We start from the raw sequence: 69,902 nt of genomic DNA, 5'->3' as shown, positions 1-69,902 counted from the left end.
GCCCCAAATCCCTTCCAAATCTCTTAAACTCAGCTAGAAGCCAGTCCCAGATGGGGGGAAGGGACGGCGAGATTCTTCTGGCTTTAAAAGTGTGCTGTGACACATTAACTGCTTCCCTGCTAAGAACTTTTGCCGTCTCCAGAGCTGAAACCCATGTGTGCTGTTCAAGGCACCCAAATGAACATTTGTACGTTTGTTTCCCAATGTGTGCTGGGATTGTTCCTCTGCCAGGCCTCCCCACCCATTAGGGGACCTGCAAACCTACAGCAGAGAAACCACCACACCTACTGATGTTTCAAATATTGGCACCAGTTGAGAGGACACAAGGCCGCCTTCCATGGGGCTCCAAGCAGGCTCCTCCTCTGGTTGTCTGGTTTCTGTTTAGAGGGCACAGAGGGGGTTAACTCACTTTGGTTTCCCCACGCTGCTTAAGTATGCTTACAAAATGCTGCCAGAGAAACAAAGCTCCATTCCCTTTCCCGGTTGTGTTGGGCTCTGTGTTGAGACTGTGTTTAGCTCTAAAATTGGGCACATTTATCTATGAGAATCCTTTTCAGAAGACAACAAATGCCACACTATCCTGAGTAATTTCTTCCATCTCTGAATCCTGGTGGCATTTCACACACACCCATATCATCGATGTATATATGGCCTTTAGTGTAGGCCTATATCATCTATATGGCCTTTAGTGTCAAGATACAGGTCTTATCCTCTTCTCTGCTGTAAGTTCCTAGAAGGCATGTGGTATAAACTTAAACATTGTTAGCGAGAAATTATCTTTAACTGAATTAATGAAATCTTAAAGCATCATGTGTTTTCCATTTGGGGCTATCGGAAGAAGTTGTTATTGCGTGGGAAATGAATGGATCAATTTTACACTTTAGGCCAAAGCAGACTTGACCCAAAACTTCCCCTGAGTGAGTCAGACAGAGATACAATGGTGGCCCCTTCCCCTACCTACATTCAAAAACAAACTTTGAGGTCTAGACCTCTTGTGAAAAGATGGGCTGTCACTGTAACTAACACCAAACTTCTAATGGTATGAATTAGAAAGGATACGCAATGGCATTGAAGTAACTTTATTATGTTTAACAACAGCATGTGTGATGTGAGATTTGGCTTCAGTGCAGCTGCCTCCTTCAGTGCAGTGCAGAGGCAGAAAATGAGGATAAATAGGAAAATATTGGTTAGATAACTAAGGATAATAGAATCTTGGAATAAAATATCCAGTTGTCAGTAGGATATAATTACACCCATAAGTGAATTTCTTTGAGGTTACTTGCTCCTCTGAGATTAGATTGTAGCTATGCCAATGTCTCATTTTTCATGGCTCAGTCCCTGGGCCCTCCCCATCAGCAAAGGAAATTAAGGTCAAATGGCTTTTTTAGAAAACAATTTATCCCTAGTTTCTAGGTTGTTCATTAAATAAGAACTTATTGAATGCTAAATATGGATGTAATGCAATCAATGGGAGGCACCTGTGGTTGTCTCCAAAGATGCCCTTACAACCATGCCTCCTGGTATTTACTCCCCTGGGTAGTCCCCTCCTCCATAAACAGGGTTCTCACTTTTGAGAACTCTGTGACTCCCTTCTAATCAATAGAATGTGGCTACAGTGATCCTACATGATTTCTAAGACACCGTCATAAGATGCCTTGCAGTTTCTACCTTGATCTCTTTGGAGTACTCACTCTGGAAGAAGCTAGCTCCAACATAAGAAGTTCAAATGCCTTGATAGGGTGCCTGGGTGGCTCAGGCGGTTAAGCGTCCAACTTCAGTTCAGGCCATGATCTCACGGTTCGTGGGTTTGAGCCCCACGTCGGGCTCTGTACTGACAGCTAGCTCAGGGCCTGGAGCCTGTCTTCAGATTCTGTGACACCCTCTCTCTCTGACCCTCCCATGCTCACGCTGTCTCTATCTCTCTCTCAAAAATAAATAAAACATTTTAAAAAATAAAAAAAGAAAGAAAGAAGTTCAAATGCCTTGAGACTTCCATGCTTTGAAAAAGCCCAAGGTTACCATGTGAAAAAGCCATATAAGAGAGGGAGTTAGAAAGAAAGGTAGAGAGAAAGAGAGAGAGCCCAGACAGCCCCTACCTATTCGAGCTTCTTATATGAGAAGTCAGACACATGAAACAAAAAGCCATCTTGGGTGTCCAGCCCAGTCAAGCTTTCAGATGACTCTAGTTTTTTCTGACCACCATCTGANAACACACACACACACACACACACACACACACACACACACACACACACACACGAAACATCAGAAAGTAATAAGTTTGTATTATAAACCTCTGAGTTTTGGGGAGGTCTGTTACATAGTAATAGATAATCAAACCAGTTCCAAAGAAATATTTTCTTTTTTATTAAAAGCCAAAGGCCTGGCCTTTGGAGAACTTGGATTATAAGGGAAACAGCAACATGCCCACAGAAAGTAACATAAATACCCTACAACATAACTCATCTGCAAACATGAAAATAATCTTTTCCAACTAAGGAACTGCTGCAGGAGGCCTGCAAGTGGGTTTGTGAAGAAAGTGGTACCAGCCTTGCCAAGGAGATGAGCCAAACTAATCCTGGCAGTCAGTGAGGGGACAGCTGTCACATCTACAAAAAAAAAAGTAAAGACAGAGCCTAGAAACATGAGGAATTGTAAAGCAGAAAAGTGAGCAGAGAAAAAATGACAAAACACATTATAAAATGTTCAAATGCTCACATTAAAAATATAACCAAAAGAAATACAAATTCAAGCAAGACACCATTTTTCGACCATCAGGTTGGCAAAGATCTTTTGAAAACAATAATACTCAGGCTTGCAGGGTTCAGTAAAAGCCCTGTGCCCTTTTGGCCAGAGTATATTGGAAATGAATCTAATCTTTCTGCAGAATAATATGCATCAAAGCCTTTAAAATAATCATACCTTGGGCCTGTTATTGACTTTCTAGAAATTTAACCAGAGAAAATTATTAGCCATTTATATGAAAATTAAGGTGTTTCTTTTATAGATTTACTTATAATAGCATGAATTAAATGTAATCCGAATGTCCAGTGATAGGGAAAAGGTTAACTCTGTGATGATATAACTACTGGTGATATTGAAAATATTTTAACAACTGGCATGGCACAGGCACTAACCAGTTCTAACTACAACCAACACACCAACCAATCAAAACCAATAGATTAACCAATCATAACAGATGCACCAACCAATTAGTAACCAACCAGGCTCCTTAACAGCTGGATGTCACCCTAGGGTCCATCCATTTAATTGGATATCATACAACTTTTAAAAACCATGTTTAATGATATCAGAGTGTAAAGTTAAGTGAGAAAAAAAAAAGAGAAAAGACCTCATTGTATACACACATACAAATGTATGCAGAGAAAAAAGGGAAGGAAAATACCAAAATAGAGTGGTTGTCTTGAGTGATGAGATAATCAGTCTTGACTGGTGGGATTTTTGGTGATTCATTTGTTTTCTTTCTTTGTGCTTTTCTATGCTTCTCAAATCATCTGATAAACATGGACTATTTTTACATTAAAAAAATAAATAAATAAAAATAAAAAAGGGGCACCTGGGTGGCTCAGTTGGTTAAGCATCCAACTTTGGCTCAGGTCATGATCTCATCATGGTTAGTGGGTTCAAGCCCCGCATTGGGCTCTGTGCTGACAGCCAGCTCAGAGCCTGGAGCCTGTTTCAGATTCTGTGTCTCCCTCTCTCTTTGACCCTCCCCTGCTCACGCTGTCTCCATCCCTTTCTCAGAAATAAATAAAGCATTTTAAAAAATAATAAATAAATAAAACATGGACTATTTTCATAAGCTATCAGAAAAAAATCACATTAATAAAGGAAGAGATTAAGTAATCAGAGAGCCATGGTTGGTTGAAGTGTATGAAGTTTGAGTTAGAGTGATTACCAGAAATGAAGGGAGGTTCTATTTGGGAATGGAGTGTGGGAAACAATAGTAACTTGAGGATGACAATGTTTGAAAGCATGAACGGAAGGAATTCTAAGTGCTTGAACAAGGAAATCACAAGAGGAAACCAGTGTTAGATGCAGGTAATTCTAACTGTTCGGAGGAAGTCTGATAGAGAGAGGAGAGAAAAGAAGAAGAGCTAAAGGGGCTTCTGCAATATCCTTGGCAGCTAAGTCAACATGTACATAAATACACCTCCATGGTTTAGGTTTCTTTTATTCTGTCAGGATTTTGACTTTTGCAAAACAGATCAGTTATGGTCATGCATCTCAAGTAACTCAACATCTATCTCACCACCAAATGAGGCTTTGGTATCTTCTCCCAGTTACGTGTCTTTGTAAAATTGGGGGAACAGAAAAAAGTAAAATACCAAAAAAAGTCAAAATTTTCACTTACCCCATGGCAAAAGAGTTTGGGATGAGGCAAGATTTGGCTCAGATATCTAAAGGCATCCCTCCCTCTTTACTTTTTATTTGGAAACAATTTCAAACTTACGGAAAAATTGTAAGAATGAGAACAGAAAAAAGAATATTCTTCACCCAAATTCACCTATTAACATTTTACCCATTTATTTTATCATTTGTTCTCTCTCCCTTTCTCCCTTCTCTCTCATATACATATGTAAAAATATATATGAAATTTGTAATTACTTAAAAAACATAAAAATATATCATATATATCATGTATATCATGTGTATTTTTCAAAATTAGGATATTCTTTTACATAACCATACTACAGTTGTCTATCAACTTCAGCAATTTTTTTATTAAAACATTTTTTAATGTTGATTTATTTATTTTGAGAGAGAGAGTAAGAGAGAGCAAGCATGTGAGCAGGGAAGGGGCAGAGAGAGAGGGAGAAAGAGAATCACAAGCAGGGTTCAGTCTCAAAAACTGTGAGATCATGACCCGATGATGCTATAATTTTATAGGATCTATTGCCCATGTGACAATTTTGCCAGTTGATCGCATCATGTTTTGTAACCCTGCTCTCCTCTTATACCAAACCCGGTCTAGAACCAGGTATTGCTTTAGTTGCTACGTCTCTTTAGTCTCCTTTTATATGCAACTAATTTGTAGGGTTAATTTATGCTACACACACACACACACACACACACACACACACACACACACACGTGCTCCTTCTCCATTTAGACATCAGTTTCATTTGAATTACACACTTTCCAGGTTTTACCAAGAGATCATGCCTCGGTGGCACTCATCCTGTCAGATCTCTTACAACTCCAGGTGACAGAGACTCTGTTTGGGTGGTAGGTATAGTTATGCCCTCCCAAAGCATTTTTTTCCCCTTAGCCTTAAAAGGACTCCTAGCTAGAAACTTTGTTCCAAATCAATATGAAGTGGTGACCATTTACTTTAAGAGAACATATTCTTCAATGCCTGACTGGGGAATGGTGGTACAGATTCTTTTGTGGTGGTGAATTACTAAATCTCTGCCTTAAAATATTTTCCAATCCCCTCCTCCACCTGTCTCCTTCTGAACTACCATGACCTTTGGACAGCCAGCCTGACAGAGAGAGCCCATTCCTCTTCAATTACTTTGATAAATGTAAGAGCAGAGATGGCTGCAGTTGATAGGCACAACCTAAACAAAGGCTCCAGATGAGAACTTCTGATGGCTACAGTTTCCTTCTGAGCCTAGCAGACAGGTATTTATCCCTATAAATCCTGTAGCCAAACCATATGGGTGGGGGAAACTTGACTACTACAGTGAAATCACAGACACACTGCAAACTGAAAAACTACACTTCTCCCAATGTCACGGTTTATTTGCATGCAATCCCAGTCAAATCAATACCACCATCTTAATCAAGAGGGAATTACAGGCTTCAGCAGAGAGGTAACATTGTTAGTAATTACATTCAAGCCGTTTTTAGACCTAAGCACTGCACTCTGAGCTGAAATGTTTAAACAGATAAGAGGTGGGAAAAAGGGGTGGGGAGGGGGGACCACATGGCGAGAGCTTGAGGGCTGTTTGTGCCCAGAGTGGTGATTCAGAAGTCATTGTGTTCATGTTCAAACTTTAGAATGGAAGTGCCAGACCAGGAATCTAAGGATCAAGGAGAGAAAACAGCAGTGGCATTGTGGACAGGAATAACACGAGTAGAGCCTGTTGTAATCTTCAGTGTAACCAGCTAGACTTTTTTCTTTTAATCAAAATACACCAACCATCTCTGTGTATCTTTTAAGGGGAAAATTCCTGGTTGCCACGTAAGACATAGTTGGGTTAACAGCTTGCCAGAGATACAGTTTTGGAAGAGGACCCCTCTGGCTGGCTGTGACATGTTCTTGTGAGCCCAGGGCACCACACCCAGCTCAGGCTTCCAGTAGCAAATAGAAATTAAGGGAGGTGGGGATGGTGGGAGAGTAGATCCAACAACATTCATTTGTACTTAAAGTTTTGTATTGTAGATTCCTTTCACCAATTTTCCACCTCTCCCCACACCCCCACCATTTGTGTCCCAGTACTTGAGTAAGAGGACTTGCTTAAATTAAGAAAGGTTGAAATGGTGTTTGTGGATAGGGAAATGTGCTTTTGAAGGTCAAGTTCAAGTGCAGTTGGCATCAAAGCGGTAGAGGTGCAGTGGAAGAGACATGCTTTAGCTAAAAAAGGAAAAGGACTTACAAGTAGCTCTAAAATGACATCTTGAGCCAGGCTGGCCTCAGCTGGAAAGGCCTTGGTTTATATGCAAATGACTTCTTCTAATGGCAATAGAAAACCTTGTCCTGGAGGAGGTAAACTTTCTTGATATCTCATCTATTCTACTCATTTGGTTATCTTCCTCCCATTTTTTTTCCTGATATATGTAGAGAAAATGTCAACTGTAACTCCTATCAGGAATGATCACAAGTTTCAAATTAATCTATTTTCACTGGTCAAATATTGGCCCACACATACAGTAGTTACCATCGTAACGCTTTCGCTTTATTAATAGGCTCCCATTGGAGCAAAGTCAGCCAGGGCATCGAGAGGATGATGATGTTGGGACCCTCACAACTGGCTTGGTGGCAACAGCAGTGAGACCTAGAAGGTTCCATTTGTGTCCCTGATTCTGGACATGTCTGTTGGGCCAGAGCTCAGCCCAGCCGGACACAGAGCTCCTGTTGCAGGCTGGTGCATCCTGGGTGTGCTGTGGGTGTGTTAAGAGTCCCCTTGCCAGAGGACTATCAGAAAAACAGAATAATGTCCTTTGCCAATCACCCTCTCCTCTGCAAAACAGACCCTTAGCCCACCTTCCTTCCAGCCTAGAAGGAAGAGGCTGAAGTAAGAGGCTCCAAGCTCTGGGCACAGCCATATGCATCTCATATTACTTCATACCATTTTAAATCTCCACCAGTAAAAGGTGTTATTGAATGTTGCCAGTCAAACCCCCCTCCATAGGATTCCATTACCCTGCATCTGCCATTCATTGGCCTCTCCCTCTGAGGAATCCCCCACCTCATATATCCCATTACCAAATACTGCCAATTTTACATCTTAGAAATGTACTTCTGCTTTTTGTTTCTCCCATTCCCAATAGACTGTTCATCACCTGCCCATTCATCTGACCACTGAAAGAACTACTTAGCTATATTCTTGCCTCTGGCCACTGACTTCCAGGATGACCTTCACACTGCCACTAGAGAGACAGACAGATGAGTGAGTGGCTGGAGAGAGGGTGGGGGGAGGGGAGAGATATTGAGAGAGTCATGTCACCCTATGACCCAAGACCTTTCAGTGGTATATTAGTCCACTTGGGTTCCTAAAATAAAATACCACAGAATGGGTGGCTTAAACAACAGAAATGTGTATTCTCACCCTTCTAAAGGCTAAACATCTAAGATTAAGGTGTCTTGATTTCAAGGTGTCAGGTTTGGTTTCTTCTGAGGCCTCTCTCCTTAGCTTGCAGATGTCCTCATGTGGTCACCCCTCAGTCTGTAGGTGCAATACCTCTGGCATCCTTACAAGGGCACCCATCATACTAGATTAAGGTTGACCCTAATAATCCCCTTTTCACTTAAGTTCCCCTTTAAAGACTCTATCTCCCAATACACTCCCATTCTGAGGTATTGGAGATTAGGTCTTCAACATACAAACAGGGAGGGGGACAATTCAGCTCATACACAACTTGACCAATAGAATATGGTGGGTGTGATGTTCTATTTCTAGGCCCAAACTTTAAAAAAACTGGGAGCTTCCTCTTCCTGTCTCTGCAAACTTGCTGCTGGAACCCAACAGTCATGCTCTGAAGATGCTCAGGCCACATGGAGACACTGTGTGTAGGTGTTCTGGCTAACAGCCCCTGCTAAAGTCCTAGCAACCACAAGATATTTGGGTGAGATGTTTTCAATTTCAATTCCAAATCCAGCCACCTGCTGACTGTAACCCCATGAAAGACCCTGGATGAGAATCTCTAGCTGAGCCCAGTTGATTCCTAGAACCATGAGAGTTACTAAAATAATGGCTAAATTTCATATCCCTAAGTTTTGTGATGATGTCTTATGAAAACAGCTATTTTTGTGTGAAGTCTTCCAATTACAGCATTGACAAATGCAAATTTAGAACACAAAACACTGCTTCAGCCAAATTCTACACTTCTGTAGGCTGCCAGATGTTCTGTGGGTTTTTTTTTTTAATTTCTTTTAAGTTTATTTATTTTGAAAGAGAGAAAGAGAATGAGGGAGGGAGGGGCAGTGACAGAGGGAGAGAGGATTCCAAGCAGGCTCCATGCTCAGCAGAGCCTGACTCGGGGCAAAATCCCACAACTGTGAGATCACGACCTGAGCCGATGCCAAGAGTCAGCTGTCTGACCAACTGAGCTACCCAGGTGCCCCCAGAAGTTCTGTTTATAACTTCTGTTTACTCTAGCAATTCCCAAACACTTGGAGAATCTACCAATACCTTGCTTGTTCATACCTTTTTGCCTTTGCAAATGCTATTCCCTCAATCCAAGCATTCCAACTGCTTAGTTTTCCTCAGAGGAGACCTTGTTAACTTTTGTGGAATAAATGAACAGGTGACCAGATAATCAAGGACTAATTATATCAGGATCACTTCCTGTCTTCCTCGATTCTCCCTGGAATCCTTGTCTTATACCCTTTCACTAAGATAGGCAGATTTGGCTCTGTCCTTGCCACTTGCAATACAATGGCCTTGACAATGGCCTTGACATATTATATACTTTTGTTTTCCAGCTTTGCTCACCTGGGGGATGTTTAGTGGCCTCTTTCCTGTGGATTGCTTCCTTATTCTCTTCCTTCATCTTCCCTCGGGCAATTCTGTTGTTGATCCACTTTTCTCTTTAATGGCTTCCAGTTATTCAAGGAAGATTGTCAAGTGCCACAAGGTCACCAGGCAATGCACTCTGCAGTCCAGAGGGCACAGAGATGGACACAGCACACACCATCACTGAAGAGCCCACCACAGTCTCACTGCACCTTCCAGCAATGGGAACACCCCTAACTTAATGCTAAAAACCTACCTGCAATAAGAGATGACCTGTGGATATACAGGTCTATCACAGTCCAGATTCAATCCTTTATTTTTCACAAGTAGTAAATCATAAAGAAAACTTATTTTCACAGTGGTAAATGCTTGTCTGCCTTGCTTTTTACTTCATCACAGCTGTTTAGTGACACTCAACTTATCTCTTTGGCCTTAGATTGAAAAAAAAAATTTTTCTAATCTTGCAACTAAAATGGTAGCTAGATGTCTCCTAAATATTTCCCCCCTGTATCTAGTCCTCTGTCATCCCAGCTCCTTCCACAGAACATGAGTAGATTCAATCTTTTTAAAATGCCACCTAAAAACTATCATCAGAGGCTATCCATTCACCCAGAAGAAGCTACAAATGCCACGGCCAGAAGTCAAAGGCATCTAAGGCCTGGCCCCACCCTGTTTCTGCCCCCTCCTCTCCTGTAACTCCTTGCATGAACCCTGGCTCCAGGCACACACATTCCCTCATTGTTCCTCAGGACACTGGAACACCTCCCCCACCTCAATGGTTTTTTCCTACTTCCCTTCCCCCACCTACAAACCCCACACTTGCTAGAGAGGTTCCTCAACCTTTCATGATTCTCCAAAATCTTGGAGAAACAGAAACGTCTCTGCACCCAGATGATACAGGCTTCTACAAACTGAGATATACCCCTCACATTGTCATCTCAGCACACAGGTTTCACATATCCAGAGAGACTTAGCCTCTCAAAGGCAGAAGTCGTGTTTTGTAAAACTTTACATCCCTAGCATCTAGCATGACTCCCCATGGTAGATGCTCAGTAAATGTCCAACATTCAGACCTGACTGTGTATGTATAAATTATTTGCTTTTGTTATTGATTAGACACAACTCAACTCACAGTTTACATGCCTCACTTTGGCCAGTGACCTTGACTTTCTTTCTGACCCTGTAATAAGGTGTAAAACTTAGCAGGATTTACTGGCTACTCACTAATTAAATAATTGATTAGGGGTTCTACACTGTAAACACCACCTACAGAAATGTAACATCCTGTTTCTAAAACAAACCTTGCTTACCTCCAAACCATGACACTCAATACTCCTGGGAAGTCACCAAAACAGTATCTGAGAAAAAAGCTATAGGCACCAAAAACGGAATCAATATTATTATTTTTTATCTTGCAGGACCCTGGGATTGGTATCCATGCTGAAACATGCAAGTAGCAGCCAATAAGTGTCTGACTTTAAATATGTAAAAGCTAACCTGGAAAATAAGACAATACGTATAATTCAGGAAGCATTCAGTTAAGGGGAGCTCAGCTCACTACTCCCTTCTTGAGTGTGGAATGACTAGATTCTAAAGACACTCTGCTGAATGCCAATGAAGAGAAAATGGGTATAACCTTCAAACAAATAGAGCCATGTTGGCAAATCTATATGCAATTTATGTAAGGATTAAAAGTTAATAGGCACCCTGGATTCTGGTTAGATTTTAAATGGAGCTAAATAAGACTATTAGGACAGAAAAATCTGACCAAGAATTGGCAAGTTGAGACAGAACTTTCTAAATCAGTTTTTAAAGCTAAATAGAGTGTTTTAGAGCTGTTAATAACCCAACAAATACAGACAACACATTATGACTTTTACTTAAATGACAATGACCAGACACATTTAAGTATTTTCATTAAAGACTCCCATTTTGTGGATGGGTGATTAAAAGCAAGGTCAGGGAGCATTAAGTAACTGACTTAGTCACAGAGGCATCCTAACCCAAAGGTCAGCAGCCTTCCCCTGCACCCACTGCTCCTAATTCAAAAAGAATGGGACTCTGGACAGAAAGGGTTCAAAGACAAAGTGTCTGCCGTACGTGGCTCTTAAATGGACAATACTAAGAGTATTTAGCATACATTTGTAGTTATGAAAAATTGGAGTTCCTTTTTTAATGTTTTTATTTAGTTTTGAGAGAGTGCAAGCAGGGGAGAGGCAGAGAGAGGGAGGGACAGAGGATCCAAAGCTGGCTCTGCACTGACAGTAGCCAGCCCAGAGGGGCTCAAATTCACAAACCATGAGATCGTGACCTGAGCTGAAGTCTGACACTCAACTGACTGAGCCACCCAGGAGCCCCTGAAACAGTGGAGTTCTTAAGTTGACTTCCTGGACCAATGAGGGCAAGCTGGATTATCCCCAGGAACTAACCTGATCAATTGTCTTAAGCCCAATGTTGACAAAGTTTCCAAGAATACCTCTGGGTTTGATAGGAAAAGTGATACGACAGATAGTAATGTCTGTCACAGGTAAGGGGAGTTGTGTGTTGGTGGTATCCATACCACATATTTACCATCCCTGATTTAGACACTTAGATGTTGATTTTATTGTGGATTTCCTCCAGTTCTGACTAGGACCTGGATCCAATCCTCTCAGTGTAAAAATAGCTGCTTGCACAGGTCAGCCACCTCATAGAGGAATGATAGGAGTGCTGTGAAACACCTTGGTTCAGGTAGAACCATCCCATTGGAAGGCTGAATCAGTGTCTCTGAATTATTTGCTTTGTAATGTATCTCAGGGCAAATGCACAGAATATGAAGATCCTAATCTCCCTTAAAGGGAAACACATGGTTCGTCTTGTTAGCAACTGGCATCTCACAGTGAAAAGAGTAAGCATGTTGTTTATAAACTGCCATGCATGAGATAATATCACATTTCAAAATATTAACTGATTTTTTCTCCCATTATTTATCCCTTTTCTTTTCTCGATCTATCACCCCATACTTCTACTTCAAACTGTGAGAATCTGTTTTAAATGGAAGGATTTGACAAGTCAATGAAACTAAAATAGCCAGTCACAAACTTGGACACATTTTGTGTATCCATTCTTCAGTTGTTGGACATTGATGTAATTTCTACTTTTTGTCCATTATGCATATGGCTACTGTGAACATTCAGGTACAAATGTTTATATGAAGATACGTTTTCATTTCTCTTAATGAAGCAATGCCTCTCTTGTATCTGTTCCTTTTATCAGAGAAGTCAAAGGCTCACCAACATGTCAACTCTTCTCACTGGCCAGAGTTGACTTGCACAATCACCTTTGTCTGTGATACTGGAAAGGGGAATGTTTCTGGTTTATTTTATCATGGGAGTTGAGAAAGGGAAACAAGGAGTTGGAATGACTATTGGATCATCCAGCTAACAATGTGCTTCTGATTGAGACGTGCCCGCTGAATATCTCCACTTGTGTGCCAGGCATCTCAAAATCAACATACCCAGCTCTCAACCCACCATCTCCTCCCTCCTAGCAAGCCCAGCCCTTCTCCACACCAGGCTTTGGGTTCCCCAACTCCTTTCTTTCCCTCACCCTTGGACCTAATCGATCTCCAAGTCCTATTTCACCTGCTATGCATGTCTCAAATCAGTTCTCTTTCTTCCATCTTACCAATACTATTTAAGAAATCTTCATCTCCTCCCTGTACTGACACGATTGCCTCCACCCTCTCCTCCTTCCAACCCACTCTCCTCACTGTGCCCAGAATCATAGCTCCAAAATGCAAATTGGCTCATGTTGCTGTGGTACTTTAAATCTCTCAAAGGTTTCTCACTGTAAAAGCAATGAAAGATTAAACTCCATCAAGCCCCTTTGTGATTTTGCCTTCCTCAGGTCTTTGCACATGTTATTCTTTCTGGCTTAGATATTTTCCCCCATTCTTTTATCTAATTAACTCCCACTTGTCCTTCAAAGCTCAGCTCAAACATCCTTCACTCTAAAAACTTCTGATTCTCGCTATGAGGGCAAATCCTCTTTATATGTTCTTACAACATGTATTTTGCCTTCATCCATTTAACATATACAATTAACTCAGTATGGAATTGTGTGTTTAACATCTGCCTTTCTTACACGAAAGTAAGTTCCATGGGCCAGGGAAGCATCATCTTGCTCTCTATTCCTTCTCCAATGCCTAGCACAATACCTCATATATGGAAGGCTCTTGTGTAGCTGTTGAACATATAACAAGAATAAATGAGTTCATGAATAAATGGAAAGTGTTCAGGGCCAATCACTAACACAAAGAAAGCCACTAAAGGAACTCTCCACCTGAGGAGTGGAAGAGGAAGAGAAGATTAAAGAGATTTTATTTCCTTCAGGAAGTACAATATATTCCCTGTGGACAAAATAGTTAAGCAATAGCACCCTTGGGTGCCTGATTACTAAAACATGCAATGATATTTGCTCAGATATTTATTTCTGATCCTTTCTTATCTCAAGGTCAAGTCTCTTGAAGGCTAGGATAATTTCTTTTTTTATGTTTATTTTTTTATTTTGAGAGACATACAGGAAGTAGAGGAGAGGGAGAAACAGTGGGAGAGAGAGAGAATCCCAAGCAAGTTCTCCACTGTCAGCACAGAGCCCAATGCGGGGCTTAATCTCACAAACTGTGACATCATGACCTGAGCCAAAATCAAAAGTCCAATGCTTAGCTTACTGAGTCACCCGTATGCCCCAAAGGTTAGGACAATTTCTGCTAAATATATGAAGCATACTAGTGTGGAGTTCGATGCAGCTCCTGGACAGAAAGCTAATAAATACTTTGAGTTTAATTGAAGCTGGTTATCACTAAACTGTACCACTACTGACTTCTGGTCTCCAAAAATACTGTAAGGAGAAAGCAAAAAGTTGTGTCCTTAGGGCAAAGACAGTATTTTATAATCTTCACATTGCCTGACACAGATTATCTATAAATGCCTACTGAATTGGGACCTAGCATAGGTCAGGCATCCCACAGGATACTGGCACTGACCAGCCTATTCACCAGCCCTACTCTTTTACAAGATCTCCACTTTACAGAAGAGAAAGTACCCAATGCCCATGTCTTCTACTATAGAAGAGCTCTTGTTTGGGGCTACTGGGTGGCTCAGCTGGTCAACTATCCAACTCTTGGTTTTGGCTCAGGTCATGATCTCATGGTTCATGGGTTCAAGCCCCACGTTGGCCTCCATGCCTGAAAGTGCAGAGCCTGCTTGGGATTATCTCTCTCTCCCTCTCTCTCTGCCCCTCCTCCACTCATGCTTGCTCTCTCTTTCTCTCTCTCTATCAAATAAATAAACTTAAAGGAGGAGGAGGAAGAGGAGGAAAGGAAGTAAAGAAGGAGGAGGAGAAGAAAGAGAAGTAGGAGGAGGAGGAGGAGGAGAAGAAGATGACGATGATGATGATGACAACGAGCTCTTGTTTAAAGCCCAGAGGTAGAAAAATAAAGTCCAGAGACAGAGACTCTGGGTCACCTCAGAAGAGATTACAACTTGCCCTTTCATCTCAAGGAAACAAAACAAGGTACTGTGGGGCTCAAGCCCACTCTCCTCTTCTAAGTCATGGAAAAAGCAACTTTCAGGGCACCTGGGTGGCTCAGTCAGTTAAGCGTCTGGCTTCAGCTCAGGTCATAATCTCATGGTTCATGGGTTCGAGCTGTGTCAGGCTCTGTGCTGACAGCCAGCTCAGAGCCTGGAGCCAGTTTCAGATTCTGTGTCTCCCTCTCTCTCTGACCCTCCCCTGCTCACACTGTCTCTCTCTCAGAAATAAATAAAACCATAAAAAAGTTAAAAAAAAAAAAAGGAAGAAAAAGTAACTTTCTCTCAGTTGATCAGAGCATACCTATGGATTTCTTTTTCCCTAGAATAGTATACAATTGTGTAATTCAACCCAATCCCATTGTCCCTAAATTCTAATCTCTAGCTTTCTCTTTGATCTAATGATTTCATGGAAAAGAGCAGTAGTGCTGAAAATACACAAGCCTCTCCTTGAGTCCAGTTATGATTCTGTTTTGCTGCTCAGCCCAAAATCATAAAGCAGAGCATTATTTCAATCTGTGTATCCCCACAAAACCCACTTAATGTTGACCACTTAAGCCACTTGGTCAAGTAGAAATAAGCTTTTTGTGATGTCTACGTCAGGAATCTGTGCCAAGAGATACCAACCAGCTCCCCACAAATACTGGCTGGAAAATTTCAAGGCCAGTAAAACCCTTTTCAAGAGAAGTTTAGAAGTTTTTCAACTAAATGTCAAAGAAACATCTGCAAAGAGAGCAATATTATAAAGGATTTTATTCCTGTGCCTATGTCCGATAGTTTTCTAGCTTAAAAAAATGTATTAAAACAAACTCACCTAATGTTGTGCACCATGTATTCAAGTCATTCTGCACAGGATGAGATGTGTGACTATGCATTATATCTCTCACAAACAATTTTGCAAATAGAGAAACTTTTATGGGAGTGAGGATTATATGCTCTATAAACAAGGACCAATCTGTACAGTTTGGGGTACAAATAATACACACCATTAATTCCTAAAGAGCGAGGCTGAAATACCATATGGTGGTGATAGCAGGAATTCTGATCTATCCAAGGCCCTGACGCTCTTTCCACTCTGTGTCCTGAAACTACTCGGGCCCTTTAGGTATCTAAAGAGCAAGTTCAGGGGCACCTGGGTGGCTCAGTCAGTTTAGCGTCTGGCTTTGGCTCAGGTCGTGATCCCACGGTTCATGAGTTTGAGCTCCATGTTGGGCTCTGTGCTAACAACTCAGAGCCTGGAACCTGCTTCAGATTCTGTGTCTCCGTCTCTCTGCCTCTCCCCTGCTCATGCTCTCTCAAAAATAAATAAACATTGAAAAAAATTATAAATAAATAAACATTAAAAAAAATTTTAAGAAAAACTGGAAGCTTTCTGCCAAAACAGCCACTACCCTTTGGATTCAGACTTTTTCATTTCATTTTCTTATTCTTTTCCATCCATCAGGAGCCAGCTCCTCCCAAGTGAAGCCGGTGGGGAGGTCTTATAGGTCAGTTCTTAAAGGTGTGAGAAAACGGAAATTCAGGCTGTGGTCAACCAAGGAGATATGAGTGGACGGTGCCAAGTGCTTGCTACCTGCTCCAGGAAAGCTATCCAAAATGTTGGGTAGAAAGCAAGGTGTCACAGCGAAGGCCGCCATGAATGCCAAAGAGAACTCCATCATGAGAATTCTTCAAGGTATGGTGACCCTTCCTTCCCCTACAAGAGTCCCTACTCAAAAGGCCTGGGCCCTGGGCATTAGTGATCCATTCTTTCAGGTCACATAAATAGCCACATCTGAGTGAGCAAGCTGACTATAGGAGGGCTGAATGAGGACCATTTCCAGCATCTCACCTGTCCATCTCTCCAAGGCATGACACCCACTCATTCACACACGCAACTAAGGAATGCCTGAAAGAGCAAGGAACACATGCTTCAAAATTCTGGCCTGGCCTACATGTGAAGCAGCTGGCAGCTTCCTCTTCCTGCAGGAAGGGGAAGGCGTGGGACCACGGAAATGTAATCTCTGGCCAGAAGCCCCTCTGGCAAAACAGCTCTGCTCCCCTCGCCAGACCCTGTCGGCAGGGCTCCACCTACTGAACACCCCTGTTCTCAAGACCATCGTTACTGATGACAGTTTCACTGAATAATGCTACTTAAGACTCATAATGGCTTTGTAGCCCATGATGCTGAAACATTTCCCCACCTTCTTTGGCAATTTAATGTACGTTGCGCCTCAAAAAAAGGAGACTGAATCACACTTCAGTACTCTGCTTTGTGTTTCTCCAATTGAGAGGAAAGATCTTCAAGTACTGCACCGTAGCTATTCTTTTCTCGTGTAGCGAGTTCCTTTATTTAAAGAGAACTAGCTGTCCTGAGTCCCAGGGGTTTTGAGTCCCAGGTGGAGCATCTGGGCAAATGCTGACAGGATGCACAATTAAAGCTGGCGAGTGTTGTAATTGTCTTTCTTACATCACTCTGCTTTTGAAACTTCAGAATAAATTGCAACCTGTATCATCTTATTGGAATCAGAATTCTTATTCCCATTGGCAATTTTTCAACTCCCAAAGTTTAAAAAAGAAAATTAAAGGCATACATATCTTTCTAAAACAGCACTCTGCCTTCTCCTTCTAATGCTATTTTCTTTCCCCTGCCTTAAAAACTGTGCTTTCCCTCCCTGATGAAGTCTCTCATGTGAAATCTGCCTTTAGGCACTTTATCGAGATGGAACTCACCCTCCGTTCCTGCCTCAATTACTTTTCACACAGAACCCAAAATTCCTTACGCCAGGTTTTCTACTCCCAAACTACCATGGAATGCCCCAGGATTTTTCCATTATGTAAAACAGAAAACTAAATAAAAAACAATAACATAAAAATGTTTTATCCTAGTGATGGAAGATCCTTAAAGTAATTGAGTCAAGAAAATTTGATTCTGCCTTCAGCTCACTTTATGTGATCTCCCCCAAAATTGGAAACCAAAAGGGAACAATTTATATATAATTGGAGGGATATCAGACTTCTGCTCAACCTAAAAAGCAAAAATCAATATACAATTAATGATGGAGAAGATGAGTCCAACAGCTTCAAATCCCTCCCGGATCAAGCGAGTAACATATAAATAAATAAATAATGAAATCAGCATGGGCACTGTGGGTCTTTTGCCATCAGAAAAAACAGCTGCATCATGTACATCTGTCTAGTGACTTCCTGAACCAGTTACTGCCTCTTATATGAGTTACACATCCCAGTTACATGCTATTCACTGTGTGTGATTGTGCCTCCTGAATCTACAAGGCACTATATGGCACAGTGGCTAGAAACTGGGACTTTGGAGTTAGACTGCCTGGATTCAAATCCTAGCTCTGTTACTTATTATGTGGTATCTGCCAATGGACCTGCTCTCTGCCCTGACGCTAGACTGCACAAGTGACATTGATATGCTTCAAAAAACTTCTGATGAAGTTCTGCCCAAGTCCACCCCTGAAAGCTCCTGGGCAGTAGCCCACAGGAGGAAGGAGAGACAGATTAGGGTGTTTATTCCCTTGGCTCTTTCTTTGCAAGGTTGCCACAGGCTAACAGTGCCCCTGCCCAGAGTTCACTTCTCTGTGCAAAGTGCAGTTGACTTCACACATGTCTCCCTCCTCCTGAGTTGGCCCATTTTGGAAACAAATGCTCCCAAGTTAGCTATTTTCATCTGTCATCTATGCTCCATTTAGACCCTGAGCGATAAACTGTGTGACTCCAGATAAATTACATAACTTCTCCATGCCTCTAGCTATATAAAATGGAAATAATAATCCTGACTTACCACCTAGACTTTTGAGGATTGAATGAGTCGTTGTAGGTGTGAGATACTTAGAACAATGCCTGGTATGTAGTATGCGTAATTATTGTATTTTTATTTCTATCGCCATCATCATCATCGTCAACATCAGGCAGCAGAAGTAAACAAAAGTGACAATGTCAGTGTCCTGTAGGAGATAACCATCTGATTTCTAGCATGCTGAGTTGATTTTTAAAGAAAGGATTCAGAGAAATCTGGCAATTACTACAGAAGGTAGCTTAAGGGAAATCCAGGGGTGATTGAACAACAGTGGGCAGTTAAGATCAATGGTCATTACTAGGGGTTCCCATTACTAGTGTTCAGTTGCTTGCTCTGCTTTTCCTCAGAGCCCTTTTGATATATCTTATCCTAGACTCATGGATATTTAGAGCTAAAAAGGACTCTAACTAGAAACATAACCCTTCATTTAGCACTTTATTTAGAAAAGAAAACTGATTTAACAAAAATAAATTTTTAGGCCATTTAGATGCAGACTGTGCATAAGAAATATAAGTGGGGAAAAAATACTGAAGGCTTTTAGTCTTGCTCAAGGGACTCTCACCTAACCATTTGGAGAGATTTATTTCTAACTGAAGTTTCCTAAATCCAAGAGAGAATATTATTGTATTCTCTCTCTAGAGAAGGGAAATGGATCTTAATTTTTAAAAAAAGAAGAAAGAAAACAAAGAGAAAATGGAAGTCCCCCATCCATTCTGCAGACTGATTTATAATACACATTAGGTTCCGAGGAATATGAATTGCTATGTGTCCAAAGCATTTGACCGGGACTTATATTCAATTCCAAGCATGATAATAAATGGGGATGGGGGTCCTTACACCTCAAAAGAAGGGGGAAACTTATAAGAGATTCTGTGTGCCCAAGCTAACTTGGCACAGTCCCATTCCCCAGGTAAAATGAAGGTCTAAATCCATGCATTTAAAAATTGGAATCTTTGGGGGGAAAGAAACTAGATCTCAACCCTGAATATTTTATTTCATCTCCCTGAGCTTCTAATTCCTGTAAAATGAGAGGATTGAACCAGATGGTCCCTGTGATTCCTCCTAGTACTTTATTTCTAGAATTCAGTGAATTTTAAATTGGATATTACAGATATCAAAGAAACTCCTTCCCAGCTTCAGATTCTATTACAAAGAAACAGATGAAGACTACATCTTAGTTGTGAAAGGATCAAAGCTACTTTTTGATTTTTTTTTTCTTTCTTTCTTTCTCTTTCTTTAAACATCCCTGAGTGCATTTCTGATCGTTGAGTCCAAAACTTTGTTTTAAACTCATCCTGTTGTTTCAAAATCCTGGTGAACAAATTTAGTTAAAAGAAATGATTTATGAGTAGCATGCCAGAGGTCACTTCATTAATATGTTCAATTAGGAAGCCCACTTGGAAGATGGAATTGAAATTAGAAGGATGAAAAGACACTTTGAGCAATGAGAAAACAAGTCATCCATTTAGAGAAGTACTTGCATCACAGATAACGAGCAAAGTGCCATTAGCCAAATCTTATTTTTTAAAAGCTGCAAATCAACAAGAGAACAACATTCCAAAAGAAAAATGGGCACAAGATTACAATTTATAAGAGAGAAATGACCAATAAGCATTAAAAGATGCTCAGCGTCAGGAAGCCTGGGTGGCCGGGTTGGTTAAGTTTCGATTCTTGATTTAGGCTCAGGTCTTGGTCTCACAGTCAAGCCCCAAGTCGGGCTCCGTACTGGGTGTGGAACCTGCATAAGATTCTTTCTCCTTCCCTTCGCCCCTCCCTTATATGCATGTGCACGTGCTCTCCTTCCTTCTCAAAAAAATTAAAATTAAAATTAAAAATATTTTTGGAAAAATGCTCAGCCTCACTAATCAGGGAGATATGCTCTCCTAATCAGGGAGATACAGAAAAAGAACAACAAGACCATTTTACTCCTTTCACTTGGGCAAAAATTTAAATGAATGACAATACCAAGAGTTGGTAAAGATGTGCAGACATAGGGATACACATGGCTGGTCACAGTATAAATAAAAACAAACATTTTGGACACAAGATCTAATGAAGTGGAAGACATACATACAGTAAAGCCTAGTAATTATATTCCTAAGCATATAATTCAAGGAAACGCTAACATAATACTTCAAGCTGATAGCTTACAAGAATATAATAGCAACAATTGGGTTACAATCAAAATGTCTATCAAATAATGAAAACGTAAATACATTTGATATAATCCTATAATAGGATATTATACAGAAGTTAAAATAAATGGGCTTTTCAGACAGAGATCAACAAAACAAAGAAATTTATGGTTGCCAAAGGGAAGGGGGGAGGGTAATAGGAAAAATGGGCGAAGGGGAGTGGGGAATACAGGGTTCCAATTATGGGATGAAGAAGTCACCAGAATAAAAAACACAGCACAGGGAATACAGTCAGTGATATTGTAACAATGTTTTATGGTGACAGATGGTAGCTACACTTGTGGCGAGCGCAGCATAATATATAGAGACGTAGATGGGGGCGCTGGGGTGGCTTGGCGAGCGCAGCATAATATATAGAGATGTAGATGGGGGTGCTGGGGTGGCTCAGTTAACAGTCTGTTAACTGTCTGACTTCGGCTCATGTCATGATCTCACAGTTAGTGAGTTTGAGCCCCATATCAGGCTCTCCGCTGTCAGCACAGAGCCCGCTTGGGATCCTCTGTCCCTCTCTGTCTCAGCCCCCTCCCCGCCAAAATGAAAAATAAACATTAAAAAAAACATATAGAGGTGTAGAGATGTTGAGTCACTATGTTGTACGCCTAAAGCTAATATAACATGTGTGTCAACTATACTAAAATAAAAATTTTTTAATAATAATAAAAACAAAATGAATGAGGTTTTTCAGCTACAACATGTACCAACATGAATTTGTAAATGTCTGGTCATATGTATTTATAATATTATTTCATTTATCTAGTGTTATAAAATATGCAAAAACTATGTTATTTATGGATACATATACACGTAGTTAATATATAAAGTCATGGGCCACAATGTATTTAGGGTTGATATGTTTGACATCAGGAGAGTGAAAACATCTGATGAAGGAACTAGGAAATTTGAACAAGAAAAGTGTTCACAGGGCACAGGGGATTTCCATGATGTTTTGTTTATTTTAAAAAAGAAAATAAAAATGTTCTATGGATAGAGTAGGGAAATTACCAGGTGAGCCTAGAACACCTTGTGATAACAGAAAGTAAGGAAGTGCTCAAAAAAGATGGGACATACAGAAAGGATGTAGACGTCATCTGGAAGGAGCTACCGATGGCCAAATCTAGGATATTTCAAATGGCAAAATAATGACAGTAATGGATTATAGCTTATAGGTTAAAACAAATTCCATGAATCTATATTGATGTAACTAACTAAATGGGAGAGAAAACATGATGGAAATAGAAAAATCACCAAAGTAATAGACCAATACCAAAGTAATAATTGTTGCATGCAGGAATCACCAATGGATGCTTAAATTGGGGCTTAAATCAGTAGGTAAAAGATATGATGGAAAAAACAGGACGTGTTCATAATCTCGGTGTATTTCTGCACAAGATACATATTAATATCACTAATCACAAAGAGAAAAACAGTAACTTCACAGGGGAGAGACCTGGAAAACATCTCCTTGGCCAAGTGATCAAAGTGAACATAACCACTAGAGGAACAAACATATCAACATTGGAAACCTGATATGATGCACTGAAAAGGGCACAAAGTCACTTCCGGGTATTCTTGCTAAAACACGTAACATGAATTTAAACCTAAGGAAACACTAGACCAGTCGAAATTGAGTCAGTCCACAAAACAAATGACCAGTACTTTTCAAAAGCATAGGATCATAAAAGAAAAAAAGAAGACTGAGGAACTATCGTAGATGCAATGTAGGATCTTGAACCAGAATAAGGACTTCAGTGGGAGAAAAAATGGTGACATCTGACTAAGATCTGTGCAATAATTAAGGGTATGGTATCAATGTTAATTTCCTGGCTTTGATCTTTGGACTATGGTTGTGTAAAGTGTTAACACATTTGAGGAATCTATGTGAAGGGTTTATACAGACTCTGTCTTATTTTTTGTAATATTTAAGTCTAAAATTATTTCAAAATAAAATGTTTTACAAAAAGCTGAAGCAAATATGACAAAAGTTTTTTTTAATATTTTTTTAAATTTATTTCTAGGAGAGAGAGAAACAGCGTGAGCAGGGGAGGGTCAGAGAGAGAGGGAGATACAGACTCCAAAATAGGCTCCAGGCTCTGAGCTGGCAGTCAGCACAGAGCCCGACGCGGGGCTCGAACCCACGAACCGCGAGATCATGACCTAAGCGAATGTCGGACGCTTTATCGACTAAGCCACCCAGGCGCTCCAAATATGACAAAAGTTTTAAATGGTAAGGAAGTATCTATTATCTATATTCTGTATGTTTAATATAGTAAGAGAAAAATGGAGGATCTGTAAACTTAAAATCTGAGTATAAAGAATTAGAGAGTCTAAAGAAATGTAATCACAGAGAAAGTTTTAAACAATGAGTCTCCGTGATGAGGGACTAGGTTTGTATCTGCCAGGAGCCTTGACAGGAAATTAGAAATACAAAGAGGGATGTATTAGGTAGTCCTGGTCTTCTAACTCTATTGTAAACAAAATGCATGATGTTGATTTCCTGCTCCCCTGCCGTTTTCTCCCAGCTCATGTGAATTTCACTGGGACTGCTACTACTCTAATATTTTTCCTGATTTGCTTTCCAACTAATTCCTCAACAGCCTAGAGATCTATGGTTTAGTATATTTTGCAATTTTAGAAGTAATTGTCAATTTGTAGGAAAAAAACCCATCTGAACAAAAATAGGCAAATCAAGTGTAGAGACTGGCTTTGATGAGTTGATGAGCTGAACTTTGCAATGTTGAGCTTAAATGGCTTCATCATGACCTTCAAGTGGAGAGGCTCTGCCAGCAGCTGGGAATGCAGGTCTGGAATTTGGGACAGCTATTAGTAAATGGCCCGGGTATTTGCGGATTATCTATAATAAGACGTGTGACCTGATAAGGCTTGTGGACTTAGAGCCTTGGAAAATACCTACATTTAAGGTGCACGGAAAAGAGCCTTTATTGGGAAGGTGGGAATGAAAACAGAATTATGCTTTATTACCAGTACTGTTAAATTAAGTAAGGAATTCAAGAAAGATGAGAACTAAGTAAAAACCAGCAAATGCACTTTTTAGGATGTGGCCTTCAAGACATTGGATTCAGCAGGACAGTGGGGAGGAATAGGACTGCAAAAAGCTAAGGCCAAAATGAGTGGGAATAAAGGGAAAGGAATGGATCTGTGGAGATGAGAAGGAAGAAGGGGGGGGTTGAGTGGCATCCTTGATAGAAAGCTGCACTAAGAGAAGGACTGTAGAAAAAGAAACATGGGCACACTTGTAGGAGAGAAGGAGCCAACGGAGAAGGAGGGAAAAGTATACTCTAGAAGGATGGAGCAAGGCCGAGGAGGAGCTGAGAGGCAATGCAGGCCATAGATGGAGAGGTGCACCAGGAGGAAGAACTGAACCTACCATCTTCAGTGCATCAGTGAGAAAAAGAAAGTGAGGATCTGGGAGGCGGAGAAGAGAGACACTAAGGAAGCCTTTACATAGAGTCTCCGAGAGGTCAGAATCAAAGTCACCCGCTGAAGAAAGAGTACAGGGGACAGGCCAGAATAGAGAGAGGTTGAGGGAGAAAGTGCAATTTTAAATAGCAGAAGTGAAATCAACAGCTGCTCCATTTTCTCAACTGATTGTTAAGCAGCCCTGGAGGAAAAAGGATCAATTTACATAGCATTTAACAAGGTTGCTTTGGATTTGTTTGGTAACTTCATTCCAATAACTGTGTGACATGACTGGGATGGATCTCACTAATCCTGTTTTCTAGATGAAGAAATCAAGGTGCAGCAGTTAAAGGCATTCCAAGGTTGTACATCAACTCAAGGTAGAACTCCATTCTTCTCACCTCGTCTGTTCACACTGCACTTTGGAAGATTGTGCCATTTTATACAAATTACATGCAGCCAAGCAATTTTTTTTTAAAGCTCTCAAGAAAAGCTGCCAACGTGTGCACTCTCAACAGAATCATGCCTAATAATATTCTCAGTTGAACAAGATTCTTCTCTAAATTTGTTACATGGTTAGACGGGGGTTGGTAGCAGATGGTAGGCATTGAAAGCAGCCCCTTACAGCTAAAAGCTGTTGGCAAGAGCATTAGAATGTACAATGACGGACGACATAATATTCAGTTTGGGGAAGGTGGTTGAGTCTAACACAGTGACCCAGGAGTCAAACTCAGGATTAGTCCTATTCACCATTTCTTGTGATTCTTTCAGCATGTATAACCAAATGTTAATAGAATCTAAAGACAGTCTTAACTGATTGGTGATAGAAATACTAACAAGGCAGGGGAATGAAAGTAAGAGGAGGTTGATGTGGCTTAAGGTTTAAAGAGAAGAAGAGAGGGTAAGGAATTGCATCAGGTTTAAAGTGAAAACATTTTTTAGGAGGCTCCTGGCTGGCTCAGTTGGTAGACTATGCGACTCTTGTTCTTAGGGTTGTTGGTTCAAGCCCCATGGTAGATGTAGAGATTACTTCACAATGTTAACTGGAGAAATGCATATAATGTGAAAACATTTTTCACCAAAAAAGAAAGCAATTGTATAATGTATAGAATTGTTGAATCACTGTGCTTGCACCTGAAACTAATATGGCCCTGCATGTCCATTACACTTCAATTAAAAGGAAGAAAAATTGGCCAACTTTTACCCAGAAAAAAAGTAGTAGGGAAGAACCCCTAAACTCTTGGAAGAGGGCCAAGAAGAACCTAGAAGATGATCAGAAGGGAGCTAACAAGTGCTCATGCAGACAAGACAACAAACTGTCAACCAAAAGGTTCAACTGAGTCTAGAGTTAAAATTGCAACTGACATGCTATCACTTGCTTTACAAGAAAGTGGGAGAACGAATGGATTTATGTGTTTTTGCATATGTAGAATATGTACATACACACAGAATATCTCTGAAAGGATACAGAAGAAAATTATAACCCTGATTACCTGCTGTGAAATAAACCAATGGGCCACAAGCTAAATCCAGCCTACAGATTGTTATAGCTGGCCACATATTATTGAAACTTTGAGTATCTTTAGGCTAAGTAGAAGTGCTCCTGGTTCAGCATAATCCTTGTCAGTCTCCAATTTGCCTTATATCCAGCTGATTTCACACATTTATCTGCCTGGCTCTGGGAGGGAATTTAGCTGGCAGCATCACACAGACACAGCCATATATGGAAATGGATAACCACAGAAACAGGCCTTTACAGATATATATGGATATATTTTGAAGGGTTAGCAAGAAAGACCTCTGAGTAGCTAGATTACAGGTGACTTCTATTTCTCACACTTTTTTTTTTAATTTTTTTAAATGTTTTATTTATTTCTAGGAGAGAGAGAGAGAGACAGCGTGAGCAGGGGAGGGTCAGAGAGAGAGGGAGTCACAGACTGAAACAGGCTCCAGGCTCTGAGCTAGCAGTCAGCACAGAGCCTGACGCGGGGCTCGAACCCATGAACCGCGAGATCATGACCTAAGCGAAAGTCGGACGCCTAACCGACTAAGCCACCCAGGCGCCCCTATTTCTCACACTTCTAAGTGTCCTGCTCTAAACAGATGTCATATTTTTAGGATAAATAATAAAAGATGGTTGATCTTAAATTCATGTTTAAATTAACATCAGTTAGCAGTCTCTAACCAAATGCAATCATGGCCTTTCCAGGGAGGTTTGGAACAAGTAACGTGACAGATTTGGCTTTCAGTTATCCCTTTGCTACCCCTGTGCCTATGCCTTTGTACCTGTCTTCAATACCAGCCAGGGCACGTGAATGTATTCTAAGGGTAGGTCATGCACATTAACAGAGAAAGCACACCAGCAAGCCTGGTGTTCACCTTACAATAAAGGAAATATTTTAAGAGAAATTTTTAAAGTTTCCATTTTCTTTAATGTTTTAATGTTCATTTATTTCTTTTGAGAGAGAGAGAGAGCATGAGCAGGGGAGAGGCAGAGAGAGAATCCCAAGCAGGCTCCGTGCTCTCAGGGCAGAGCCCAACATGGGGTTCAAACCCACAAACCACAAGATCATGACCTGAACCGAAATCAAGAGTCAGATGCTTAACTGACTGAGGCACCCAGGAGGCCCTTAATTTTCATTTTTATAGGTAATATTCTAATGTGTCATTTTTGAATTATTAAATAATAGCCCATTCCTACAATCGTCTAGTTCCCTGACACAGAGGCAACCAAACTTATCAGGTCTTATACGTATTATTTCGGAGGTGGCCTATGCATTCAAGTAATTATAAATACATATTCTTTGGGGAAATGTTGCCCATAACAAGTCCATTGTTTTTTTACCTGAGTATTATAAAAATAAATTCAAAATGTATTTTTTAGCATAATGTGAATAGAAGTCACTTTCAATTTATGGAAAAACATGACACTTGCTACAACAGGTATGTGTCCATTTCATTATCACGGTGGCCGCAGGCACCAATGGTTTTCTCACTCTTCCTGGTGCAGGGGAAGCAACGAGACAAGCAGCCTAACCAAATATTTCAACCAAGCAAACCAACTGCCGTAGTGCTGTTAATGAGATTCCTCTAATCTGATCATTATTACCCCATTCCTTTCCTGTTGCTGACAAAAAGCCTATAAAGAATAGCTAGTTTCAAAAGTGAAATGGGCTTGATTGTGAAAATATGCAACCTTACAATTTTAGTGACAATTTATCTCTGTCAGAGCTAAGTGAATTCAAACCCAATCCATCATATTTCTACCTCCACATCCCCTACTAAACAATCTTGAGAAGACATAGCTGTGTCTGCTTCTCCAAAGTCATTTATCATTTTTAAAAGGGGAATGGGGGAGGTTTCCCGCATAATTAAGAATCAAGAGCTCCCTGAGGATGCCAGGATTCTAACTGGGGCAGGTGTCTCTACCGAGGGAGTTGGAAAAGGGGCTGGGATGTGTGTGGACGATGGCCCAGTGAGATAAACATCCTCTTTAATAACCCACGCAAAGGCCACATTCAAAGGCTTAGGAGAGAGGCATTCCACCTTATCATCAGGATGTTACCTCTTGACTGGTGACCTCTGTGACCTGGTCCTGACTCTGGGGGATGCAGGGGCCAGCTTTCCTCTCTCCTGCCTCTTCCCTCCTGCAGTCTAAGTGGGGTGACTGAGGCACACTGAAAGGTGAGCCTGTCACACAAATCTCTCCAACAGCCTGACAGAATGTTGAGATGTGACAGGAAAGGTCATGACGTCCAAACAGAAGTCTCCCTTGTGATTTTCAGCTGTCACTATGCAGGGTAGCAAGGCTGTTTTCTACTTATTCCAGAACTTGGGATGTTGACTTTCCCAATTCCTTTTATGACCAACCCTCTCTCCCCAGCTCCCAGTTGGGATCGCATGCTATCGGCAACTTAGAGTCCATGCTGTGCTAAGAACCAGACCTGGGAGGTCAGGCAGTAGTGGTCGGCCAAATTGCTGAGGATTCTTACAATCCTATTTCATTTTGCTTTTCCTCTGGGCTGGCTGGCTCACTCCTCACAAGCCCATATGTGGCTCAAAATTACACTGCCCCTACCTTTAGGAACAAATCCTTAGCTTTCCTGCAGCCATCTGACCCCATCACCCCAACACCTCTTCAATGAGATGCTCTCTCTCCCTTATTGTTCTCCCTCTCAAAGCTTCTTTCTTTAGCAAATCTAAAAACAGAAGTCAGAAAGAGATTAAAGTTAAGCATATCTACTTCAGGATTCTGCCAATCACTTCCACTCAGCCACCCCCACTCCTATTCCACTCTGTGTCCTCAAGGCTTAGAGCTGACAGACCCAAACAGCACAGCACAGTTTGTTTAATGGCAGGCCTCGGACACCATCTTCCCTTACCAGGGGACTCAGGAAAAGAACTATTGCTTCAATGGCTACCTGGCATATGCCCCCTTTTCCCTGATAAGAGAAACACACACACACAAAGTGTGTATTTCTACTTGTTGTAAAACTGTTTACAAAGTAGGTCAATCACCTTAGTTCTACTTTTAACCAGTTAAGGGAATGTATGCCATCTAAAGTATAATGTGGTGAGACAGCTTCACTTTGAGCTAACATGTATGCTTTTCCCTCACTGAATGTGGGCAAGTCACATAGATTCATAACACAATGGGCTTACTTTACATAGGACAAGTGTTGCTTTAAAAGGACCCTTACTCTTAGATTTGGGGTGCCTAACTAACTGAAAGCAAAGCCTAAGGATGTTAAGGGAGAGGGAGAGTATCTAAATAACTCCCAGGATGACCTTGCACCCAAGGGCTACAGGGCTGGATAAATACTGGAGATTTGGCCCTCAGTTTTTGCCTTGGGCCACTTGCAAAAACATGTCATACAAATCTTCCTCATCTGATGACAGGGTTACATCCCCAAAAAAACCATCATAAGTTGAAAATACATTTAATATACATAACCAACTGAACATCATAGCTTAGCCTAGCCTACCTTAAATGTGCTCAGAATCAATAGTTCTGAACCAACAGCTAACGCAAAGCCTATTCTATAATCAAGTGTAGTGTATTGAATGCTGTACTGAAAGTGAAAAACAGAACAGCTGTAAGGGTGCAGAATGCTTTTAGTGTATGGGTCGTTGACCCTTGTGACCCCGTGCTGACTAGGAGCTGCGGCTGGCTATGGCTACCCAACATCACAAGAGAGTATGGTGCTGCATCTCTCTAGACCAGGAAAAGATCCAAATTCGAAATTTGAAGTATGGTTTCTACTGAATGCATATCTCTTTTGCACCATCACAAAGTCAAAAAATCTTAAGTCAGATTGTAAGCTGGAAACCACTGGTACTGGGATAAAGAACATTATCATGAGAAAAACAAGCTCAATGGTTTCAAGACTAGTGCTTGGAGATGATCTGAAATTAGTATGAAATGCCCTGTCTAATGAGAGTACCAACATTTCTAAAAGGACTTCTGGGTGAAGGCCTGTAAGGGCAGACATTGCCCAAGCAGCAGCCCAGTCTCCAATGCCAACATCAGTTATTCATCAAAAAAAAAAAAATGACCGTGAGGTGCCTGGGTGGCTCAGTCAGTTGAGCGTCTGACTTCCACTCAGGCTGTGATCTCACAGTTCATAAGTTGGAGCCCCAGATGGGCTCTGTGCTGACAGCTTGGAGCCTGGAGCCTGCTTCAGATTCTGGGCCTCCCTCTCTCTCTGACCCTCCCCAGCATGCGCTCTCTTTCTCTCTCTCTCAGAAATCTACAAACATTAAAAACAAAACAAAACAAAAAAGAATGACTGAATTCCACTCCTGCCAGCCTCACTGTGCCCTTGGCACTGCCTGCCCACCCCAAAGGGAAGATGTTTCCCTAGCCTCGATTCCCTCTGGGCCCACTGAACACTCCTTCCTGGACCACGCAAGCTGTTTGCAGCAGCCCAGGCTGCCTTGATGCCTTCCCTGTCCCCTGTCATCTGACTCTTTTAGCAGCTGGTGGGTTTGAGCAGCACCCTCTCTTCAAAGATACCTCTTCCCTGAGTAATGGGTGCTGTGGAACACTAGCACACCTCTGTACACAATTCTTTGTAATTTCACAGAGAAATCAAACAAAACCACAGTAAATCTAATATTTGGGTCCATAACAACTTGTGATAGATATGAAATTTCTATCATTAAGGACTATAATGGTGAACAAGTCAGCAGAATGGGAGAGAAGGCATTATAGCATGATTTAAGTTGACATCCATTTGGAAGTAAAACAGTCTGTTAGTGTCAAAATGTGAGATGCAGACAAATTTTGTGTGTAATTATCAGATACAGACGTTGTTTATTATTATTCAGAGGCCTTATTTTTTGTGACAGCTTCATTCTATTAGAAAAGAATCCTGCTCACCATTAAACTACTTCCAGCTGGTCAGAAACACCACCAACCTAGAGAAGGCCTTGCACTTGAGAGATGAACAGGGTCAGGAAAGGATTTAAAATGTGAGGTTGAGTTGTACTCTAATGACTTTCTAGGCACTAAACAACCCATTACAACACTCCTGCTCTTTCACTATAATTTTTCTGCCGTGGTGCCTTCAGCTGGGAAACATCTGAAGACATTTTTCTTAATAGGTATTAGATGAAAGTTTCAACTTTTGAGTTTTTGCTATCATCTGAAGGTTTCCATTGAATGCACGAGACAGCCAACATTTAAAGCTAGTTTTAAGGATTTCATCATAAAATGTTACCCCCCCACCTTTACATTATGAGCTGAACAGCATACTTAAATCATGTGTACCTGAAGAAGGTAAATGTGGAGTTTAAAGAATTGGAGGAGATAGATATAAATCATTTTTCTTTTGCAATTGGAAGGTATATATGAATTATTTTTATTTGAAAAATTAAATCATGTGATTGAAAACAAAACAAAGAGGCATTTCAGTGTCGTATCTGTGAAATAGTTACTGGATGCTCTGAAGGCTCTTAAGAAGCAGCTTGGACACCATATTATTTAATCATTTTCTAAATAAACAGCAACATATGTCCCAAACCTAAGAGTGTAACATAAATGTACTTTGTCAGCAAGACACTGAAACTTGAGACTAATGAGCAGAAGGTAGACAATTATTTAATGGTACAATATGGTTGTAACCCTGAGAAAATACCAAAGAGCTTAAGAAGTCCCTTCAGACACTGGCCAGACAAAATAAGAGCTTCTCTGACCCAACAAACAATCTGTCCCCAAATTAAGAAGGGCTGATAGGCCCTTACAGGTCACCACCCTGCCTGAAGACAGAGCAAACATCATTCCAGAGAGACAAGGATCACCCATTTGTCCCAAGAGCTCCTCCACTTTCTCCAAAAGCCATCAAGATGCCTGCAGTCTCCACAGCCACTATGTCCTACTTTTCATCCAGCCTGAAGCCTTTTTGCTGTCATTCAAGTCTGTTCCCTCTTGGTTTATCCTTAGTGAAGACAAAGGATAGTCAGTCTGTCACCATCTTCTCACACTGATAATCTATCATATACTTAAGACTATTTGATGCCCAATTGCAGACTTTTCTCAGTGAATTATTCCCAGTCCTTTAGCCTCTCCTCTCGGGCCTAATTGTTTTTGGCTCTTCAATCATACCTATGGCTCTCCTTCAAACAGTCTTCACGCTGCCTCCTTCCAATGTAGAGTACAGGCCCAGACACTGTATCCCAGTGGTGTGCTGACAGTGCTGATTAGAATAAGGTTGTTTCCCAACAGGACAAGCAGAGACACAGAGAGGAACAAACACTAGAGACAGAAAGGCCCAACAGGCCTCCAGTCTTTGCTTCTGGTCTATTCCCAAGATCCCAAAGCATCTTGTCTCCTAATAATAGCTACTTTTGCTTAGGTTGGCTCCACTATTCTCTGATACTTGCAAACTTTTTCTCACAAATACATCTGTGTTTAACAGTTGCTCCCGAATACAGTTGCTTTAAGACTGACAAGGCCCCGGGGNAAAAAAAAAAAAAAAAAAAAGACTGACAAGGCCCTGGGACACAGCAAGGCAGAAAGAAGTTCTCAACAGCAAAATGCTAACGCATTTGACCATTTGACCCTTCCTGGAGACTCTGTCCCGGATATTGCCTCTTCCATCTTTGACCCACCACCACTTCATGACTCCTGAGGATTTGATACTCCTGGCTAGCTCTACCTAGATGACTGGTCCATTATCTTAGATAGTAACACCCAACTCAACATTCCCAACCACACAGCCACGGCCCCTTCCCCAGCCTTTGCTAGGGTTACAACCACCTGTTCCAATGCCAACATTTCACAGAAGCTGAGAAAAACATAAAGTACATCTCACTGTCTGGATCGAAACATCTTACCTACTTGACTTCTGCTAACTGATCCACAGTGTATCCCAAAGTCACTGGATTCCTTAGCAATATCTAAATCATGAAGGAATTTGCTCTGCCAGTAGTTAGCAGCGTGACCTTCAACAAAGTGCTTTATGATTCTCTAGCTCTGTATCCTCATCTGTTTTCAGACTTTTTTTGTTTCTCTCAACACTGGCACCTGTGGACACATAGCCCAGGGGCCAGTAGCCAAATCACAAGACTCCCCTTAGTCTCTGATATCAATTCCCCCTTTTAAAAGCTACTTATTTTAACTCCATAACTACTAACAGAAGGAATGGCTTCCAGGCAACGCACATCAAAAGACTGTCCCCTGGAAATATGTGACATCTTTCCCAGTCTTTTCAATTTTCCCTTACCAAAAAAAGTAAAAATGATCCTTCTCAATATGCAGAATTCTTTGAATATGCAGTCTTTTCAATTTCTCCTTATCAAAAAAAGTAAAAATGATCGTTCTGAATATGCAGAATTCTACTTAACACGTGGACCCTACTCAAACTCTGGCTCTTTTACCTGAAAAACCATTTTTAGCATTTTGAAACGTTTTTATTTCCACACTATATAAAAGTTATATCTGCAATTATTTCCCTTCCTCCCTTCCTTTCTTTCTTTTATTTCCCTCAAGTTTATATCTCTGCATTAAATCCCCCCTGAATTCTTCTGTTTGTATCTTCAATTACTTCCCCAGCTTATCTAGCCTGAGTCTCTGCTCTCCTGGCTACGTTTATCCTTCCAAATTCCCATTCTAGGGTCCTCTAAGAACTTAACCAGGTTTTATTTTCATTTAATTTCCCATCAATCGTTAACACTGCTCCTGAGCATTGACCTTCTATTTTAATAATCAGTCATATCAGAGGAGAGGCAACATGGCATATTTGGACAATTTCGTTGTACATATTTTGTATCCTATTCTATTTCTAGACTCCTCTCTGTAGTCTACTTACATTTGCTAGGACATTATAGCCAATCCATTATCCAGAAAATGGAAATAGTTAATACTAAGTGATTTATTGTAGCCCCCGTCTCTTTCACAATGTCATAAAAATTTATAACACTTAAAAGCCAATGATCCCTGAGGTCATTTATCCTCTAGAAAGCACAAGTTTGTTCTTGTGGAGCAGAGTCTGTATCAGGTGTAGTTCTCATATTACAAGATATGCGCCCTTAATGCACAACATCAGGGCAGCCTGCATGTGCCCAGCATCCGTTCAGTGCCCTGATGGTCCAAAACCCATTAGATGGAGGCAGGTGGGCTCTTACCATTCAGAGGTAAGGGCCAGTATTTGAGCAATTCTCTTCAGCCTCAATGTGAGATGTGGTTTCACAGAGGGATAATGATCCCCTTCAAACAATAGGAAATAACTGAGAAAAGTTACTATGTCACTGTTAAAAAATGTGCTTGATTATCTCACCCTAGCTGCTACCTAATCTGAGTTTTATTTCTGAAGGCTCCTGAGTGGGAAGACTTAAGCGCTTGCACATTCCTAGCTCATGAAGTAATTGCATTCAATGTATACCAGATATTGGTAGCAGAATGTGAGCAACGGGGGAATGAGAGGGTGAGGTAACTGAGGAATGAGGTAGCAGTCAAAGAAGGTACAAATCTATACCCAGCATGACAGAGCTCTGACTCTCTACCACCAACTGGAGGAAAAGCAAGGATCCAGCAAAGGAGAGCTGTTTACAGAACACCAGCTGGCCTGATGGGACTTCTCCAGCACCATCTGCCTCCAAAGAGGCTCTCACCTGGGCTCCAGGCTGCTTCCTGGGGGAGCCCCAGGCTATGAGCAATACTGATCCCCACTGATAGCCACCTCTCTAAACAGCCTCCTTTGGGAGCGACCAGTTGTCCAGGTATTAGATTCAGTTTCTCACCCTCAGGCAAGCATGAAACTAACCTTCTCTGCTGACCTTCTTTCAAGCCTTCTGCTCCCTCTCCACTCCTGTAAGTGAGCAGTTCTCCTAAATTCCTGATAAAAAGAAGCAATGCAAACAGATATATTTCATATCACTGAAATTCGGGCCTTCCACATTGCCCCCACAAAATACTATGCAAGCCACTTGAAATGACGATGCAATTATACTTATTGACCAAAAGGAGTTCATACTAGATCATTAAATTGAAGTACAGTGAACATCGATCTGACAGTGTTTTTTAAATAAATGTTTATGTGAATATTTTTAAGGCATAAAAAATATCAACCGTGGTCATCTCTGGAGAGTGGGATTACAAGTTATTTTTTTTCATTTTGCCCACCCATGTTTTCTAATTCTTTGATGAATGTGTACTGTGTGTATAATTTTTTTAAAACCAGTTAAAAGAAAGAAATCCAGTCACTAAATATGTGGGACAACTTTTTTTTTTCCTTTTTTTATGTTAGGGACTTGTGAGACAGCAGTAGTTGAACAGGGGCACTACAGTTCCCTAATTCTGGGAGAAATCTCCACTGGCCACAAGAGTTCCCTAAGTGCCCTGTGCCCCCCACAAAGGAACAGAAGAGCCTTATAAAGAAAATTGAGGCCTTGGAAAACCACTGATTAAACACAGCAGAACTGCAGGAGGCATAAAGGGAGAAGTCCAAGTAACATGGCTTTAAAAATTTGTTTAAAGGAAATAAAAGTACCTTTTAAATAAAATATATTGATTTTGAAACCTTTACTGTGACCTTTTCTTGATGATCAAAAGTAGAATTTTATTCATAACCATCATAATTTTCTTTTTGTGTTTTTACCACCACTACATAATATAAAACATCAGCTGCCCTTGGACTACCCTCCAACTTGCCCAATACCCTCCACGTATCCAGGCCCATGCCTCTACTATGATGCTGTTTTTAACTATATTTTCTGTGCTTTCTATCATCTATACAACTTGTTTGGTTTCAATAATATAAAACCTTTATGTGGTTATTTAAAATTTAATGTGTATATGGCTTCATCCCCTAAGAAAATTTAAGTTCACTACCAAGAGATCTTGCTAGCTGTCCTCAAATACATTTTTTCCTTTTTGCATAGTAATGGACTTTCAGTTTTACCTGGGGCACATAGCCAGCCATAACAAAGTCCACATTTCCTAGCCTCCTTGCTGATAGAAGTCACAATGTGATTAAGTTCTGGCCAGTGTGAGATAAATAAAAGAGCTGTGTGCAACTTACAGGAAGTGCCTTTCAAGAAAGGAAGCATGCTCTTCTTTTCTCCTTTTTCTTGGAAATGTTGACGTGATGGCTGGAGCTCAAGCAGTCAGCTGGGACCTGAAGTGAAAATCACATGCCAGGGAATACAGAGCAATAAGACATGGATAATACTGGGCCCTGATGATACTATGAGCCTTCCCCCAACTGCCTGGGCTGTTTTTCTCTGGATTAATTTTAGGTAGGAAATAAATTTCCATCCAGGTTAAGTCTTCGTTATTAGAAAAAAAAAATTTTAAGTTTATTTATTTATCCCGAGAGAGACAGAGACAGCACAAGTGGGGGAGGGGCAGAGAGAAAGGGAGACAGAGAATCCCAAGCAGGCTCTGCACTGCAAGCACAGAGCCCGACGTGAGGCTCGAACCCATGAAACAGTGAGATCGTGTCCAGAGCCAAAACTAAGAGTTGGATGCTCAACTGACTGAGCCACCCAAGTGCCCCTAGTCTTTGTTATTTTGAAGTTTCTATTACTCACTGATGAACCTAATCCTAACTGATAAAAATAATGGACACATTTTCATTCACTCCCCAAATATTTCTTGAGCACCTACTGTGTTCCAGGCACCGTCCTGCCTCTGGAAATACAGTACTAAGCAAAGTAGACAGAATCCCTCTCCTCTCTTCCACTCATGGAGCCCACATTCGAGCTTAGCATCCACACAGCTCCTAACACAGTGCTATACATATGGTAGGTACTGAAATAGCTGATGAATAATTCAACAGTGAGCCCTCCTGTTTATCTTTTGGTTTAAAACGGATTTTGTGTTCATAAATCTGAGAACCTTTGTACAAATAATGCTCAAAAGGAAAAATTATAACTACTTTTTTCAAAAGAAAGAAAATTATTGGGTGCCAGGGTGGCTTGGTCCGTAAAGCATCTGACTTTGGCTCAGGTGGTAATCTTGGGGTTCATGAGTTCGAGCCCCACATCAGGCTATGTGAAGATAGCTCAGAGCCTGGAGTCCGGTTAGATTCTGTGTCTACCTCTCTCTCTGCCCTTCTCATGCTCGTGCTCTGTCTCTCTCTCTCAAAAAAACAAAACAAAAAAACCCAAAAAAAAAACCATTTTTTTAAAAATTTTAAAAAGAAACAAAATTATTTAACCAACCTTTCCTGTTACCATACTCCCCCTCCACCAAAATTAGGTAAACACATTAACAAAGCCTATTGTTGACTTTTGAGCTATAATAAACAATGATGAAGCCATTTTGATAGCTCAAAATAATGCACTGTAGTATTAAACATACTCTCTATACATTCATTTCCTTATCCATAATGAGGATATGTATATGACTGTTGTGAGAAGTAAATGAGATAATGTCTCAGAAGCAGTTAATAAATGTTAGCTGTATTTAGTTGATAATAAATATTAACAACTTTAAAAATAGTCATAATCTTAATTGAGTAATTCCATTTCTGGGATTCTATCCTAGGCAAATAATCCTAAGTATGAGGGGAAATGTTATGAAAAAAATTGCTCATCCCAGAGTCATTTTTAATAGGCACAAACCAGAGATTTAGTGACCTTTCCCTGTCACCCTGACTTTCATCCAGAGGAGAGCTGAGGCCTCGTGCTCTGGCCTAAGCCAAGATCTATAAACCCTGGACTAGCTAGGAAAATATAGACAGGGTTAGGAAGAGGCAAAAAGAACAGAGAATGTAAGTCCAGCTTCCTGGCAAGGCAGCCTTACCAGAAGGAACAGTTCAAAAAGTCAAGTACATCAGGGTAGAGAAGAGCAAGAGAGCCAAAATGAAGCTTGACCTCTGAGATCAAGCTCCTTGAGGGAACATTCTAGAATGTAAATTCTGGAGAGATGCCCTGAGAACGGGTAGGGAAAGGAAGGAAGAACATGTCAGGCACAGTTGGTGGGTGGGCCAGAGTTGCTGCGTCCTGAATAAAAATAAATTTCCATCATGGGAGGAACGGCTAAATAAAATACTGAATACCATGACAAAATATTACATACCATTAAAAAAAGTGCTGATTAGAAAGACCATAGTAATCAGAAGAAAATGCTTGACTATTGCTAGGTACATATGTTTATATAAAGACATATATAAGTACATACCACATGTATACGTAAATGTATGATATATGTGTGTGTGTATATATGTGTATGTGTGTATACATATATACACACACACTTATGGTATATACTCATATACAAGTTTATATCTAAGTATATATATGTATATACATATTTATGTATAGGATAGCAACTATGGCATATGCATAGAAAACATACTTGGAGGAACCATATCAAAATACTAAGAATTGTTTGATTAGTAAGGTAAAGTAATGTTGATTTGCCTTTTTTAAAGTTCATTTGTTTATTTTTGATGGGGGTGGGAGAGGCAGGGAGGGGAAGGCAGAGGGGCAGAGAGAGAGGAAGACACAGAATCCAAAGCAGGTTCCAGGCTCTGAGCCATCAGCACAGAGCCTGATGTGAGGCTTGAACTCATGAGCCATGAGCCATAAGATCATGACCTGAGAAGAAGTCAGATACTTAACTGACTGAGCCAGCCAGGCACCCCAATTTGCCATTTCTTAAATTTTATTTAATGTGTAGGTTTTAAATAACTTTTTACTTAAAAACTTGGGTGTGAAGACAAAAGAAAAATTAGGCACATTTATCTAAATGTTACAGTGCTATTCTTCCACAAATTTGTTTTTTAAGAATAAAATGTGTTTCTTAGGCAATGAGCCATGTTTTCAGCCTTTAAATCCTTTCCTCTAAATATCAACTAATGAGATTCCGGAGAAAGAATGTCTCTCCCGTGGCCTAGTTTTGGCTTTGGGGGAATAATTGTAACTCTTTCCTAACATGGGATATCATTTAAAGGACAAAACTCAAAAAACTCATTTATGGGATAAGTGCTACTGGCCAGCAAATAACTGGTTCTGCTCCAAAGATTCTAACTTGGTAAACCTTATTCACACATTACATAAAGTAATACAAAAGAAAGCAAAGGCTCCAAATATAAGGACTGTTACATTCCTCACATTGGTTTTGTTTTTGTTTTGCATTCCTATTAGGAACTTCTTGACAGAATGGGTGTCATTTCAGTCCCTGAATTCACCAGAGCACAAGTTCATCTTCGATTTTGGTAACTCTATAGCTGTGATCAGAATCAATTAATCCATACAACAGATTAACCACATGAATATCAATTTCAACCATTAGACCCACCAGACTTCCCATGAATTCTCTGAATCAACTGAATTTAGGCAAATGTTTAGAATAACATCCTTCTATCAAGGACTGATTTTGAATTTAGTTTTTAAAATTTTTTAAAAGTTCCTCTCAACAGTTGGGGAAATGTAAATGTGTCCTGGATATTAGACAAAAATGTGTTTACATGGAAAGGCAGAGACTCTTGACTTTAAAAATCAAGTGGCAAAATAGCAAGTAAGGTATGATCTCATTCTAAGAACAAAAATACATATATATGCATAATTAGAAGGAGATCTGGAAGAATATACAATGAAAGGTGAGTAGGAATCCTCCCTGAATAAAAATAGTGTTTTGTATTCCTTTTTTTTTTTTGCTTATTTGTGTTTTTAATTTTCTATGATATACATATACTGTGTTTGTAATCATAAAAGTTTATTTTCAGTAAAAAAAAAACCCTCCTCTTAGAGATAAAAATAGATTTCTGTATTTCCTGCTTCTAGCTAAGTACAATATCCAGAATAAAATGCCAGAACCCACTAGAAAGCCAGAAAAGGCTCCACTTAAGTAAGGAATATAAATTTAAAAAGAAAATCTTAGGGGAAAAAGATGCTCTCCAAGATTCCTTGCCCGAGTTTGCCAGTTCAAAGACTGAATACATTTTGCACAAGAATTTAATAAATAAATAGATTTTAGGGTTATTTACCAAAACAAAATTCTACTCTGATCATTTGGTTTTATAAAACTCTCTAGACTGCAACTCTGCATCCTCCGATCTGCTTATAGCATTCCCTTTAAAATGTAACAGCTAGAGGAACTAGTTATAGGACATTTTTTATATTTTGTTACCCCTGAAATTTTCATCTGTTTTACTTAAATATAAACGTAAATTATTAATGGACCACTTCAGCTGCAATGATTCTAAAGCACCTGTTATTTACCTGGGCAATAGTCCTCATATTAAAATAATTCTCTGACTCAGCTCTAGGCTTCATGCTGCTCCTCCTTATGTTTAACAGATAGGTTGTATCAGCTCCAAAAAAACACTGTGAGCCAAGGAGTAAATAACCATTTTCAAAATCATAATTATATGCCGTAGTTATATTATAGTCAGAGATATGATGATCAGGTAAATAATTAAAAGCGACAAGTCTGAAATGAAACAAAATGATCCCAAGGAAACAAAAGGTACTTTTATGTCACCTTTGAAGCAATATATGTATGTATTTTTTAGCCCCAAAAGAAAAAGTAGTATAGAAATAAATTATATAGCTCCCCTCTACCTTCCAAATTAAAGATTTGCACCTAGAAATAAGTAAGAGAAAATTGACTGTGCCATTCCTAAACATACCCTCCTCCTCAACATTGATAAAAGATTTCCTGGCTTTTAATGACTCATACAATTATATGACATTTGAAAACCAAAACACTGAAAGCCTCTATGTGTTTTCAGAGTAGGTGGGAAATTGGCCTGGGCAGGGGAGGAGGTGCACACATTGATTGGCTCTCTGGCAGAACTCTGCTGGGTCTTTGAATTCCATCCATATAAAAATAAATGGGTCAGTGGATTCTGGTTCTGCCATAACAGTGAGTCCACTACGGCCTAGCCCTCCCAATGTTTACAATTAAAAATTCTGATAAAAATATGGGAAGGAACTACCTGAGCACTGTGAAAGTAAACAAAAGCAAGTGGATTTGGGGGTAAGTTTTTCATATTCTTTCTTTTCTCATTCAGCTTTATCCTAAGGACAGGTCCCAGTTTCAGAGCAGTGTGTGCTATAGACAGCTAAAATTCCAATAAGAAACATGTCTTTTCTATCCAGAGGAACCAGGAAATGTTGATCCTATGGTATGGAGTGAATGGGAGAAATTCCAGAGAGGAATAAAGTATAGAAAGAGGTTCCCTAATTCTGTGTATTGGCTCCATCTAACAAATGAGCCAAGCATGCAAGGTACAGATTCTAATCAACATAGCAAAGGCTTTGAGAATTTTTTTTAAGTAGGCTTCATGCCCAGCATGGAGTCCAATGAGGGGTGGAGCCCTATGAAGGGTGGAGCCCAATGTAGGGCTTGAACTCACCATCCTAAGAGCATGACCTGGGCTGAGATAAAGAGTCAGCTGCTTAACGGAATGAGCCACCCAGGTGCCCCCAAGGCTTTGAGGATTTAAATGAAATACTAACCACCTGCATTAGTCTCAAACTACTCCCTGAACTACATATATGCAGGACAAACCCAAAGTGGTACAGCAAAGGCTCGTATGAATTCACTGAGACTTAAACCACTGCCCACAAAGGTATGAAGAACTTAGGTCAGAGCCTAACTGGGTTGATTACCTGCTAAAGCAAAAACATCGACATGCTCCTAAGGATTATAAAAAGCTCAGACAGAATCCATATAATATTACATTGACAATGTTCAATATACAATCCGAAATTACTTGACACCCAAAAAACAGGAAAATGTAACCAGTTCTTAAGGGAAAAACCATTGATAGATGCCAACCTCAAGATCACCTAAATGGTGAAACTATCAAAGACTTTACAGGAGCTACTATAGGTGCACCCAGGTGGCTCAGTTGGTTAAGTGTCCAAATCTTGATTTCAGCTCAGGTCATGATCTCAGTTCATGTGATCAAGACCCACCCATGTTGGGCTTTACACTGACAGCACCGAGCCTGTCTGGTGCTCACTTGCTCTCTCTCTCCCTCTCCCTCTNGCTGTCTCTCTCTCTCTCTCCTAGAAATAAATAAAAATATTTAAAAAAATAAAAAAATAAAAATAAAAAATATTAAATAAAGGAGTTATTATAACTATGGTACATAAGATAAAGGAAAACACATTTAAAATGAATGAAAAGATAGAAATCACAGGAGAGAAACAGAAAATAACAATAACAAAACACACCCATTTGGAAACTTTAGAACGGAAAAATACATTATCCAAAAATGTTTAAAAATTTTTTCATTGGATGGGTCCAATAAAACATAGATAACAAAGCAAAAGGAAGATAGGTCAAAAGTAATAATCCACACTGAAGAACAGAGAAAAGGTTGAAAAAAAAATGAAAAGTTTCCAGGCCTTTAGGATAACATCAAAGAGCCAAGGATTAGAATTCTACAAAACCATCACTAAAACAAATAAATGAAATTAACAAAGTACACAGCTCAAAGTTAATAGACAGTATCAATTGTATTCTCTTATACCACCAGCAACTGGAAAATAAAATTTACAAAACTTCCATTTATGGTATCACCAAAAATCATAAAATACATAGGAATAAATCCAGCAAAAGATGACCAAGACCTCTATACTAAAAACTACAAAACACTGATGAAGAAAATTGAAGACCTAAATAATGGAAAGATACAGCACACTCATGGATTAAAGATTCATTATTTTTTAATTTTTTTAATGTTCATTTAGAGAGAGAGACAGAGAGAGAGTAAGTGAGAATCCCAAGCAGGCTATGGACTGTCAGTGCATAGCCCATCTTGGGGCTTGGTCTCATGAACTATGAGATCATGACCTGAGCCAAAGTCAAGAGTCAGACACCACCCAAGCTGAGCCACCCAGGCACCCAAAAATTCATTATTTTTTAAATGACAGTATCTCTTGTGCAAACTATATTCCATTTGATACCAATAAAAATTTCAGAAGGGTTTTTTTTTTTCATTTTTTGTTCTGCAGAAATTGACAACCTGATTCTAAAATTTATAGGATAATTCAAAGGATGTGGACCAATCAAGGAATTAAGAGAGAAAAGGCAAATGAGAAAAGCAAAGTTGGAAGACTTACCTTACTTGATTTCAATACTATAAAGCTACAAAAATCAAGACAGTTTGGTATTGGTTAAAAAATAGGCATACAGATAAATTAAACAACAGAATCCAGAAATAGATACATGTATCAATTGTTTGGGTATGTGTATGTGTTAACAAAAGTGCTAATTCATAAGGAAAAGTTATTTCAAAAAATAGTTACAATTTTCTTGTGATTTATTTTATATTTGGGAGAGAGAGACAGAGTGCAAGCAGGAGAGGGGCAGAGAGAAAGGGGGACAGAGAATCTGAAGCAGGTCCAGGCTCCAAGCTGTCAGCATAGAACCCAACACAGGGCTCAAACTCACCAACGAACCACAAGATCATGACCTGAGCTGAAGTCGGAAACCTAACCAACTGAGCCACCCAGGCGCTCCTCAATAAATAGTTATAGATCAGCTGAGTATGTGTTTGGAAAAACTAAACATCTATTCTTACTTCACATCATACCCAAAAATTAACTCAAAAGAAAGTCATGGCCTATGTGTAAACCTAAAATCAAAAACTTCTAGAAGAAAACACAGAAGAAAATCTTTGCAACCTTGGATTAAACAAGATTTCTTAAATGGACACCAAAACCACAAACCAAAAAAGAAAAATAGAAAACTGGATTTGATAAAAATGTAAAACTTTTGTTTTTTATAAGGTGCCATTAAGAAAGTGAAAAGGCAAGCAAGCCACACACTGGGAGAAAATATTCACAACATTTATCAAAGGATTTTTACATGGTATTTATAAACAACTCTCACAATTCAATAATATGAAGCCCAATCATCCAGTTTTTTAAATGGACAAACTATTTGAACAGACAACTAACCAAAGATACACAGATGGCCAATAGGCACATGAAAAGATACTCATCATCATTAGTTATCAGGGAAATTCAAATTAAAACCACAATGAGATACCATTGTACATCCACTGGAGTAGCTCAAATGAGAAAGACTGAGCATGTGAAATGATAGCAAGGATATGGAATAACCAAAATTCTCCTACATTCCTGCTTGGAATGTAAAATGGTACAATCAACTTGGAATATATTTTTGTAATTTCTTAAAAAGTTAAAAATATACCTATCACAAGACCAAGGCATTCTACTCCTGCACATTTAGCCAAAAGAAACTAAGACATCTTTCTCCACAAAGACCAGTACATGAATGTTCTTCACAGCTTTTTTTATGATAGCCCCAAACTGGAAATAACCCAAATGTCCATCAACAAATAAACAGGATGAACAAACTGCCATATATCTACACAAAGGATTACAACCCAGCAATAAAAAAGGAATACTCTATTGAGGCATAAAATAACATGGAAGAATCCAAAAACCATTATGTGGAATGAAAAATTCAGGCCAAGAAGAGTACACTACATAAAGTAATCATTAGTGACAGAAAGGAAATCAGTGGCTGACTGGGGAAAGGTGTGGAGGGAGACATGGATTACAAAAGGTATAGAGGAAACTTTTGAGAATGATGGAAATGTCTGTTACATTGACTGTGGTGGTTACATGGATGTATACGTAGTCAAAACTGTTCCAATGTGCAGTTCAAATATGTGCATTGTACTGGACTTCAATTGCATCTCAATAAAATTGTAACAAAAATAAGAGAAGGGGAGGGAAAATCCAACTTATTGACAAAGTGAACAAGTAGTTCAATGCTTCCAGCCATACGGCGAACTGGACAACCTAGTCATCTCACTGCAAAACAATTAGAAATGATTGGTAAATTATTAACAAATATCCTCCTTAAGTGTGTACTGACTTCACTAAAAAGAAAGACACCCAAGTTTAGTCTATCCTGAGTCGGGGGAGAGGATCCTGGTCCCTTAAGCAAGGGGCTTTGGTTTAGACAGTCACTCACAGACAGCAGTTGGCTTCGATTTCGGACTGAGACCGCCCCATATTCCCGAAAGCAATGAAGGGCTAACACCCTTAGTAAAAGGTTGTTCCAGGGAAAGCATTCTACTTGTAAGCCCAGGATGAGAATAAGGAAGCTCTTCTGCTTTGCAAAAAGTCTTCTCTGAGAACATGGCTATCCTTATATGGGCTCAGGATTTGAATGTATGCCATCTCTACAGTTAGGTAAGCCAAATTAATTAATCTAAAAGGTAGTGCTGGCCAGCTCAGTGGAAAAAGCATGTGACTCTTGATCTCAGGGTTATGAATTCAAGCCCCACATTGAGTGTAGAGATTACTAAAAGTAAATAAAAGCTTTTTTTTAATTAAAAAAATAAAATGTGGCCTAGGCTGAAAATGTCCCTGAAGCACCTGAAAGGAAAGAAACAAAACTTCTCTGTATGGTAAAATCCTGAATCAGCCTCAGGATGCATCTAATAATACCCCACTGGAAGTGAGCTCACAATACAAAATAACAAAATACATTAGAAACCTAGAAAGGCAATATGTGTGCAAATGTATAGCACTTTTGTTACTAAGTAGTAGAATTCTTCTAAGCAGAGCAAACAAGCAGGCCATAAAATCTGGTGCCTTCTCGGTGAGGACACTTAGAACCCCATTAAAAAGAATTGGGAATTCTATCTACTATTACAGGCCCATGAAATGAAGGAAGCAAGTTACAGAATAATACGTTGAGACTTCATTTTGAGGGAAAAAATATAAAGATTATATATTTTTATGTGCATACAAGACAATACGGAAATATATACACCAAACTTGCTGGAGTAGGACTTGAGGAGGATTAACAGAAAAGAATTTAAACACCTGTGCTTTGTTCAGATATATATTTTCTTTTTTGACAATGAGTGTAATTTATTTCAATAAAGGAAAATAAAGAGATTTTTGTGTTTGTTCCTAACAGTGGCAGCTATTTTGTCTGAAACTAACAGACAAAACCCAATTTTCCAAGTGCAGTACAACGGCTGGGTACGGAGAAGTCAAGCAGTAGAGAGGAGGACAAACCTAGGGTTCTTTGAAAATCCTGTTTTTCACGCTTCTCTTCCTTTGGCGTCCTGTCACCTCAAATGTAATTATTCAGAAGCTGGTTTTCAGAAAGCGTCCCCTTCCAAGAATAATGTTCATTGAAAACAACTTGGAAATGATTCAAGAACTGACTGCAGGTCACAGTTGCCTTATGCAATAAACTTTACAGCCTTCCCCCAAAGAGGTCGGATCACAGCAATTAGAAAAGATGGTGAGACCATCCCCTTGCTTGTGCTTGGCTTAAATTTAATCAGGTAGTCAAATTCTAGTCTAAGCGGAATGATTCCATAAAAATATAGGAATACTAAAAGACTAACGACATTTTGAGGAATTGAGTTGTCTTGAGAGGTCTTGCTAAAAAGATGTCTTGTGTAAAAAAAGATACCTTACCTTTATAAGCCATGGAGAATCACTTGCTATGTTCCAAAGTTAAAAACCTTCTTAGAGATAAAAGGCATATAAAGCATTTCTAAGACAAAATTTAAAAATCGGTTAAGGAATTTTTGTCACATTGACATTTAGCATCTGAAAAACTGAGTACAGTTCATAATAAACATAAGAATTAGGAGACCGAGAGGATTCTAGTTTCCTTTTAACAAGATTTATCCTCCCATTGGCCAAATTTGGGGACATGTTGAACATCAAAAATAAACAGTAACTATGACTGTAAGACATCAAATGAATCTATGAGTCCACTGTGATACTCAAAAAAGAAAAGGGGAATGTTGTAGAGCGTTAGCTAATAAAGCTAGAGGGAAAGAGATCTAGAAAACCACCATTTTGAATCCCCAAGGCAATAACTGGTTCTGGCAAGGATCAGCAGTGTCCGCTAAATCGCTAAATCCATTAAGTGGAAGGTTGTGTAGAATATCCATACAATATGGAAGAATCACCAACAAATAGGAACCATTTGCAAAGAGGAAAAAAGCCTTTATAATGGAGAAATCTCTGCTCACCAATTTAACCAAGGGACTCTTAAATTCAGTACTAGTACAGCGACCTGGTATTGTTTCCTAACGTGAAGCAGTGAAAACACAGAAGATCACTAGTGAGATCTTCTTGCCAAGAATATTTAACCTGAATCCAATCAAGCCTTACATGGTTTATAGGAAATAAAAGGACTAGATGTTAAAAAGACAGCATCAGGAAACAACCATATCCAGAATGTGGGCCCTTCTGCAAGACAACTGTCCTGACTTTAAAATCCCATGTCATGCTCGCTTCAACAGCACATATACTAAAAGCCCAATGTCATTTCTAAGAAATGTGGGGAGATTATTCTAAACTAAAGACTAGCGATCTAAAATCAAATGCAATATACTCATCAAATCCTGGCTGGGGAGAAAAAGGAGGAAGTTACTGTTAAAAAATTCTGAAACAAACTGGAAAATTTGAATAGAAATTAAATATTCGATGATATTAAGAATTATTGTCAGTTTTCCTTGTGTGATCATGACATTGTAGTTATATACAGAAGAATTTCCATATTCATAGGAAATACATGCTTAAGCTTCTAGAGATGAAATATCATGATGCTTGAAATTTAAAATAATAGAGTAGTACAGTGGAAAGAAGATTGCCAAAATCTGTCTTGGACCTTTAAAACCAAGCAATTATGTGTATTTATTCATTTTTATTGAGAGAGAGCAGATGAGAGGTCAGAGGCAGAGAGAGAGAGAGAGAGAGAGAGAAAATCCCAAGCAGGCGCCACGCTCAGCTCAGAGCCCAATGCGCTTGATCTTGGGACCAGGAGTTCACAGCCTGAGCCGGTATCAAGAGTCAGTCAGTTCTAAGCCACCCTGGCACCCCTACCTTAACTATTCTAAAGAAGTTGTTTGCTTTTCCTCATTGGTTTACTCACATTCATTCAAAGACTACACCCAAAACCTGCTTTAATTATTGCAAATATTCTAATGCTAGAATAGAAATAGAAACCCCCAAATCAGCAGCACAAGATTTAGATGTGTAACTGGTTTTAGACCCAAATAACAAGCTTAACAGCAGTAAAACAAATTGTTTATTACAGCATATAATGTGTTATATTAAATTTACACAATGATATATAAAAACACATACTGTTTATATCAAACAGTAATTTAACATCAATAGAAATATCAAAAACAAATACTACTCATGCACAAAACATGCATATATTGGTATAAAAAACAATTTTACACAATACTGTTTACCAAAAAGAATTTTTTTTTTTTTTTTTTTTTTTTTTTTTTTTTTTAAAAGCCCTTCCAGACAGGGTCAGTGGTCCAATCTGGACTGGATTGCACTAATATGTTTGGGCCAATGCTTAGGCGGCACAGTGCTCAGTGAGCAATTCTGGGCTTGAAGTCACACTCAAAGTTTATTTCATTAGAAGTGAATTTCTCAGTACCCAAGGACCAAAATGTTATCCCAAAGGCAAGACTTTCCAGGAAGAAATGGCTGGATCTGCTGCAAATCAGAGAGGAGGAGAAAGGCATCAAAATGTTGACTAATCGGCCCTAAAAGGGTTACCGTAACCAGGGCCTAGGCACCAAGTGTGGCAAAAGTTTTAGTGAATCCTTTGAAGGTTATTACCAGCCTCCCTTATCCAGGTCACCTGCTCTGGATCTCGGGTCTGGTCTTCAAGTTCTGAGTCCAGTAAACCAAACAGTTCCGGGAAGAAAACGGAATGGGGATACAGCTAAGAAAGGAAGACGATATAAAAACTTACAGAAAACCATGACCGGCCGTCGTACCTACTTCACACAATCGTATGCGATGCCCCTCAACCGGGAAAACCCTCGTGGAGACACTGTCCTAAAGGACCAAGAACCAAATGTATGTCCTAAATCCCATCCACCTGACCTTCAGGGTCAAAAGTCATCTGAATCTCACCCCAGTTACGACCTGAACATCGAAACCTGTGCCTTCACAGATGCTCAGAGTATTTCAAATAAAAATCACCTGATACCACAAAACTCGTTCACTACTACCACCAGTAAAACTCAGTATTTACTCCTAACCAGCAAAACATTCTTTACCTTCCATTAAAGGCACTAGTGTCCCTACACGATGAAGACGAGACATAATTTACCCCAACAAAAGGAAAAGCATTCCATGAAACTGTCACACAGAAACAATCAGCCGCCACCTTTTTTTCCTGGGTAACTAGACAACAGCCCATTCTCCCCGCCAAGGATGTTCCTTAAACGGTCGTCATCAGTTTCAGGGAGCCGGACCGAAAGCGGAGGATTTTCTTCTTGAGGTTATGCGAAGCCTTGATTTTGACAAAGGTTTTCGTGGGGTTGCTGTGGAGGTCTGGGCCCGCGACCGCCTGGATGGGGAGAGTCTGCACAAACTGGGACCAGATCAGGCCCCCGCTCTCCTCGGAGTCACTGGAGCTGGTGCTGTCGCCCGCGAACTCCCCCTCGCTCACGCTGGACTCGCTGTCCCCGAAGCAGTTGGTGGTGTAGTTGCTGCGCTCGTCCTCGCTGGTGTCCAGCACGGTGGAGTGGAAGAGCGACTCGCACTCGGCCGAGTACTCCGAGTCGCTGGCCACGTAGGCGTAGGGGCTGGCGNGAAATCGAGCGCGGGCCGCTCCTCGCCCGCGAAGGCCGCAGCCAGCAGCGCGGCGGGGGCCGCAGGGGGCGCTGCCGGAGGCGCAGGCTGCAGGCCGCCTTTCTGGGACAGCCTTTTCAGCGGCTGCCCGGCNCTGGGGGGGGGCCCGGTCCCAGCGGTGGGGCCCCGGGCGTGTTCCTGCGAAGCTGGCTTGGCATTCTTGGGCAGATGCTTACTCGGAAGGTCGGTGGCGGCGCCCTCGGGCGGGGCCGACCTCTTGCTTTCCATCTGTTCTGCCTTTGATTCTTTCGACCACTGCTTCGGTGGGGAGAATGTCCCACTGTCCAAAGAGGGCATTCCGCCAGGGGCCAAAAGCACCTGTTTAGGATTCTTAAGGTTCCCGCTGCTGCCCTGTGAGACGCCCCCCGTCGCTCTGACACAAACGCTCCCGTTCCTCAGAAGCCCCTTCGTGGGGTCGGCGTTCACACTGGTTCTTGGTTTGTTGGTCCTTACGGGGTGTGTTTTTTTCTGGACCAGGCTCAGAATGTAGCCATCCATCTTCTTACTGGACGAAGGATGGGGAGCAGACCACAAACTGCTTGGAGACGGCAAGGAAGGCTCTGTCTTGATGGCGTCCAGCTCAGATCCATCACAAATGTCACCGGCATGGTTGCCAAGCCTCTCCTCTTCCCTCAGAGGGTTGCCCGTCAGGCAGAGGAGAAACATGGGGCTCTGCACGGCCACGGCGTGAAGCGGACTGGGGTAGCGGTACACATCATTCCCGTTTTTAGACACCAGATCACACTGGTACTTGGGATGCACATCTGCAATGACACCAAGGGAATTAAATTGTGATGTGGAGGGGGAATGGCAAACTGCCCCTGAGGCCTGGTCTTCACAGCGGCCTTCTTTATATTCCAACCGTCCTATGAGATCTGAAAAACATTTAAAGGTACACTCTGAAGAAATGAATTGGTCAGCACCAGCTTGACTGAGGCCAGTTTCTATGAAAACGCATTCATGGGGAGAGAGAGAATGCTAAAGAATCAATCCTACAAGCTGCTGCCGTATTTTACATACAGCCCATAGTACTGGATGAGGGAAACAAATATTTAACAAAAATATTTGTAACAAGATACGATACATCCTCTGAAGGAAAAATATTCAGTCATTAAAAATACTTTCAAACTAATGGAGCGCCTGGGTGGCTCAGTTGGTTGAGCATCCGACTTCAGCTCAGGTCATGATCTCGCAGTCTTAGTTCAAGGCCCATGTTGGGCTCTGTGCTGACAGCCTGGAGCCCGCTTTGGATTCTGTGTCTCCCTCTCTCTCTGCCCCAGCCCCGCTTGCGCTCTCTTTCCGTCTCTCAAAAATGAATAAATGTTAAAAAAAATTTTAATGCATTCAAATTTGAATATTTAATGTATTCAAATAATATGGGGAATATGCTTTAAAGGTTCATGAAAAGCATGATATAATACCGGACTATGATTATGATTTTAGTCAGACTGTATATATGTGAAGAAAAAATTCTGAGATGAAGCACCCCAAGATGCCAATAGTAGCGTTGCTGTGTAGTGAGAAAGCAAGTGAGATTTACTTTCTTCTTTATTTTCTAAATTCTCAGTAAGTATGCACTGTATTTATAACTGGAAAAAGAAACATTTTTTGAGTCATTCTTTGTATGCTACCCTCTGTGTTCTATTCCTGGTTTCCTCTTGAAATACTGCAGATAAACTCTACTTTCTCTAAGCTTTCTCTTCATTTTCTATTTTTTTAAACCCAATTCATTTTTTTAAAATTTGTAATGGTTTTCTTTTTGGAAAGAGAGAGACAGAGTATGAGTGGGGGACAGGCAGAGAGAAAGGGAGACACAGAATCCAAAGCAGGCTCCAGGCTCTGAGCTGTCAGCACAGGGCCTGATGTGAGGTTTGAACTCATGAACCATGAGATCATGACCTGAGCTGAAGTCAGTTGCTTAACCAACTGAGCCATCCAGGTGCCCCTAGACCCAATTCTTACTGACATATGTTCAAGTATAACTGTCAATTGAAAAGTCAAAGGAACTGATCGAATTTTATTTGGAGAGTAATCAAATGTAAATAATAATCACTCTATATTTTCAAGAATGACACTAAAAAAAAGACAATGTTTTTTAAGCGGGAAGGAATCCTTGATAAGGTTTTAAGAGATTGAGCCGTAGGATTAATGAATAAATTTTCCACATCTTAAAAAAGTAGATGCCAAAATACAATGAAATCAAGCTTTCTTGCTGAATTAAATGATTTTTATGTCTTTCCTTGATGACTATTATAAACATCAAATCCCTTTAATGAACTTTAGAGAAAATCAAAGTTTTTATAGCTATTTAAGATATCCTGTATTATATTTATTCACTCAAATACTGAAAACTTACTATGTGCCAGATTCTATGCAAATTATTTAAGTTAAGGGAAAGCTCATGACCTTCAATGACAATTAGCAGTCCTGAGGAAAAATACAGTCTGGACCTAGTAATGACAGGATTCATTTGTAAAGAAAAGATAATTATCATATAAAAAGTGCTGTGTCCCTCTCCCCCACCTCCACTCCCAATAGCTTATTGCAACAAGGGGAAGAAACCTTTCCAGCTAGTATCATTGCCCATCTTTCCTCCTCTACTACCGTATCTTCACCCTACTTAAAGCACTGCCCTACATTTACCCACACTTTACTATTCTGTCCCTTTTTACTACTTACAGTTAAGGAACAAGACAGACATCTCAGTCTTCAAGGCCCAGTACAACTGCCTCAATTATGTCAAGAACTGGCATTTGGGAGATCAGGGGTCTGTCTTCAAGGAAAACCTATACCAAACGCCTTTAATGGGTTTTAAAGGTCCCCTCTGAAACCAGATCTGCAGAGTGAAGGGGAGCAATTACCAGTGAACTTGAGGCCTAGACACTCCAGATAACACAGATGTGTGCTTCCCCAAATGAGTGCTGCTGACAGCACAATGTACAAACACAGAGACACCAATTAGCAGCCTCGGTTGTTTGGCGTTAGGTTTGCACTGCTTGGATCTCAAAAGTTCAGCCTTACACCCAAGTGGAGAACACAGACGAAGCAAGAGTGCAGTGACCTGTGCTATAGCACCTACAGCCCTTCTTCTCTGCTCTTCTGAGGAATCACAGTAAAGTAGAACTGAAAAAGGAGTCCCTAGTTTCAGCAACAATTCTGCCATTCAGAAAATGAGGAGCCTCTTACGAACTGTTTTACGAAACCAAATGCCTCCTCTGTTCAATGAGAAGGTTGAACACAGAAATTTCTGAATTCCCTTAGTGTGGTAGAAAAACACGGACCTGACAGCTGGTCCTGAGCTTGAATCCTGCCTCTGCCACTCACTAGAACCTAACCTTAAACAATGAACCTGCCAACCTAACTAGCCCTCATTTTTCTGACATATAAACGGGAGCTAACAATACTTGCACCCCTGCAGAACTATTGAGAGGATTCAAAGGAGAGAAATACATGCAGAGCATCCAATACGGTGTTTGACACATAGCAGAAATGCAGAAACTTCCAATACCGACAAAAGCAGGACTCTCTCCCGAGGTCACTGCAAGGATAGCCCAAAGTGGGGGGACAATGGCACATGGCCCACTGGAATCTCATCTCACCCACCTGCGAAAAAAGACAGCTGCCATCATGCAAGACATTCTGGAGAACAGGGAGGGAACCACTGCTCCCTGGAGTGCCAAGCGGTCTGACATGACAGGTGTATTTGCCTTAGTGTAAGCTTTAGCTTTAAATGATTAAAAAAAAGAGAGAGAGAAAGAAAAAAAGAGATCCAAAGTGGCTTTCCAAAGAAATGCAAACAAGTTAAACTCCCAGCAAAGGCTCACAAACAGAGCTCAAGACCTGTAATGTTGGGACAGGATTCCTAAAGAGAAGCGGTCTTGCTACCATCAGAATGTAAAGCCAGGTCATGAAATGTAGCAAGTCGATGAAATTCTCTGACCTTTTGTTTTTCCGTTGGTAGAAGGGGTTAAAGCTAGATAATCGTTAAGGGCCTTTGACCCTTTCCAGTTGAAAATGTCTATCAATTCTAAAAAGTCTTACCTGCAGATTTGGGGCAACCTTCTGAGATAGTGAAGGTTGCCTCCAAGGGGCTGCAAAAGCAGGAGCTGGAATGACAACTGGATAAACACTCACTGAAGACCGAGTTAGAGGAATTGGAAAGGGATCCTGAAGCCCCATCACTCAGCTCATAAAACCCTACAAATAAAAACACCATTTGGAATTAAGACCATGTCAAGTAATAGCATACATTTGTGCTTAAAAGGAAAAGGATTAATCATCTAGAAAAGGTAGCAAAGGGACACTTTGGTGGAGTGGGGGAGCAATTTTGGTTCACTGGACTTAGTGTTGCGGTTGTATGGTTTTATTTCAAGTAATCCTTAGGAAAAGGCAAAGAGCCCGTATCGACGGGTACATTTCAAAGCTATTCTCACCCTCAAACTGACCTTCCTCTTTGACCCCACCTTTAAAGATGTGCAAGGAGAGAGACTTAGATCCATCAAAGCCTCAACTTTATCATGAATGTTTCAGAAAGAATAATTTGAAGGAAAAAAAACAAATCTATTTAAGGAGCCAAATGGCTTAAAAGAAAAAAAAAAAACTTTTGAAGTGGTCTCAGGAAGTTGAAGTGTGACTAATTTTCTAGCCCAGTTCGGACTTTCTCAAGTTTCAAAGGAGGACTGCTCTTCCAGAAATTTGAATAGAAGCTTTTATTTTTAAACTCAGGGGACTCCAGTCAGATCAGTCTCATTATTAAAAATTTGGTCGGTCATCTGGTTTTATTTCCCTCTCATACAACTGAATGGCAGACTGCTTTTTTTTTTAATTCTCTCTGCGCTAGAAACAAACGCCATTGCCTTGTGCAGGTCTGGGAATGTTAAACACGGTGACCTGAAGTAGAACTTGAGTGCAGGCTTCTGTCCTAGCGTCTCACACTCACCGGAGCTGGGCCGACTGTCTGTCTCCAGGTGCTCTTCAGACGTCTTTTCTACATCCAGTCTCAGGTCACTTATCTGCTTGTCTAGTTCCTGCAACTGATTCAGCAAACCAGCATCTCTTCTCCTCAAACAATTCTGATTGGGAAAAAACAAAAAAAGGAAAAATGAACTCATTTTGGTGACAAGGAACCAGCAAGTCTGCTCTGGGTATTCAAATTACCATTTGAAGAGTTCACGAAATCTTCCAAAACCAAAATTATTACTGGAGGACCTGAAATTTTAAAAAGGAAAAAAAACCTTCAAGAATATGTCCTATGTTTAATTTCACTATCTTACCTTTTGGGGTACTAGAAAGTTTCTTCATAAAAACAGGACTTGCTTTTTGTTTCAACTGATATATGCAAACTCACTTTGTATAGGTAAAGATAAGAAAACACAGTGTGATTCTTTTAAACCCTCTGTGTACACCCAATGTCTTACAAAACAGTGCTTCACAGCAGACGCTTTAATTTGAAGTCAGAGTGTAAGAGATTTCCTACAATACACTACACTCTTACTAAGGTGAGATTTTCTGGCCAAATGTCCTGCAGAGTTTTGTCTTCTATTAGTTGCTTTGTGGGGTTTAATCAGTCTTAGGGCCTTTGAAAGTGAGAAACTAATACTAATAGCCAGTGCCAAGTATAATGTGAGCTAGCAAAATCCAAAACCCTCAAGGGAAGGTCCATCAAGATTTGAACTCAACTCAGGTTTCCAAAGATGACATATCTGTAGTGCTAACTCACACCGCCACCTAGCGCTTCCTATTGCTGGAAAAGCAAAAGAACGAGAAAGGCATCTGGTTCAAATCATGAATGCCAAGTCTACAAATGAAAATAGTACCACGAACACTGACTGGACTGAAATTCTCCTGACATGCTGTCTTGCTCCCCTCCAGGGGACAACAGGAATGTGCCACTCACAATCTTGAGATGCGTGAAGACAAAAAGGTGCTATTGTAAAAGACAATGCACAAAATGTCAATGACCAGGCATCACCAGCAAGAACGGAGTCAAACCAATGTTACTGCAAATCTGGTCTGCTACCAAAGAAACAGTAAAATGCCAAATGGGTATGGTACAAACCAGGATACATCCTTTAAAAATAGATACAACTGGGATGTCTATTCCTCCTGTCTGTCCTTTGATTTAAAAAGCTTGTAGACAAAAACCATATATGCCTGTTTGCCAGAATGAGTTTCTTCAAGAAAAATGAACCCAAGTAAAAGTACTTTGATGCTGAGAGACAGAGAGAGGGAGAGACTGGAAAGAGAGAAGTTATCTGAAAAGAGATAATACAAGAAACCCTTTGACAAATAACCACACAGCATCACTATGTTCGCTATTGGAGGAGGAAGGACATTATCTAGCATGTGTCTAGTTTCAGAGTGTATCACATGGTCAGAAAAAGATTCTTTTTTTCCCTCTGTCTCCAAAACTACATTTTTGAGGTCACCATAACAAAGCTGCCGCCATTATTCTGAGGCGGGGTCAAAAGCTGTTCATCAATACATTAAGCGCCAAAGTTCTTTTCCTTCCCCATGAACGAAGATGGCATAGGACTCGGACACTGACGGAAATCCAGTAAAAGAGAAATGCTAAGAGCAGCTTCTCTCTTCTTCCCCCTCCACCACCAGTCACATAAAATACGAGAGGACGGGGCACTCTTCTCCAGCCAAATTTCTATCCTTTGCATCTGTGTTCGCTGCCTCATACAAAAGGCTTCTATATATGAAATGAAGCAGCAGCCCAGGCAAAAGCTGGCGTGCGGGGCAGCGCCCTGGGAGGGGCAGGGCTCCCTACGTGCGCTTCCGCGGAATCGTAAAATTCAGCGCTGGACAGTTAACCTCGCCCCACGCCCCCTCCTCGGCTTTTGTCCCTTCTCGGCGGGAGGACACGAAGCTGAGACCTCCAAAAGAAATGGCATTTTAAAGGAGGGTTTGCAAACATTCGGGGAGAGGCCGTTGCGTTCGTCGAACGAAGGGATTTGAAGGTTACAACGAGGCGATTCCAAGAATCCGGAAGGCAGAGCCGGAGGGGAGGNCCAGCAAACCCCCTCCTGGCGCCCGCCTCCCCGCGCCGGCCCCTGCGCTCCGAGCCGCGCTCCCCCAGGCTTCCCCCTCTCCTGTCAGGGGCGCCGCTGGCGCTCAGCGCCGGCTCCTCCTCGCTCGGCCCTCCCCGCCCCTCCCCGTCTCCTCCCCCGCTCTTCCCGCGGGCCTCCTCGCCCCCTTTTCGGGTTTACTGCACCCAATTTTTGCCTCGCTCCTCATTGGTTCTTTCCCCTCGCACAAAGCAAGGGGCGAGCGCCTCGAGCCCCAGCATCCTGTTACAGTCGGCCTCGCAGCCAGGGTCGCGAAGGGACGCGGCCGTTGGGCTCCCCAGAGAACTTTCTGAAACTCGACCGACTTGCAGCTCACGGCCTTAACCCTTTCCCCCCACGTCCACTGTTCGCATCCACTCACGTTGATTTCGCTTTCTCTCACCTTGCCAAGCAAGGCACTGCGCGTGTGTTCAAAGACCACGTCTGTGGGCTCGGTTTCTTTGGCTCCGCTTGGCACAGCTGTGCAGGCAATAATACCAAAGCACAGTGCAATGTCGTTCTCAAACTGTCTCACTCGCAGTTCTGTTGCGGTTTTATTTTATTTTATTTTATTTCTCACGAAAGGCATATAAAATTAGGCAGGAGGATGTCGCTGTAAAGCAAGCGGTTGCATCAATTCTTTTACGAGCCTGGGGTTTAATGTGCGCGCGCGCGCCTGCGCGCTTTGGTTTTTGTTTGGGCTTTTTATTGTTGTTATTTGCGATCTTGGGCAAACGCAAGAGCCCAGACTCTGAAATCAGGCTGTCTGAATGTGAATCCTGTTCCAGCCTTGACTAGCTGTGCAAACAAGTTACTTCGACTCTCTATGCCTTTCTTTCCCCAACTGTAAAATGGAGCTACTAACAGAACCTGCCTGTTGTAAGAATTCTAATAATATATACTATATAATATGTATTTGTGGGGCGGGGTGAGGGTGTGCGTTTACAATGCGGCAAGCACGTAGATAGTAAGGATTATATGAGTTGTGGCTTTTTTTCCCCCTCCAGAGAGACCTATAAACTTTCCCCCGAGGTAGCATTTGTGGTATGGTCACCTCTGCTTGGGACACTGGTCACAGGGAATTTCAGTGGGATGGAGAGGTCTGGAAAGGCCGCTAGCTGGCTTGTCCATGGAAAAGCACCATTATCTGTTTTAAAAGCAATACATCAAAGAGTCTCAGAAAAATCCAACAAGTCACAACCTGCTGAAGTTCAGGCAAAGTGCTGTGTGAAGGAATGCATCCTATATCATTATTTCAGGCTCTAACACCTTTGCCCAGCTGCCCTTTCTACCCTGTGTGGTCTAACCTTCCCTCCAAGATCAGTTCACTTCCCTCTTCTAAACTCTGGTTAATTGTAGGAATATCTGGTTCTTACCAAATACGGTTTGTTTGGTTATTTATCTGGGTGTGTACGCACATATCTATATATGTAGGTATTTATGTGTATTTCTTCTCTCCAATTACGTTATAAAAGTTCCCTGAAAGCAGAGGCTGTTTTAATACCCTCTTAGTATTACCGTATTCAAAATAGTGCCTTGCAAGCATTCAACTGATGTTCTCTAGAGAATCAAGAAAATATTGACTGTAAATGTTTACCTTAACATACTATCTAAATTAATAGCACCCATTTAATCTCTGCAACAAGTAGAATCAACCCAATATTTACTAAAAACAAAAACACAAAAAGTTCCCTTGCCACCCTCCATTGACCTCCCCATTGCCATCCCTCACCGACATTAAAGAAACTACACTACAACCATGATTCCTAATTAACAAGGTTGTTTATTAGATCTAAAAACAGAATTATGTTCAAGTGTTCATCAGCATACGAAATCAATTCTATTCAGGTCACCTCTTCTTTATGCCAACTGTGTGCCCAACACTTTTCTCAGGAACACAGGGACTAATTTTCTTCCGTAACTTCAGTAGGCACTGAGGAATAATGACAGTTCCTGCATGCCAAAGGCCACTCACCCATGTCCTCATCATTGTCTCATTCTATTAATTTCTAAGCAAGCTTCTTGCTTTCTAGCTCTGAATTAGACTTCTTTTGGCTGGGTGGAGTCTATTATTGTGGCCTGGGTTATGTCACACATTGACAACTATATTTATATAGCTGGGGGTGGGGGGCAGGGGGAAAAAGCTGAAACATGTTTTACACCCTACTAATAAATCTTGTTAAAGCAGACAAGTCGCTATGTCTCCAAACCTCCCAACCATCTCGCCCCCCTCCCCACCAAATGCCGCTTGGAGCTGGCTCATTAGTCCAAAGCAAACCATTTGCCATAACAGCTTGTACATCTCCATGAAAAAGTGTTCCCAGCAAGTTTAAATATTAAAACTAATGTATTCAAATGGTTCCACCAGTAAAATGGTCACAAACAGGAAAAAGAGGTTATGCTTTCCAAAGTATCCATTACACATTAATAAATAATGCTGTTCATTCACATGCCAATTAAAACAAACTTGGGCTGTCAAGTGAAATTAGAAGCAAGGAGCTCAATGCTGTAATTGTTTTGTTTGTGTGTGTGAGTTTTGGGGGCTTTCCTGTTTTGTTTTGTTTTGTTTCTGAAAACGCCCAATGTCATCAGATTAAGCGTGACTAGCTGAGTTGCCCCTCTTCTCTTCCAAACAGCCGAAGTTTCTCCTCTCCAGTCTAGTCCTGGCTTTTCTTTCCTCTTTGATTCTTTGTTTTGGTGGCAGGTATTCCGGAGGCGGTTGAAGGTAATCACCCAGGGCTCACAGCTCCCTTCTGTTGCCAAAAGGATCTCACTTCCTCCTGCTGTTTTGATTTTTCTTTCTCTGCTTTTTAAAGCAGGTGCTGGTACTTCTTTCTCCACGAATGCTACTTTGTTATCTCTCCTTTCCAGTACTGGGCAGCCCTAGTTAGTTCTTTTGTTTAGGCGCTCCACCCAAGCCTCAGTTTCTCAGAAAAGCTGTTAGTCTCCACTCAGCCTGGCACTCAAGATGGAGTGGATCCGACGCCTGGGGGGCCTGGGGGGTAAGATTAAAATTGCTAACATGAAAAGTCTTGACTCAGTATGTCGTAGTTGGGTAGTTTATGCTTCGAGATATTTCCTGGGCACAGCCAGGAAGGGTCCCTCAGATCACACAGTTTGACCCTTTGCCCTTGGGCAGAACCCACCCACCGGCACCCCCACCGAAGTCTGAGAATCCCTCTACAAACGCCTGATCCAGCAGTGAACATTCTACTGCAGCCGGGCAAAATAAGGAGCATCAATTGCACGTTTTGCTCTCGAGCAAAACAACAAAATGATGCCTTGCAGCTTTTATGGCCAAACAAACACAAATGATGTAATTGGGAAAAGCTGTCTCCAAATAGAAGGAAAAAAATAAAGGGCAATCCTTTGAGTTGGGGTGATGACCACCATTCGAGGGTCTGGGATCAAAGCTCCAGCCAGACATCAAAGCCCATTTGAGTCTAATGCCAAAAGAGCCACAGTGAATTAAACTTCATATATAAACTAATTATAGCTTGACCCCACAATCAGGCTTCAGTGAGCACTTAGGGGGAAAGAAAGCAGACATTGAAACAAAAGATCAAGAAAAAGGAAAAGTTGGTAGCAAAACTGGGCAACATCATGGCCCTGACCACTTTAAAACTCTTTTTGAGGGCAGAGGGGAACCAAGGAATGGTGGTGGAAACAGCAGGCTTTTGACAATGCTGGTCTTGTTTGCAAGGCTGTGAAATAGCTCTTTCCACCCTCACTGACTCGTGCACAACCACACACTTCCTTATTCCTGGAAGAAAAGGTTATCTGTTAACTGTTTTAGCATTGTGATGAAGGTTCCCTGTCACCAGGTTTCTGTTGAAGCAGCACTAGATGATTCCATGAAGTTTGGGGGGGAGTTCTTCAGAAAGCTCCGCTTCCTATACTGCATGCCCTAAGTTCCAAACACTCGCTGTGGGAGTGACTTGCATTCCCCCACGTCTTCATCACTGAGGTCTCCACCAACCTCAGACTTGAGTCCCTTACCTCCGCCATTTACAGATGGAAGGTGGTACGTAACCACGTGTGCAAATACCCTAGAGCATGGCCTTTACTAATACCATGAAACGACTTCATTCCCAGGCAAAATTTAAACGTGTTTCAGAGACAAGTGGTCACTTTAAAGAATTGTATTTGGTGGGTTTTGCCCTTACTCTGCTGTATTGGGACGGGTACATAATTATCTGAAATTCTCCATCTCCTGAACTAACAAACTATTACACATATAATTTTGTAATCCGCAGAACATTTTCAAACGTTTTTATTTGTAGATAAGCACTAGTGATTTCTTAAAGTAACAAAATCTAATTACAGCCCGAGTCTCTTTCATGAGAGAAAAACATTTTGAAGCAGGCATTCCCATAAGATAAAAACAAATACATACCATCATCACTACCTTGTACCTCTTTAAGTAATCACTCATTTATTCAACAGATATGTATTCCTAATACATGACAGGCACTGGGGATACAGCGGTGAACAGACAGACATAATCCCTACCTTCATGAAGTTTATGGTCGAGGATTTTAACTGGCAGTAATTAAATAATACATACATATATGTACATATATACATATATGTATGTATATATACATAATATATACATATTCAAATATATACATATTTCCATGTATATTTTCAAATATATGTATTTCTAAATTTCCAAATGTGTGTATATATATATATATATAATTCCAAAATGTGAAGCAACTACCTCAGTCAGCAAAGTAATATTTTCAAAGCAGACATATGCCATAATTATATCTAAAAAGTCACACTCAAGTAAAATCACAAAAAAATCATGACATTTATAAAAACTGTTTTTTACAGGGAGAGGGATCTTATATTTTACTTTTTATTGTCTTTTTAAAAAAATATTTACTCCCCTAAAAGTTATACTTTAAATGTCTATAGGGAGGGGAACTTGGGTGGCTTAGTCAGTTGAGCTTCCGACTCTTGATTTCAACTCAGGTCATGATCCCAAGGTCTTGGGATCAAGCCTTGCATTGGCCTCATGGAGCCTGCTTAAGATTCTCTCTGGGGTGCCTGGGTGGCTCAGTCAGCTAAGTGTCCAACTTTGGCTCAGGTCATGATCTCTCAGTCTGTGAGCTTGTGCCCTGCATCAAGCTCTGTGCTGACAGCTCAGAGCCTTGAGCCTATTTCAGATTCTGTGTTTCCCTCTCTCTCTGCCCCTCCCATGCTTGCATCCTATCTCTCTCTCAAAAGTAAAATAAAAACAATAAATTTAAAAAAATTCTCTCTTTCCCCCTNGATACGTCCTATATAGCAAGATTATTCAACATTCTCATCTAAATATCAGTCATTGAAAGGTAGTAACTAGTATACATAATTAAACTTCAAGCTAATGAATTACTTTACAATTACCTTTTCCTTAGAACAATCTCAGAAAGGAGAAAGAGAAAGCATCGCTCCAACCCATGGTATTATGAGCGATTTCCAGCATGGTTTCCTGATCATTTTCACACTAGCAGCGAGCAATGACTGAGGAAGATGTTTTGCAGCAGAGCTCTAGGTTACTAACATTTTCGAAAGCAGAGGCTGTTGCTTTAGGATTGAGACAATTGGTCCAGTTCCTTCGTTCCCTTGGCTCCTATGAACCTAACCTCTCTGGGGCCAGGCAGAAACTGAACCAGAACTCAAAACAAGCTTCCACACTGAGTTCTGGGCCCATGATTCCCTCCAACACCCACAAAGCAGCTTTAATTAAGATCCCTCAGGGGCCGAGGAATCCCTGTGGAAAAGCCCAGAATGCCATTATCACCCTGTGAGCGGCTAAAAGCTCTCACTGCAGGCTGAGGCTTAGGTGGCCCCACGGGGAGCCTGCTTCCTCTAATCCCATTGCACCTTTGCAGAGGCAGCGTGTGAAGAGTCGCACATCTACTTCAAACAGAAGTTGGGCCTTGGGTGTGTTTGGGCTGAGGGGAAGGCTGGGGGTTGAGAAGAGCCTCAGATTCAAAGAGAAGTCAGCTGGGATGACAGGCAGTGGCTGTATGCGGCTCCAGCCCCCAGAGACCGAAGCGGCTGATAGGAGGGCTGGGGGCTCCATTTCCATCTCTCTCTGCACCTCAGGGGTCTCTCCCTCCATAGCCAGGATCCTTTGAAGTCAGGGAGGATGGTTTTGACAACAGATGGGACAATTCGCTTCTGTTCGGTTTGGTTCCTGCAGACTGAATTCAGAGTCTCGAGGGAGTTTTTGCCTGATGATGAAGAAACTGACATTCTGTTAGACCCAGCTCGCAGGCCCGATGGAGGAATGTGGTTGACCCTCTCTTGCCTTTCATAGAAGCTGTTTCCACAGGACAAAGAATCTGATTCTAAGGTGAGAGTATACAATCGGGGTCAGGGCAGCCTGAATTTGAATCCAGCTGTACCCCAATCTGCTCCTAGGTAGCATTCGCCAGGACACTGCTGCCGCCAACTTTGACCTCTCTCAGCAACAACCTCGTTGTTCTCATCTGTAAAATAGGGCTCATAGCAAACCTTAGAGAAAGGTTGTGAAACGTCTAGGAATAAATGTTGGTTACCCCAAAGTCTCACATGTTATACACGCACGGGCACACCCACGTGCCCACACAGAATGAACATTTAAAGATATCCCTCCTCTAGGGGCACCTGGGTGGCTCAGTCAGTTAAGCGTATTACTTTGGCCCAGGTCACGATTTCGCAGTTCGTGAGTTCCAGCCCTGCATCGAGCTCTGTACAGACAGGTCAGAGCCTGGAGCCTGCTTCAGAGTCTTTGTCTCTCTCTCTCTGCCCCTCCCCTCCTAGCTCGCTCTCCCTCTCTCTCTCTCTCTCTTTCTCAAAAATAAATAAATGTTTAAAAAATAAAGACATCCCCATCAGAAAGAAATCATCATTAACCAGTGCTTTGACAGTTTTCATACATTGTTTTGAAATTTTTCTTAAAGCATATGTGTCTTTCTGTTTCAGAACACTCTATTTGGTTTGGGACTGGAAGGAGGTCCAAGAGACTTTTGAGAAGTAGTAGCGCTGTGGTTTCTTTCTTCCACTGGCTTCGTGGACTGCCAAGGTAGGTCACGAGGATCTGCCCTTAGAAACCATACGGACCACTAGAGCAATGTGGTGTATTGGAAAGAACATAAGCTCTGGCCAGAGTTCAGCCCCTTAAAAAAGTCCTGAGATCTCTCTGTAAAATGGCCTCATCTGTAAAATGGGCTCACAGTTCAGTCCCAAAGAGTAAATGTGAAGGATCTGTCACGTTAGTAAACACTAGAGCAATGTTGACTCCTTCTTTCTTCTCCTTCATCTTTTATCTGAGGCATTATTTAGGTTAATGACATTTATATAGCTCCTTCCTTTTTGGCATAGCCTTTTATTATGGAAAATTTCAAAACACAAAAGTACAGAGGACAGTATAATGAGTTTGCATGAAACCACCACTAGACTAACAATTATGAACAGATTATAAACATTTGGAAATGCATATTTTCATCATTTGGGGACTCAAAGATATAAAACAGCATTACAGATCAGAGCTGTATTCCCCATCATTAATTTAGTGCCAACCATATAATAGACACTCAATAAATGCTAGATATTATTATAATCGACATTATCATTTTTTCTAAACTTATCCAGAAATTTTTTATGGACCTTATATAAAACACCTTTCATCCAGAGGGCCCAAAGCATTTCCCACAATCTTTACAGGATATCATGATGTGGGGAGATGAAGTAACCCTGAAGAAACAGCAGTGAAGTGTTTCTCCCAACCTCCCAGGGTAAGACCCTGGTGACTGGCCCCATGGTTCTGACTGCTCCTGTGCACCAGTGACACTCTCGTGTCCTAACTCCTGTGCACCGATGATGTTCTCCCTCATGTCCTGTCTCACCTATTAAGCTTGGGAGTGAGCTCCCTGATAGCTGAATTCATACCTGATATGATTTTACCTTCCAGAACAAGTAGCAGGACAATCAGGTGGGTGCTTCCTGTTTGTGTAAAGTCATGGAGTCTGGAACAAAGTACTATTCGGAAAAGAACTAGGTAAAGCAAATTAGCTTGAAAATTAGTTAAAGCATCCCCAGTATCTAAATTGCATTCCCTTGGTTTGGGTTAGAGAGATGTTTTTTTTTTCATAAACAACTACATCTACCGGTACACAGATTAAAACAAACAGATCCTTTTGGTCACTATACATAGAAACTCTGAAGCCAAGAATGCTTCTTCAAAAACTCAGAAGTCAATCTTGGCTTAATTAGTGTTGCCTCTCTTGTTCAATTAGATTTTAAACTCCTCAAGGGCAGGGCCAAATCCTACTTCATCTCTAACTCCCTCAGAACAAAGCTGGATACAAAGCAGATACTCACCAAATGCTTGTTTGATTCAGTCACCTTTCAAGGTAGATTGAGATGGAGTTCCCTGCCAATGACACACCAAAAGGACTGACTTTGGAAAATTATATGAATTTATAATATTCATATTTAGGAACAAAACAAAACTGGGTGCTTTTCCTGTCTTTTCAAGTTTGTGCCTTTTGGGTAAAAAAATGAGGAAACAGGAAGAAGAGAAACCGTTCCATTTCTGAAAAGATAAGAATAAAGTCTGATAAAGACAAAAGGCATCTGAGGTCAGTAGAGTTAAAACAAACTCAGACTGGCCAGCCTGTTTGAAGTTGACAAGAAACAGAGAAATGACCCATCGGTCCATTATGGGGCACAGAGCAGCTTAATCAGCATTTCATCAAGGAGGCAACATCAGGTAGTCCGGCCAAGCCAACTGGCCCTGTGCAGAGAGGCCTGGGGATTTTTATCCAGACGGTGCTTCTACCTGAGCTCATCTCTGTGTGTTTGTGTGTGCGTGTGAGCATGAGGAATGGACGGGGTCATCACTAATCTGGGGTTCATACTTTCTCATTGCTTCCCATAGTGGAATTCCTATGAAGATTTTTGGGAAATGGTTTCATTTTGTTTTGTCATTCATTCAGATTTACTCCTTTGTGATAATCCAGAGCACCTCCCAGAGTCCTAAGCACCAACTAGGAGTTTAACAAATGTAACTGAATTAAATAGGTGCAAGAGGTAGAAATCACTAACAAAATATTAAACAAATGCCATTTCCACCAAGGATATACTCCGGCGAGGGCCCTTCTTACTGAAAGTGGTTTCCTTCCAAAGATGGGTGCATGGGAGCCCACTTCTCTGAGCACAGAAAGGTTTACATTAAAAACCGATCAACCTTGGGGCACCTGGGTGTCTCACTCAGCTGAGCATCTGACTTTGGTTCAGGTCATGATCCCACGGTTCGTGGGTTCCAGGCCCGCATTGGGGTCCCTGTGTCATCGCAGAGCCCACTTGGGATCCTCTGTCCTGGTCTCTCTCTGCCCTTCCCCCACTCATGCTCACTCTTTCAAAAATAAACATTAAAAACTTTCTTTTAAAAAACTGTTAAGCCTGGAACTAATCTAACACTGTACATTAACTGGGATTAAAATAAATATTTTAAAAAAAAGTTCAAACCCCAAGTCCTTCTGTTCTACTGAACATGTACCTGGCAGACCCAAATATACTCTGACTGACGCTGAGCTCTTCCCAAGATTTTTCCAGGAAGCCAAGATCTTACCTTGCCAACCACAGGCTGCTGTGGCTGCTTGAGTCAGCACAAAGGGAGGGAAACCTGGTTCTGGTGCACAACGGGTGTCCCTTTATGCTACAGGCTGCACCACGCACCTGGGGGATTCACTGGCTTAAAAAAAACAACACAGATTTTGAAAAAGCCCAGAGTTGACATGCACACCTTTTCCTTTCCCTTTTAGCTCATTTCCACATCAAAGAATTAAGTTTCCCTGCTTTCAATAGAGCTGAGCCCCTTTTGGAATTATAACACATACCCCTCTGGTTATCTGCACCAGTGTGTCATCTGATATTGTCCCAGTCATGTTATCCCACCCTTTCCCCCTCCTTCCTTTTTAAACATCTCCCCTCCTCTGAAGATCCTAAATAAGCAGCGGCTTGGCAACGGAAGGCCGCGGAAACTAAAGTGGATCTTCGGTACAACAGATCCTGTTGAAGAAACACCGAAAACGGAGATCGTGTGACCCAAATGCAGACTTCGATCATTAATAACTCAAGAGGGGAAGAATGTGGATACATAGAGTCTGTGTTCCCAGGCATCACCAGGTATTTGCTCGAATCCTTCATCTTTACAAAAAATTTTTGTCATCCCAGATAATCTGTCTTCCAAGAAAGAATAAAATTAGCTTTTTACCTTTCCCCCATGCTATCAAAAAGAACAAAAACTCCAAGCCAGGTGATTATGTTCCAGTCTTCTATCTATCCCCTTCTACCCGTCTGCTCTAACTGGAAGCCTATCAAAAGAACGTGGATAATGAGGCTACCTTTCCTATTGACCTCGCTGTTTATAAACAACAACTGTTTATAAGCTTTTCCTTCTAGGAGAGGCAACGACATTTAAATTGCTGAAAATTATCAGCCTCAACTCATCTGAATTTCATTGTAGTGCTACTCATTCAGGAAATGGAAACCATGAGAAGTTTCCCTTTTTTTCCATATTGCCTCCAGATGTGACACGCCGAAGAATCTTTATTAAAATATCACACAGTAGCCAGTGCCTTATAATTTCTTCTGTCACCGTAGTTAGAATATGAATAACAAACTACTAATCATAGAAAAAAGCTCTAGGTGTTGTCTGGGATCAGCTTTAAAATTGCAACAGCCCTCACCCCGCCCTACAACTTCCAGCCACCCTACCCTGCCTTCCCTTGTTCTGTTTCCATAGTGTTTAATACCTTATTACACTATATAATTTACTTATTTATTACATTCATTGTTTATTGCCTGTCTCCCTTGCTAGAATGCAAGCTCCTGAAAGCAAGGATTTGTGTTTTGTTGACTGATATACCCCAAGAACCTAGGGGGCACCTGGGTGGCTCATCGGTTAAGCGTCCGACTTCAGCTCAGGTCATGATCTCATGGTTCGCGGGTTTGAGCCCCACATAGGGCTCTGAGCTGACAGCTAGCTCAGAGCCTGGAGCATGTTTCGCTTTCTATGTCTCCCTCTCTCTCTGACCCTCCCCTGTTCACGCTGTCTCTCTCTCTCTCAGAAATAAATAAAAAACATTTAAAAAAAAAAGAAGAAGAAGAACCTAGAACTGTACCTGGCATACTGTGCTGGCCCAAATAAATATTATTGAGTGAATGAATGAATGAGTCAGTTTGTCAGCCCTTTATTATATCAAAATCTCTAGTCCTGACCCCCAAATTGACACTAATGCCACATGTCCTTTTCCATATACACCACTAAGTTGTCACAAGGATTATCCGAATCTTCTTNCCCCATGCTATCAAAAAGAACAAAAACTCCAAGCCAGGTGATTATGTTCCAGTCTTCTATCTATCCCCTTCTACCCGTCTGCTCTAACTGGAAGCCTATCAAAAGAACGTGGATAATGAGGCTACCTTTCCTATTGACCTCGCTGTTTATAAACAACAACTGTTTATAAGCTTTTCCTTCTAGGAGAGGCAACGACATTTAAATTGCTGAAAATTATCAGCCTCAACTCATCTGAATTTCATTGTAGTGCTACTCATTCAGGAAATGGAAACCATGAGAAGTTTCCCTTTTTTTCCATATTGCCTCCAGATGTGACACGCCGAAGAATCTTTATTAAAATATCACACAGTAGCCAGTGCCTTATAATTTCTTCTGTCACCGTAGTTAGAATATGAATAACAAACTACTAATCATAGAAAAAAGCTCTAGGTGTTGTCTGGGATCAGCTTTAAAATTGCAACAGCCCTCACCCCGCCCTACAACTTCCAGCCACCCTACCCTGCCTTCCCTTGTTCCGTTTCCATAGTGTTTAATACCTTATTACACTATATAATTTACTTATTTATTACATTCATTGTTTATTGCCTGTCTCCCTTGCTAGAATGCAAGCTCCTGAAAGCAAGGATTTGTGTTTTGTTGACTGATATACCCCAAGAACCTAGGGGGCACCTGGGTGGCTCATCGGTTAAGCGTCCGACTTCAGCTCAGGTCATGATCTCACGGTTCGCGGGTTCGAGCCCCACATAGGGCTCTGAGCTGACAGCTATCTCAGAGCCTGGAGCATGTTTCGCTTTCTATGTCTCCCTCTCTCTCTGACCCTCCCCTGTTCACGCTGTCTCTCTCTCTCTCAGAAATAAATAAAAAACATTTAAAAAAAAAAGAAGAAGAAGAACCTAGAACTGTACCTGGCATACTGTGCTGGCCCAAATAAATATTATTGAGTGAATGAATGAATGAGTCAGTTTGTCAGCCCTTTATTATATCAAAATCTCTAGTCCTGACCCCCAAATTGACACTAATGCCACATGTCCTTTTCCATATACACCACTAAGTTGTCACAAGGATTATCCGAATCTTCTTTCCAGATGCTCTTCACTTTCTCTCATCCCCTTTACCTTGTCTCTCTTCCCAGAGTATCAATTTTGGTCAATGACAACACAATCTACCAGTCCTAAGGCCAAAATCCTTGTTCTTTCTATTATTCTTACCTCTTTTTCATCCCTCAGATCACTAACTTATCAAATCCTTAAAGATGCTTTCTTCAAATGTCTCTCCGGTTGTCCCTTCCTCTCTATTCTCATATCCCCTGTCTACACAATTATCACCTCAAATAGACTCCTAATTGGCCTCCTAGCCTCTAGTCTCTCCCCCCTACAGGCTCTTTTGCATATCATAAGCATCGTTTTGAACACGTCAATCCTCTTCCAGAGCCCGCTGTGATCTGGCCCACCCAGCAAACCTGACCTCCCCGAGTGGTCAAATGGTCAGGAGCTAAATCTTGAAAAAGCAGAAAGTGTTGCATGGCAATTGAGTTATGGTAAGTAGGGGTGGAGAAAGGAGCAGAGGAGAGATCATAACTGCCAGGCTAATGAATTTGAATTCCATCCCAGAAGCCAAGAAGGGCAAGCTACTAGAAGTCATGTACATCAGGAAAATAACAAGACCAAAACGGTGTTTTCAGAAACATAGTATGGTGAGTGGGTATAGGTGCCATTGGAGGGGAGACTGGCTGGAGACAGAATTCATGGACTGACTAATGGCAAGATATTTCTAACTATTAATTCAGCAATAATCTGCCATGTGTGTGCTATATCTCTGGGGATATAGTGGGGAGTAGCTATTTCTTGGGGTTCTGGGAACAGTTAAGGAGAAAGCACCAAAGACCAGTAACGATAACCAGTAACAAGCCATCCACAGCCTCTGTCCTGGAGTCGACCTGGCCACTTCTAGCCCCAAACAACCTCTCAGATTTAAAAAAAAAAAGCACAGCTAGCCAGGCTAGGCATCACGACACCAACTCTCTTGCTCAGAGCTACTGCTCCTGGAGACCTGTTAGTTAGAAAAAGAAAAGAAGTGGGGCGCCTGGGTGGCTTAGTCGGTTAAGCGTCCGACTTTCGCTTAGGTCATGATCTCGCGGTTCGTGGGTTCGAGCCCCGCGTCGGGCTCTGTGCTGACTGCCAGCTCAGAGCCTGGAGCCTGTTTCAGTCTGTGACTCCCTCTCTCTCTG

General features: G+C 41.1%; 1 protein-coding gene across 1 annotated transcript; it reads right to left on the bottom strand.

The window, feature by feature from the left end:
• Nucleotides 1-47,901: 47,901 nt before the first annotated feature.
• On the bottom strand, nt 47,902-55,727 carry DACT1 (dishevelled binding antagonist of beta catenin 1). The gene is made up of 5 exons (XM_077769111.1): nt 55,722-55,727; nt 54,219-54,351; nt 53,321-53,476; nt 49,353-50,043; nt 47,902-49,311 (listed from the first exon to the last, which is right to left on the bottom strand). Exons 1-5 carry the CDS (start codon nt 55,725-55,727, stop codon nt 48,867-48,869), a joined length of 1,431 nt encoding a protein of 476 aa, XP_077625237.1. The 3' UTR covers nt 47,902-48,866.
• Nucleotides 55,728-69,902: the final 14,175 nt, after the last annotated feature.

The sequence above is a fragment of the Crocuta crocuta genome, unplaced genomic scaffold, assembly GCF_008692635.1.
Source record: "Crocuta crocuta isolate KB4526 unplaced genomic scaffold, BGI_CrCroc_1.0 scaffold10, whole genome shotgun sequence".
Lineage (NCBI taxonomy): Eukaryota > Metazoa > Chordata > Mammalia > Carnivora > Hyaenidae > Crocuta > Crocuta crocuta.
This window is presented reverse-complemented; position numbering and strand designations above follow the sequence as displayed.